The sequence below is a fragment of the Calonectris borealis genome, chromosome Z (genome assembly GCF_964195595.1).
Source record: "Calonectris borealis chromosome Z, bCalBor7.hap1.2, whole genome shotgun sequence".
NCBI classification, from domain to species: domain Eukaryota; kingdom Metazoa; phylum Chordata; class Aves; order Procellariiformes; family Procellariidae; genus Calonectris; species Calonectris borealis.
Genome location: NC_134352.1, coordinates 30014979 through 30086608, shown reverse-complemented (window position 1 = coordinate 30086608; position 71630 = coordinate 30014979). Strand labels below are relative to the sequence as shown.

General features: G+C 41.9%; 2 protein-coding genes and 1 long non-coding RNA gene across 22 annotated transcripts; 1 reads left to right on the top strand and 2 right to left on the bottom strand.

Moving 5' to 3' along the window:
- Nucleotides 1–23258: 23258 nt before the first annotated feature.
- On the top strand, nt 23259–48363 carry GNE (glucosamine (UDP-N-acetyl)-2-epimerase/N-acetylmannosamine kinase). Of its 2 annotated transcripts, none has more exons than XM_075137337.1 (12): nt 23259–23427; nt 28538–28746; nt 31630–32081; nt 33235–33387; nt 33833–34045; nt 34738–34825; nt 35934–36144; nt 39769–39898; nt 42954–43175; nt 44175–44357; nt 45023–45139; nt 45872–48363. In XM_075137337.1, exons 2-12 carry the CDS (start codon nt 28583–28585, stop codon nt 46105–46107), a joined length of 2169 nt encoding a protein of 722 aa, XP_074993438.1. In that variant the 5' UTR covers nt 23259–23427; nt 28538–28582; the 3' UTR covers nt 46108–48363. The 2 variants fall into 2 exon arrangements, with proteins under 2 accessions (XP_074993438.1, XP_074993440.1); XM_075137339.1 differs by having other exon boundaries at nt 23339–23427; nt 31630–31868.
- Nucleotides 33790–69401, bottom strand: CLTA (clathrin light chain A). 19 transcript variants are annotated; one of them, XM_075137342.1, is made up of 8 exons: nt 69111–69401; nt 61627–61664; nt 59628–59745; nt 58485–58596; nt 53596–53701; nt 53027–53146; nt 44976–45030; nt 34555–34630 (listed from the first exon to the last, which is right to left on the bottom strand). In XM_075137342.1, the coding sequence occupies exons 1-7, from the start codon at nt 69319–69321 to the stop codon at nt 44980–44982; spliced, it is 756 nt and encodes a 251-aa protein (XP_074993443.1). In that variant the 5' UTR covers nt 69322–69401; the 3' UTR covers nt 34555–34630; nt 44976–44979. The 19 variants fall into 19 exon arrangements, with proteins under 19 accessions (XP_074993451.1, XP_074993443.1, XP_074993444.1 ...); XM_075137343.1 differs by having other exon boundaries at nt 34555–34627; XM_075137341.1 differs by lacking the exon at nt 34555–34630 and adding an exon at nt 34899–35267.
- Nucleotides 34899–42960, bottom strand: LOC142075661 (uncharacterized). The gene is made up of 2 exons (XR_012670979.1): nt 41457–42960; nt 34899–39691 (listed from the first exon to the last, which is right to left on the bottom strand). It is a non-coding gene; the product is annotated as an uncharacterized LOC142075661 (long non-coding RNA).
- Nucleotides 69402–71630: the final 2229 nt, after the last annotated feature.

The following is a 71630-nucleotide window of genomic DNA, read 5'->3' as shown; positions in this document are numbered from 1 at the left end:
CCACATCCTGCTCCTGCCTTTCCACAGAAACAACACTAAGTGAAACAGGTTTGCTCTGTGGAGAAGTTACTGCCAAGACATACTCAAGGACTAATTCAGGCATTTAAACATAGGTGTCTGATATAATTTTAGAGACATTTCAGCATCCTTCATGGCCTTCAGCTGCCAGTACATGACCTGTAGGATCTTTTGCATGTGTTCAATACTTTACAACATCTATCACAGAATCGTAGAATGGCTGAGGTTGGAAGCAATCTCTGGAGGTCCAACCCCCCCTGCTCAAACAGGGCCACCTAAAGCTGGTTGCCAGGACCAGGAGGACCAGGCTGGTTGCCTTTCCAGGAGGGGGACTCCACCACCTCTTTGGGCAACCTGTGCCAGTGCTTAGTCATCCTCAAGGTAAAAAAGTGTTTCCTGATGTTCAGATGGAACCTCCCGTGTTTCAGTTTGTGCCCATTGCCTGTCACTGGCCACCACTGAAAAGAGCCTGGCTTCATCTTCTTTGTAGCCTCCCTTCAGATATTGGTACACATTGATGAGATTACGCCCTAAGTCTTCTCTGAGAGAGTACAAGCTCTGTGAAAGATGCTCCAGGCCCTTAATCATTGTCGTGGTTTAACCCCAGCCAGCAAATAAACCCCACGCAGCAGCTCGCTCACACCCCGACCCCCCCCCGTCGGTGGGATGGGGGAGAGAATCAGGAGGGCACAAGTAGGAAAGCTCCTGGGTTGAGATAAAAAGTTTAATAATTGAAATAAAACTAAGTAGAACAGCAATAATAACAATGAGAACAACAACAATAACAGAATATACAAAGCAGGCGATGCACAATGCAACTGCTCACCGACCGCTGACCGCGTGTCACAAACAGGGGGGCAAGCCCCCACACACACCTGATTTTTATACTGAGCATGATGTCACATGGTATAGAATACCCCATTGGCCAGCTGGGTCCACCACCCAGGCTGTGCTCCCCCTCCCAGGTGCAAGCACCACCCAGCAACAGCCAAAGCATCAATGGGCCATCAATGCTCCTTTCACACCGAACCCAAAACACAGCACACCCCCCAAGCTACTAGGAAGAAAGTTAACTCTGTCCCAGCCAGAACCAGGACAGTATCCACCCCTTATTCTATACCATCTACATCATGCCCAGGTCTCATATTTTCCCATACATTCCAACTAGTCATCACCACTTTTCCTGCCTTTTTATATATACACACACAGAAATATCGTTCCCTAAGTCCATGGGCCATCCCTCTAAAATGTCCGTTGAGTTCATTTAGTCCATGGCTTCAGGTTCCACCTGTCATAACAGTCTTTCAGGGCAGGAGAGATGGTGTGCGGTGTGGAGTGTTGCATGCTGAGGCCAGTTCTGGGCGCTCGTCTGGTTCTATCATCATTGCATTTTGCTCGGTTTCATCGGAGTTCATTCTACATTAATCTGGGTGATTCTTACTGTAATACTGTTAATATGGCATATAGTAACCATAGAAGTGATGACATACAGTATTATATAGTAATTAACATCATACAATTCAGTTCATTGGCTATTTTCACCCCAAATTAAAACCCCTTGAGGTACACACCGGACTTCCCCATCCTTTCACATTACCCACCAAGTGCACCCAGGTCCCTGAGCAAAAGCAATCCCACGAATGGGTTTTCCCTTGCCAGAGGCAGGAGTAACCCAGACCATCTTCCCCAGCATATTTCTTATGTGCACGACAGGGACTTTATCCCCCTCTACAGTACGTAAGGGTTTGGATTGGGCAGGGCCAGCTCCAGTGACAGATCCCCTAGTGTTGACTAACCAGGTGGCCTTTGCTAAATGTGTATCCCAATACTTGAATGTCCCACCACCCATTGCCCTCAGTGTAGTCTTTAGCAGTCCATTGTATTGTTCAATTTTCCCAGAGGCTGGTGCATGATAGGGGATGTGATATATCCACTCAGTGCCACGCTCTTTGGCCCAGGTGTCTTTGAGGGTGTTTCGGAAATGAGTCCTGTTGTCTGACTCAATTCTTTCTGGGGTGCCATGTCATCATAAGACTTGCTTTTCAAGGCCCAGGATGGTGTTCCTGGTGGTGGCATGGGGCACAGGATATGTTTCCAGCCATCTGGTGGTTACTTCCACCATGGTGAGCACATAGCGCTTGCCTTGGGGGGTTTGTGGGAGTGTGATATAATCAATCTGCCAGGCCTCCCCATATTTATATTTCAACCATTGTCGTCCATACCAAAGAGGCTTTACTCGCTTGGCTTGCTTGATTGCAGCGCATGTTTCACATTCATGGATAACCTGTGCAATAGTGTCCATGGTCAAGTCCACCCCTCGATCATGAGCCCATCTGTATGTTGCGTCTCTTCCTTGATGGCGCGAGGCGTCATGCGCCAACCGAGCTATAAATAATTCACCCTTATGTTGCCAGTCCAGATCTACTGGCAACCACCTGAGCTATTTCGATTTTAGCAGCCTGGTCCACCTGCTGGTTGTTTTGGTGTTCTTCAGTGGCCCGACTCTTGGGTACGTGAGCATCTACGTGACGTACTTTTACAGTCAGGTTCTCTACCTGGGCAGCAATATCTTGCCACAATGCGGCAGCCCAGATGGGTTTACCTCTGTGCTGCCAGTTGTTCTGCTTCCACTGCCGCAACCATCACCACAGGGCATTTGCCACCATCCATGAGTCAGTATCGAGATAAAGTACTGGCCATTTTTCTCGTTCGGCCATGTCCAAGGCCAGCTGGATGGCTTTCAGCTCTGCAAACTGACTCCATTCACCTTCTCCTTCAGCAGTTTCTGCAACTTGGCGTATAGGACTCCATACAGCAGCCTTCAATCTCCAATGCTTTCTCAGAAGACAACAGGACCCATCAGTGAACAGGGCATATTGCTTCTCATTTTCTGGTAGTTTGTTATACAGTGGGGCCTCTCCAGCACGCGTCACCTCCTCCTCTGGGTATATTCTGAAATCTTTGCCTTCTGGCCAGTTCGTGATCACCTCCAAGATTCCTGGGTGACTGGGTTTTCCTATTCGGGCCTGTTGTGTGATCAGTGCGACCCACTTACTCCACATAGCATTGGTTCCATGATGTGTAGATGGGACCTTCCGTTTGAACATCCAGCCCAGCACTGGCAGTTGGGGTGCCAGGAGGAGCTGTGCTTCAGTACCAACCACTTCTGAAGCAGCTTAAACCCCTTCATATGCTGCCAATATCTCCTTCTCAGTTGGAGTGTAGCGGGCCTCGGATCCTCTGTATCCCCAAGTCCAGAACTCCAGGGGTCGACCTCGAGTCTCCCCTGGTGCTTTCTGCCAGAGGCTCCAGGTAGGGCCATTCTCCCCGGCTGCGGTGTAGAGCACGTTCTTTACATCTTGTCCTGCCCGGACTGGCCCAAGGGCTACTGCCTGAACTATCTCCTGTTTAATTTGTTCAAAGGCTTGTCGTTGCTCAGGGCCCCATTTGAAGTCATTCATCTTCTGGTCACGTGATAGAGAGGGCTTACGATTTGGCTGTATTCTAGAATATGCATTCTCCAAAAGCCCACAACACCTAAGAAAGCTTGTGTTTCCTTTTTGCTTGTTGGTGGGGACATGGCTGTTATTTTGTTGATCACATCCATTGGGATCGGACGATGTCCATCTTGCCATTTTATTCCTAAAAACTGGATCTCCTGTGCAGGTCCCTTGACCTTACTTTGTTTTACGGCCAAGACGGCCTTCAGAAGGATTTGGACTATTCTCTCCCTTTTCTCAAAAAATTCTTCTGCTGTGCTGCCCCATACAATGACATCATCAATGTATTGCAGGTGTTCTGGAGCCTCACCCTGTTCCAGTGCTGTGTGGATCAGTCCATGGCAAATGGTAGGGCTGTGCTTCCACCCCTGGGCCAGTCGATTCCAGGTGTACTGGACGCCCCTCCAAGTGAAAGCAAACTGTGGCCTGCACTCTGCCTCCAAAGGGATTGAGAAGAACGCATTAGCAATATCAATTGTGGCGTACCACTTGGCTGCCTTTGACTCCAGTTCGTATTGAAGTTCTAGAATGTCCTGCACGGCAGCACTCAACGGCAGCATGACTTCGTTTAGGCCACAGTAGTCTACTGTTAGCCTCCACTCTCCATTGGACTTTCGCACTGGCCATGTGGGACTGTTGAAGGGTGAGTGAGTCTTGCTGATCACTCCTTGGCTCTCCAGTCGACGAATCAGCTCATGGATGGGAAGCAGGGAGCCTTGGTTGGTGCGGTATTGCCGCCGGTACACCATTGTTGTGGCGATTGGCACCTGTTGTTCTTCAACCCTCAGCAACCCCACAACAGAAGGATCCTCTGAGAGACCGGGCAAGGTAAACAGCTGTTTAATTTCCTCTCTCTCCAGGGCAGCTATACCAAAAGCCCACGGATACCCTTTGGGTCCTTGAAATACCCTCTCCTGAGGTAGTCTATGCCAAGGATGCACAGAACCTCTGGGCCAGTCACAATGGGGTGCTTCTGCCACTCATTCCCGGTTAGGCTCACTTCGGCCTCCAATACAGTTAACTTTTGGGATCCCCCTGTCACTCCAGAAATACCGATGGGTTCTGCCCCTTTCTAGCTTGATGGCTACAGAGTACCTGTGCACCGGTGTCTGCGAGAGTCTTATATTCCTGTGGATCTGATGTGCCAGGCCATCGAATCCACACAGTCCAGTAAACCCGGTTGTCCCTTTCCTCCACCTGGCTGGAGGCAGGGCCCCTCTAGTCCTGGTCATCATATTCGCTATCTACTTCTTGTAAGTATGAATCAGAAGTCCCTTTGTTAAGGTTGGAAGTAATATCAGCCCTTCTACTCTGTCTGGGGAACTGCTCACTGGAGACTGGAGCAGCAGTTTTCCTGGAAAAACCCCCTTTTGTGGTTGTTTTTCCTTGCAACTTATGTACCAGTGCCTGTAGGACTGAGGTAGGTTTTCCATCCCACTTCCTGATGTCCTCTCCGTGGTCACGCAGGCAAAACCACAGGGTGCCCCGGGGTGTGTACCCACGATGTCTCCTCTCTTGAGCAAAGGGACGCTTGCTCCTAATGGCTGAGACACTGGTCCGTGCAGGTGGGGAGCAGGACATATCCTCTTTGAGTTGCTGGACCTCCCAAGACAGTTTCTCCACAGCAGAGACACAGGCCTGTAGGGAGGAAGAGAGACTTTCTTCATATTGCCGGAGTTGGCCAGCCAATTCATCCACCGTTTTTTCCTCTCCGTCTTTCCAGGCCATTACTGCCAATGAGTTTGCATGTGACGCTGGTGCGCTCCGTACAAACTTCCGCCACATGGGTCAGGTGCATTTGACCTCATCTGGGTCTTTGGATAACTGCTCGTTGTTCAGGTCATCATAAATCACTTCCAGCATGGCTAATTCCCTTAGGTACTGGATACCTCTGTCCATGGTGGTCCACTTGCCTGGGTGGCATATAACATCTTCCTTGAAGGGATACCTTTCCTTCACACCTGCCAGGAGTCTCCTCCAGAGGCTGAGGACTTGTGCCCCTTGTCCAATCGCTTTGTCAATGCCCCCTTCCCTAGAAAGGGATCCCAGCTGCTTGGCTTCCCTACCCTCTAATTCCAGGCTACTGGCCCTGTTATCCCAGCATCGGAGCAGCCAGGTGACAATGTGCTTGCCTGGACAACGGCTGAAGTCTTTTTGCATATCTCGCAGCTCACCCAGGGATAGGGATCGGGTGGTTACCATCTCATTTATGGGTTCTGCCTCCTCCTCCTCCTGTTCTCCTGATGGCCCTGGTTCATCTTCATCCCTTACTAAACGAGCTGATTTTCTTGTGCATTTTCTTTTTTGTATAGGGGCGACCGATACCGGCATGGGTTGGTTCCCTGTTGCAGGGGGTGGGGTACCTGCAGTGCTTGCCGTGGGGGGTGGGGTAGCCATAGGGCCTGTTGTTTTGCCATCAGCTGCGGAGACCTTTTGTTCCCCTTGAGGGTTCTGAGTGGTGTTAAACAGGGCTCGGTAGGCATGGGCCAGGCCCCGGCACATTGCAGTGATTTGTGTCTCCCTAGAATGGCCAGGGTGACAGCATACTTCTTCCAAATATTCTACTAATTTTTCAGGATTCTGCACTTGTTCAGGGGTGAATTTCCAGAACACTGAGGGTGCCCACCATCCCAGCCATTTGCCCATGCTATCCCACTCGCCCTGCCACTCATAACTATCCAGCCTTGGGGCAGATCTCTGGATGACATTCTTAAATTGCTTACTAACCTTGGATAAAACCAAAACAATATTCCCAAGGAATACCAATAGTCTTAACTACCCAGGGATGTTCAAGGTACTGACAAGTTATTTTAACGAAGGAGAGGACATCACAGAGGAAAGTAGTGAGGGTGCCATTCTCTATTTCCTCCATAAAAAACCTCTCAGAGGAAAAGGTATAATTGCTAATGGTCTCCATGAGGTGGTACCCAAAATACAGTAGCAGCTTCATTACAAATCCCAAATACCAAACAACCCCCAATGCCAGCATTTTAGTAACAAATCTCCCAGGCAAAACATCACTAATCACTGGAGAGCACAGCAGACTACAAAACCCAACTCCAATCTTTAACAGGTACAGTAAAAACAAGAGCATGGTGCAGAACAAATTAATATGTTAACAGACATAAATTCCTTAATATGCTCTAATTAATCTGTTGTTATCTCAACCCTTTGCTGCCCCACGTTGGTTGCCAAAAAGGACTGTCGTTGTTTAACCCCAGCCAGTACCTAAACCCCACGCAGCCGCTCGCTCACACCCCCACCCCCTCCGGTGGGATGGGGGAGAGAATCGGGAGGGCACAAGCAGGAAAGCTCCTGGGTTGAGATAAAAAGTTTAATAACTGAAATAAAACAAAGTAGAACAGTAATAATAACAATGAGAAAAACAACAACAATAACAGAATACACAAAGCAGGCAATGCGCAATGCAACTGCTCACTGACCGCTGACCGCATGTCACGAACGGGGCGCGAGCCCCCCCACACACCTGATTTTTATACTGAGCATGATGTCACATGGTATAGAATACCCCATTGGCCAGCTGGGTCCACCACCCCGCCTATGCTCCCCCTCCCTGGTGCAAGCACCACCCAGCAACAGCCAAAGCATCAATGGGCCATCAACGCTCCTTTCACACTAAACCCAAAACACAGCACACACCCCAAGCTACTGGGAAGAAAGTTAACTCTGTCCCAGCTGGAACCAGGACAATCATCTTTGTGGCCCTTCACTGGACTCTGTCCAGTAGCTCCATACCTCTTCTGTTCTGGGGAGCCCAGAACTCGACACAGTACTCCAGGTGTGTGACCTTACCAGTGCTGAATAGAGGGGAAAGATCACTCTCTCAACCTGCTGGCAACATCCTCCTAATATAGCCCAGGACACCATTCACCTACTTTGCCACAAGGGCACATTGCTGATTCATGTTCAACTTGGTGTCCACCAGGACCCCAGGTCCTTTTCTGCAAAGCTGCTTTCCAGCCAGTTGGCCTCCAGCACATACTGGCGCATGGATTATTCTTCCTCAGGTACAGGACTTTGCAATTCCATTTGCTGAACCGTATGAGGTCAAGGTCCTGCAAAACAACAGCATGACGCCCTGGTGTATCAGCCACTCCTCCCAGTTTTGTATCAGCAGCAAACTTGCTGAGGGTGCACTCTGTCCCATCATCCAGATCATTAATGAAGATGTTGAAACAGTATTGGATCCAGTATTGACCCCTGGGGTGCACCACTAGTTACTGGCCCCAAACTTCGTGCCACTGATCACTACCCTCTGGCCCAGCCTTTCACCCAGTTTTCAAGCCACCTCACTGTCTGCTCATCCAGCCCATATGTCATCAGCTTCTCTTCTGGAAGAGAGTGTCAAAAGCCTTATTGAAGTCAAGGTAGGCAACGTCTACTGCTCTCCCCTCATCTACCAAGCCAGTTATTTCATCACAGAAGGTTATCAGCTTCATTAAGCAGGACTTCCTCTTTGTAAATCCACGCTGTCTAATCCCAATCATTTTCTTTCCAGGAATGAATAGTTTCCAGGATTAGTTGTTTCACCACCTTCTCAGGAGTCAAGATGAGGCTGACTGGCCTGTAGTTCCTTCTTGTCCTCTTTGAAGACAGGAGTGACATTTGCTTTCCTCCAGTCCTGAGGAACCTTTCTCAATCACCACAATCATTCAAAGATAATTGAGAGTGGCCTCACAATGACATCTGCCAGCTCCCTTAACACTTATGGGTGCATCTCATCAGGGCCCATGGCCTTAGGTATGTCCAATTTACTTAAGTATCCTCTAACCTGAATCTCTTCCAACAAGAAGAGAACCAAGTCGTCTTTCCTTCAGACTTTCCCACAGTCTCCCGGACATCTAAGCAAATTCATTCCTACGGTGTTTGATAAGCAAACAGCCAAACTGAGGCCAAACTGTTCTTTGCAAGCAATAAGGCAGTCATTGTTTACTGACCGCAGATCGGGGCAGGTGAAGCTGCAGGCCTGCTTTCTGACTGTTGGTAATGCATGAAAGGCATTTTCAGTCTCCTGTGTCCAACTCTAACCTCCTTGGTTTGTTATTTGGGACCAAAGTGAAAGTGTTGTGATTGTTTCCAAGTGCTGGGAACTGCACAAATCCACTGGCATCAATAACTCAGACCTTTCTCTGCATGCACATATAAGAAGTAAGAACTTAACATTAAACAGCAAGATTAAGATAATAGGGAGGGCTGTTTCCCGTCTATGCCTGTGTTTTTACTCAGTATGACACTTTCCAGAGAGGGCTGGGAGGAGGCTCACTGCTAACTGTGGAGCGACCACCATTCTTCAGAGAAAAGACCCATGAAAATTTGGATCACTGTTGTTTTCTGACAGGAGCGTGTTGTTTCTCTTGTCTATCTGCTATTAACCAAAAAACTGTACACCTCGATCCTTAGCTGTCCTCTGCTGCCCAGGTATCTTCAGCTGTGTAAGAAAACCTCACGTTTCCCCTGCTCTGACCAAGGACAGGGAATAAGCCATTGCCAGGGTCATACCAGAGCAGCCGGCTAAATCTTCCCAGGGCAACTTTCAAGTCTAGACATATGCTGCCACAGTGGTGAGCCACCTTCAGAGCAGGCACCTCTCTGAGACTTGGGATAGGAGCGCTCAGTGCCTCTCACTGCTCTCTCAGGGAAGACCTGAGAGGGAGCTCTGAGACCACCAGCCAGAGCTCTCCTATGCTCAGATAGCTGACCAAGGTGCTCCCTTCATAAACAGTCAACTCTGTGAAGAACCAGGGTTTATTGGAAAGTGCTGAATCTGGGCTGGTCCCCCTGCAATACCCCATCAAAGCAGTGAGGTAGAAGGCAGGTAAAAGTATCTTCCCCAGGTTTGGTTAAGGGCAGATATTGTCTGAGGACCATCCTCTAATAGCAGTGTTCTCCCTGTAACAACCAAGTGCTCTTTTCTGCATGATTTTTCTCACCAAAAATCATGTGTGAGCTGGCCTAACAGTCACACGGATCAGTTTCCTGAAAGATTAATTAGACCTCATGACTCCTGCATATGGTCACAGGCCTCCTCAGAGAACTTTGAAATCCACATGGCTTTCCCTGAGCTAACCACTCAACTCCCTCAAACTACTTGCTTTTATATTTGCCTTTTCTAGCACCAGAGCAAGGGTCAATCTGAGTCACCGAGATATATGGGATCTGCTATCTTCCCAGGTAAAAACCTGTAAGTAAAATGTGATCCTTTTTTAGATACAGGACACCAGATGGGCCTTTCTTGTTTTCTAGGTAAACATCCCATGCCATCTCCACTGAATCCTACCTGCAGCCTGCTTCCATACATATTTAGCTATATAAACCTAGTGTCACCAGACTCCTGCTTCACAAGGATGTAGCAGGCATTGTAGTTCAATGCTTTCCGAACAGTCAGAAGATAACCACCATTACAAATACTTCCTTAACTCCATCTGTGCAGAATCCTGCAGGTCCAGCAGAGCTTGAAGCTTTTGAAATTAGAAAAGCAGGAGTAAACATGCTTTCCTGTTGCACCGCATAGCTTGTGTACTAAACTCTGAGAACCTTATTACATATAGCCACATTATTGGGATTACAACAGAGATTACAAAACCTGACTCAGGAATAAGATCTGATTTCACTGAGTGTTGGAACAGGCTGTGGACATGTAAATAAATGTGATGTTTTGCTCCTGGTAGCAGAGAGATGCTATTATATTTCAGAAGCTATTGATTTTACTTTTAATGAGTTGTGGCTAACTAAATGTATTAGCCATTCACCACACTGTATGCCACTAGCTACAGAAACTCAAGTGCCTTGAGTGTTAACACCCTGGGACTTTTGGATGGAGCTTTGACCTTTTTTTAAATGTGAGCTAATATTCATCATCTGTTTGAACAAGCTACTGGGTCTTACTAAACCTACAAGCCTATGGATTTTCCACACAGAGCTTTCCTATTCGCCTCCCTCTCCACCCACAGCCCCCATTGTTGTGGACCCAGGATCCCCTTTCCATTCCTGTCAGACAATCTGGCAAGGGTCTTACATAGCAGGTGAAAAGGGCTAGTGGAAGGCCCCAGCTGGCCTAAGGAGTCCACAGACCCTCACTGTGGTGGTTGGTAGAAACCAACCTCTTTTTCTGTCATTCTGGAAGTTCAGACCCTTCCTTTCTCCTTCAGTAACTTTACTGTCCTAATTGTTGCACTGAATTCCTGCAGTGTTTGCAGCAACATTTTTGTAACTGAGCCTGCATGAACTACATTAAGAGTGTCTGCTCTTTTCTGAGTGGATTTTGTTCACATGCCATTTTCACAGGAACAGCCTGGAGGCAAATAAAGGGACAAAGAGGAGGGTAGAACAAGAAAAGCTAGTATAGCAAGATCTATTGCAATCAGAAATTGCTTGAAAAGTGCCTCCTATCTCTCCTTGCCCCAAAGCAGAGAGAAGTAAGTATATCCTAGAAGGGGTCAGAGAAGTTAACATTTACACTCAACTTCCTGCAACACCAGCTCAGGCTCTGAATTCCAACACAGGAGCAGAAAAAACCTTCTGCAAAACTTTCAGGTCCACATTTCAGTTTCCTCCATGCCCTATGCCTCCTCACTTGGGCAGGGCAGAGAACTCCAGACTGTAAACTGCAAAATGGAGATCAAGTGAACCTGCTTGATTCAACCTAAGATGTTGTTGAAAGCCCAGGCAAAATTAGCAGGGAAAGGGTAGTGCTACCTGCCTTCCAATAGGAAAGGTCGGTGGAGAGGAGCAGAGAACAGGCATGGATGTTTGACACCGTCAGTGTATATCCTATGTATCACTATACTATCCCTCATGTCTGAAGGCATTTGGTTAGTTTTCAGTGCAGACTCAGGAATGTCTCAGGCTGACATCCTGTGCTCTGGGGGCTCCTGCTTTTGCAAAGTTTTAGGAAAAGCAAAAGACAGAGACCTTATGCTGGAAGGTAAAGCTAACATGGAAGTGACCCAACAGACACAGTTCCTCGCAGACTTAAATTTTCCACAGTGCTACATAATACAGTACTAAAGGAACGATTGAGTTAAATAAATGAACTTACATTAGTATCAGTCCAAAACAAAGGCTCATCATTCTGGAAGTGGATTAATCATCAGGAGAGTAGGAAGTAAAGGTCTCATGCCAGACAAATGATCTGTGAGATTTGGAGAAGCAGGATGACAAATATCTGCTAAAGTGTAAAGAAGGGAATTGTGTAAGAAGGGAATTGTGCTTGGGGAAGCCCAAGGGAATTTGGGCTTTTCTTTCTATGTACTGTTGTCCCAGGGAAAAAACAGAGCCTCAAGCTCCAAATGTAATGTCCTTTTTTTGTCAACAGTGAAGAAATTTTAGAAGCCAAGTATCTGATACAGGAAAATTTGAATACAGCTTCTTTCCTGAAATCTCCCATAACTGGCAAACATGTTTAAAAAACATATACCTGCATATATATTTATTTGTGTGCATACACATATACACATGCATAATGCAGCCCTGGGAGAAGAAAATCTGTTAAGTGAATATTTCAATGCTGAGAAGCAGTAGAAGCTGCAAACACGTGTGTGGAGGATGTGAATTCAGTATAACAGTGTAACAGAGTGTAATACTGGTGGGTTGCAGATTAGATTGCAGACAGAAAAAAAAACGTATTTTTCTGAAACAAAGAAAGCAGAGAACTTACCAGCAAAAGAACTCACAGTTAAAATACATTGTGAAAGAAGAATCACGCAGATATGTAAGTATGTGGAAAACAGGGAAAAAAATTGCAACATATGGTTCACAGTAAACTAACAAAGGACCTCCTGGTTCTCTGATTCTACAACTGCCCACTCTTTGAAGTCTTGTGATGCTGCTTTATTGTTCTTCCGTTTCCTCTGATGCTTTATTTAGCAGCCTGCCTTGTAGATATATAACAGCATAAAATGAGCAGCTAGAAACACACTGTGCTAACAGAATGCAAAAAATTATAAACTGCCATGGCTATAAAGGGATGAATTAAAACAGGTATCAGCATAGCACGTTGATCCCAATTTAAAAAAAATTTCTCAGCAATAGTCATGGCCACCACTGTTGAATTGTTTGTGTATAGGTGTAAATCTGGTCACAGAGGAAGAGCCAATCAGTAAAATTTACAGGTGCTGTACACTGACCTGCTTACTGGAGTTCTTCTGCTATAAATTTATGTGTTAGGTTGAACGTGTGTGTTTCAGGAAAAACAAGCAGGGAAGGAGAGAATGGCTGGACATAAGTCATTTCTCTGCAAACAGTAAGGCCCACGTATCAGAAATCAAAAGACAGTTAGGAAAAAACTGTCAAGTACCTCAAGATGACCCTGAAAGTCAGGGGTCGCACAGGTGCCTACAGCAGTTCGGGGCCCTGTGTGAGAAGGGCAATTGTAAGGCTCCCTTGGAACAGGGCAAACATACAGGCCCCGGGGACCTGAAAGGGGTCAGCTACAAACAAGCCACAGCAAGACACAGCCTTGAAATGGTGTGTGTGAAGGCAAGAAGCAGCTGGAACCAGACTTCTAAAGTTCTGGCTGCTGCTGTCTTCCAGTCATGTGCTTGGAAGACTCGCTTGTTTGATGCAGATGCCATACATGCTTCCCAAGCTCCTTGCCTTAAGACAGCTGCAGGTTCCTGTTGTTCTGAACGGATCTGGGTAGTCTTGGCAATGTTAAAAACACAAGGTGTCATTGATACTAACTGATAATATTCACAGAGTAGGCGTAGGCTTAGCAGCAGTAAGACTGCCTGAATCTCCTAACTGCTGTGCATGCACAGATGGTACCCAGCAGGGAAACGGCTCCCCGAGACACCAGAGCACACTAGGAGGCACTACCGCCTAACACGCGGGGCACCCCGAGTACAGACCCCCATTTCCCACGTTGCCCTGCAAGGAAACCGGCACAGCCTTTGCCCATGCAGTGCTAAAGCCTTGGACCCCAGCACGCCTGACCACCCCCGGCGCGGACTCATCCCCGAACAGTCGGCAAGTCCCGGCAGAAGCCCAGTACTCCCGGCGCCTGCGGCGCCTTCCACCGCCGAGCGCGGCCCCCTCCCGGCGGCGGCGGGCGGAGGCGGTGCTTGCGGCGCGGGGCGGTCCCGGCGTGGCTCCGGCCCCGGCCCCGGCTGCCGCTCCCGCGGCGGCCCGGCGGCCCCGGCCTGGCAGCGGCAGAGCCGCCCGGGAAGCGGCTCGGCGCCGGGGACACACCGGCCGCCATGGGGACCAACGCGCCGCCGCGCCCGGAGCCGCTCGCCCGCGGCCCCCACGTAAGTCAGCGGTTTCGCTTGCCGCCGGCAGGGGTCCCGAGGGGGGAGCTTGGCGGTGCGGGCGGGGGACCGCCTGCGGGCGTGTCCGCCGTGAAGGGCTGCGGGGCCGCCCTTTGTCAGCGGCTGTCCCCCAGGCGGGTAAGCGAGCCGGGGCGGCGGGCAGCAGCCAGGCGGCCCGCGCCCTCCCCGGGGGGGTCAGCGTTCCGCCGAGCCCGCGCCTGCAGGCGGCCCGGGCGAGGGCAGCCCTGCAGGGGAGGGCGAGCCGGCACCCGGCGTGTGGTGAACCCCAGGAGGGAGCGCTCCTGCCCGCTCGGCGGGAATGTCACGGCAGGTGCCGCCTCCAGAGCCCACGCGTACCTCTGTTTCTCCATGTGGCATATAGGATTTGCGGCCGCGCCGGCTAATGTGCTGGGCATTTAGAAGTTCTCCGGAAAACGGTGCTAAATGGTTGCCCATTTGTGCCCTCTGGATTCTCTTTTCATTATTAAGTCCATAGCAAGCTACAGGGAGCTGGTGACCTTTCTAAAACTGGCACTCTATTCCTTGTCACTATGACTTCCTTGTCTATTATTCGGGAGATGAGATATTGGGTTTGGACGCACCCATGTTGGGGTACTCCCTGGAGCGTGGTCTCAGCAGCGTTTTAGAATTATTAATCAATCGGTTTTGTTTTGCTGATGTACAATGAGGAATGGCTCCACCATGCCAGCTGCTGTACAGGCACAGTGGGAAGAAAGGCACTGACCCTCAAAGGATTCACATCCAGGCAGGACATGGGCAGGGGGTGGGAGAAGAGACCTGAATGCAAGCAGGGTTACAAGGGGGCTTAAGCTCTGTGGGGTAATTTTTTAGGTAGGTTTTCTCAGAAGGCATTCAGCTAACAAGTGAGGTGAGAGCAACATTGAGAGAAAGGCAGAGGAAAGGCATACAGCAGGAAGAAAAGGGACAGCAAGTCCAGAAAGGTTGGGAAGGTGGCACTGGAGAGAGGTCCAAAGAGCCAGCCAAGCCCACCGGGGGTGGTCCTGATTCCTTGCCCCTTGGCCAGCACTCCCACTGCAGGAGGTAGTTCTGCTGATGCTGTTGCCCCAGGCTGTTCACTTTGCCACCTGTAGAGGAGGTTTTGTGGCTGCCTGTCAGCTGTTTTATGCTACCAGGGGCATAAAACATGCTCTCTTCATGCAGGAAGCGTGTGGAAAAGGCATCGGAGGTGATGTTTGCCAAAATACAAAACAAAACAAAAGGTATGTGCCTATTACGCAAAGTAGGCCTGTCCTATTTGAATCTGAATGTCTTGCCGTGTCAGCTGGAAACGCGTCTTTGTCTGAAGTATTTCTTTACATATCCTCCCTTTCCTCTTGCCTCCCAGCCAGCTTTGACTTCAGATTTTGCTTAAGGTCTCCCTGAGATCTGGAGGTGTTCAGAAATATCATCACCCTGGATATTCTTCAATGAAGGTTTCCATCTAGCCTAGATTTAGGCTTTAAAGAAATGGATTTCCAACAAGCACCATTGTCCTCATTTTTAAGTAAGGAATTAATTGACATTTTTTGCCCTCTTGTAGCAGTGTTTCCCTATGGTGCTCTAAGTCCAAATGTGACACCACTGTGTCAGTACATCAGATGCTAAAGAGTAAACCAACTTAGAGACAGAAGTGAAAATTAACAAAGCTCCCCATTCATATTAAGGAAATCAGGGCCGCTGATGGAAACTATAGAACATTTGCATGTCCCCCAAGGCTTTAAATTGGAATGTCAGTACACAAAAACTAAATGGACTTTTTGACTTGGGCAGCACTTTTCCACCAGAAGATTTCTCACCTCTGCTGCATTGCTCCTTTAGCATATCATACTTAACAAGTCTACCTCAGCCTGGAGAACTTTAGCTAGTAAGAAGGTTGGCAGACCACACTAGGGGAAGTAATTAGGGAAAGGAGATTCCCATCAATACCATGCTGCTCAGGGAAAGGGGATTTGTATGGGTTATGTAAAACTGAGACTAGGGCAGAGTCAAGGATGCCTGTAATCTTTTCCATAAACCGGCATGATTTTATGTGGTAGAAGCCAGTCATAGTGATTTTCCCACAAATACAAAATCTTCTTTTGAAACTTCTGTTCAAATCAGATGCTTTTTCTTACAGTTTCATTGTAAAAGGTTAAGATGGCTCATAAAACTTTGTGTGAGAAAATATAGGCATGAGAGCATGCTACACAATGTCAGTATTTCATAACTGCCTTTCAGAGATACACAAGGAGGTTTCAGAAAGCACAAGAAAAGTAAGAGGGAGAGCCTGTCACAACACGGAGACTCATTAGCCAAATGGCAGGGACATTCTGGCTGAGTTTCTAGTAACACTGCCTCAGCAGCCAGGCCAGTCAGAAAGTGATGTGTAACCACATGATTTTGAGTAACCTCCTACATCCTGGCACATAAAGGGCCTTAGGAAAATAGACTGCTGGTCTCTCAATGGTATATAGTCTTCCCTGGAGGGACGCAGCATAGCCTACAGACGTGTGTTGAAATTAGAACATCTATCAGAAGAGTTACCCTTCCTGCAAAATCAGGGAATATTTTAGCAGTTGTTTTTAATTCTTTAAATCCAAGCTTTAATAAAAGAACATGGATAGCAAATCCAGCTGAGAAAATTAGACTATCCTGAAAGTTAAATAACAGCTGACTCAGATGCTCTTCATCTACTCCACATGAGTATCAAAAAGAAGGAAGGAAAGAAGTAAATGGCCATTTAACATGTGGGGTTTTTTTCTTTCCTAAATGTCATCCTGAAGTCCAAAGATTTGCTCTTCACCATTTACAAGGTCTTGGCTTCCTGTCTAAGTAAAGCACATTTGCAGAAGGTTTGTTGGTTGAAGGCTTTTTATGAACTCTTTAGAGATAGTACTTCTTTTAAAATTCTGTGCTTGTTTTTACTTTTCCTTGTCTCTTGTTTCTTGTTTGGAAAAGCGAAACCATTTCTGGAGATTGCTCGTAATGAAAATAAGGGCTATAGATACTCCAAACAAAAAGTGAAGGCACTTTATTCTTGACCCAGAATTAAAAACAAAGACGTACTTTTGTGTAATGCCTGATACAGAAAACACTGTGCTTTTGACTGGCATTTGATCCTTCCATTACATCTCTGCAAGCTTCTTCAAATGAAAAGTCTGAAATTGTTTGAGGAAATTGTAATAGCTATGTAATAGTTTAGGATTTAAGATTGCTGTAAAAGTCACATGATTAAAGAAGTCATTTGAATAACTCAGCTAATGACACTTAGTGTGTTACAAGCTTCCAAGACAGGAGGATTTATCCTTTGCTTGTGAGCAGCTACAGCTATACATCTTTGCCCATTTTATATTCCCTGTCTCTCAAAATTTTCTCATCTGTCTTTGAAACTGTAAACTGACTATATGCTTTGTACTGTAAACATCTTTACAATCACATTTTCTTCTTTCATCACATTTTTTGTCTTAGTGCAGTTAATAGCCAAAGTAAAAGTCCACAAACTACACAGAAAACAAATTCTTTTAATATGAAAAAAAGGTGGAAATACATGTTTACTATTATCATTCTTTAGTCCTGACATTAGATCTCTTCTTAACAGATTTTTTTTTTTTGTAATTATGTAGTAGCATTAGTACTTAAAATTAGAAATTAGGAATTACCAGTGAAGACATAATATTTCAAATATTTGTCAGCTGCCAGTCACATTGAAAACACAGCTGCATGCAAATAGGATGCCATAAAGCCTCAGAAGGGATAAGAATGATGTAAAAAAGAGATATTAGTTGGACAAGAAGAGCAAGTAGGAACCTCTAGACCCGTTTGCAACACAGGAGGTATTTATTAATATTGACAAGGGGCCAGAGTTTGATGCAGTATTCCTCCTTACTGCCAGCCATTTAACTTTCTTTTCAACATTGTATGTCAATTTTAACTGGAAAAATTAGGCAGTCTTATCACTTGATGATAATTTCTGGCTCCTCCCTTCCTTTTCTCCCAGCTTCTGGCCTGTTGGGCTTTCTGGTCCAAGACAGCACAGCTCTTGCACCTGTGTTAGAGCTCGCAAGCCTCCACAGATCCACATACATAGCTGCTCCTCTCTGGACAGACAACACAATCCACCCTTAGTCTCTTTGCACCCACTGAAAGGAAGATTGGATTGAGGGTAGAGGGTTGCATGGTGCAGAGCAGAACACAAGCTCAGAACCATAGCACTACTGGAACATGGTAATTTTGGTATCTTCCATCTTTAAAATTATGTATTATAATACAGTAGGAATGAAGCAGAAGCGACGTAGGTTTAGCTTCCACTGAAAGCTGGATAGAGAATTAAGCTCAGTCTTGCAAACTGCCTCTTTAAAGAAATATAAACAACTTGTTGTTGTGATAAAAGCCCAAAGTGGCTAGAACTGAGAAAGCTTAACAGAACTTCCTTTCTGGTTTTTCACATATGAGAGCCATGTGCATCCAGATAACTTGGCTGTTTCTTTTGCATGGTTTCCTTGACCAAGTATGCATAACAAATAACTCTCCCACCTGTAGCTGAGGTGGAAACTAGGATCTGCTATTTGGCAAACTTACCCACTGTTCTTACCTAGTGATGACAGCTTCCAATCAAGTTGATGCCTTGCTGGCTTTTGTTCAGATACTCTGAGTATGTACAGCAGCTCTATTCTTTCCTGTTTAAACACACCCCAAGTTTTTTTAGGTAAACCATCACAAGAATCACCCCAGCTTAGGCTGCCATCATGTGTTCAAAACCAACTGGTTTGAAGCCAGCTTGGGTATGTTGAACTGTGTCATATTCTCAGTGGATGTTTGATGTATGTCAGCAATCAGCAATAGCAGTCATATTTATTCCAGCAAGACTGAGCAAGAGTGGAGCTTCAGAAGAAACAGACAAATCATAACCTTAAGAGCTTTTAATCCAAGTAAAGAAAACAGACCCTTTTGAAGGATTAAACAGGTCACACAAGCAGAGTGAATCACATGATGACAGCAAAAAGTGGGTCAATTCCACTATTTTATTTTTAGAGAGAGGGAGTGGGAAAGAAAAGTTTTGTGTTTTTTTCAGCTGAAATTATGATAAAGCCTGAATTTGTTAGAGATTGAACGAACTGAAAAAAATCCTATTGAGGTTACCAGCACTCTTTCCAGGGTGTTGCATGGATTTCAGATGGATATTATCTCACGCCTCGCCCCCGACCAAGGAATCCTCTAGAATGGAGGTTGCTTTTCATACCATGCCTCTATCGCATCCTACAACTCTAGCTAGTTACTGGAAACTTGACTGAAATTTTATAGGATATAGGCAAATACAATTCTATCATAATACACCAGACATCAGCTTATGCCATCTTTCCAATATGAAAGAAGAGGCTGTTAATCTGTTATAGAACATTGGCAGCTCTAAAGAAAATCCTATGATATTTTTTAGCTAATTCCTAGTTGTTTGAATGAGATTCACAACTCTGCTTGTTATCTGAGGTTTTGATGCACCTGATTTTAACATAGAATCATAGAATCATTTAGGTTAGAAAAGACCCTTAAGACTGTTGAGTCCAACCATTAACCTAACACTGCCAAGTCCACCACTAAACCATGTCCCAAAGCACCACGTCTACACATCCTTTAAATACCTCCACGGATGGTGACTCAACTACTTCCCTGGGCAGCCTGTTCCAGGGCCACTTCCCCTTTCAGGGAAGAAATATTTCCTAATATCCAATCTAAACCTCCCCCGGCACAACTTGAGGCTGTTTCCTCTCATCCTATCACTTGCTACTTGGGAGAAGAGACTGACACCCACCTCGCTACAACCTCCTTCTAGGTAGTTGTAGAGCGCGATCAGTTCTCCCCTGAGCCTCCTTTTCTCCACACTAAACAACCCCAGTTCCCTCAGCTGCTCCTAGTAAGACAGCTCCCTTCACCAGCTTCATTGCTCTTCTTTGGACACATATCCTCCCTGAGACAGGGAACATATTTTCATAGTTTTGGATTTCCTCTCCCTTGGCTGGGAATTCTGTGCCTAACAATCGTATCTACATGCAGGTCCTCTTTTTGTGTTAGCATAAGACAGTAAGCAAAGATGTGAGTGGTCTATGTTGTGGTGAGGAGAGAATAAACCCCCAAATTTCCCTTTGCATAGCATGTATATCATTGTCTTATCTTCCATCTCTTCCCTTTCTCATCATATACAAGCTGCAAGCCCGTGATGTGTTACTGGCCTAGCTAAGCACACTGCTGTGGTTGCTTAGAGTTACTATTAACTGCACAGCTCACCTGATAGTTTTAACTGGCAAGAACAAACAGGAAAATGCAGGAAGGTAATAACTTGTTTTGCTTTCCTTACTGTGTGTGTCTGCTTATATTCTTGTATCATGTACTATGTGTTACTTGGTCTTTTCCTGTAAGAGATACTCATAATGCAGTGCATTCACAGCAGCTGAGCACTGTTCAAAACTGACACTGTTCAATAACTCTTCAAAAGTTATTTGTCTGGCTGTGTCAGAAGGACCTGCTCTTCTGAAAGCACTATGACCCTTACCTTTAAAATTCAAATTTCTTTCAAGTGTTTCAGGCTGGACAGTACAGAATTGACATGGACAGCTGCTTCTAGTTGCTTTTGAAAATCTTAGCCCAAGTTTTCATTTTCTTACACTCAGCAACTGGTTTTGACATAAATAAAATGGATGTAAGTGAAGAGTTAAGGGAAGAAGTAATTAAAGCTCCACCTTATGTAGATGTTGATTTAAAAAGACATGTTCCTTTGCTTTCAGGAGGGAAGAAGTAACATGGTGCTTAGCCCCAGTGCAGAAGATCACAGTGCTACTGATTCTGTCTGTCCACACTATCCGTCTCCTGGACATAGTCATGCACTGACAAGTCCCTTGTCAGACCACAGTTTAGCACCTTTCACCTCTTTCCAAAGAGTATGATCTTTGAGCCAGCTGCAAACCAAACCAGATGATCTTGGTCCTTCTGTTCAAATCTAAAGCAGCATCACCACTCTAGAAAGAAGTAAGCTCCTCATCCCCAGCATTTCCCTACACTTTGTATATTAATATCCGTCCCTGCAGGGCTGTTACCATTTCTGCATAGCTTTTTGCTGAGAAGAGGGCCAATGAATTAATGTGAACACTGAGATCCTACTCCTCTAATGAGCCCCAGTACTGCCTCAGGGCTTGACAAGGACAGGAGGCCATCTTCACAGTGTCACTAGAGATTTTGAGCAGCAAAGGGTAAGGTTGACTGGAGCAGGCAGATTATGGGCTGAGGCTTCTCCTCCCATCTCATCTTTCTCAACAGTATTTGTCTTTCTGCTGGAGAGATTTGGGGCAGGGCTTACTCAGTAACACAAGTTAAATTTCATCCTGTTTATGTAATATGTGAAGTCTGTGGGGGAGAAATAACGAAAAGGAGCATAAATTTTCCCCCTTTTTCTGCACCTTGTGCTGCAAGATGCTGAAACACCATTAGAACATTTCTGGAAAAAATACATCAAGAGATGCACTGATGCTGTTGTAAGAATAATTAACTCTCAATGCAGTTGCTTCTAGCTGCATAGGTACTAGTATAATTCCGAATTTGTAAATATATACACACTTTCATACACTCATGCTCAAATATGATTCAGGCTCTTCCTCAGCATTTTGTTTCAATGAAACCAGCTGTAGATATACTGGTGAGTTCATCATAACCCAAAAGCATTTACAGGAGACAATTCAAACTTACTTATAACGACATTTTCAGAATGCACATAGGTTTTTAAGCAATGTGCGATATGCACAAAGAAAATCTAGTGACGCAGCGAACAATGAAAACAACTTAAGTGGGACATGAATTGAACCTAAGGTGCCTTCCAGTTGCTTTTACTACCTCTGGTCAGTATATCAAGTTAAGAAGTAATTTGAGAAGTGGGTGTGCTGCAATATTCTCAAAACACTGAGGAGCTTTGAGGAGCTATGACTCATTGGACCACAGCTGTTTGAGGACTTTATGAACGTCACCATTAGATGTTCTTTCTGTCTCTCTTGGGAAACAGTCAATTCAGAATTTTAAATTCCCAAGGGCAAGTCTTAAATGTTTTTTACTTAACTTTTTAAATTACATTTCCGTAATTTCTATTTAAGATCTTTTTTTAGTTGAAGGCTTCAGTATTTGTTCCTCAAAGCCTTTCTAAACAAATACTCGTAACTGCTAGAAAAGTCAACTTTTTCTTCCTAGTAAAGGACAGCATCTATTTTCTCTTAGGTATGTCAGACACAGGAGTCACTATTAAGGCTAGTTTTTCTGAGAAGTACAGGGCGAAAGCAGAAGGGATTTGAGACACTTCAGATATTATATGGATGAACAAAGATACAATTTGGACTGAAAAACTGTGTCAGAGAGCAGGTACCAAACAGCTGAATGTTGCACAGGCTTGATCAGATGGATGGCCCTACCACATTAGACTGTCAGGTTTCAGCCACACAAATATGAGATTTATCAGAGGGAGAAAAATGGGTGAAGAATTCTCATTTTACTAGGATTGTGTGACACTAGCTACCAAAACGTTTTCTTTAGGTTCTTCCATAGCAAAATACAGTGGGCATAGGTTGCCGTTGTTACACATGGTGCCTAGGGTATTGAACCAGGATCCAAGTCACAGTAATCTCACTACTAAGAGACCCTTTGACCCCAAAACACATCCAATGTAAGAAAACAAGACACATCTCCTTTACAATTAACTGAAACACACAGATAATCAGCAATACTTGACAGCTTGCTTAACAGCTTTCTTGATTGCGTCCAATGAAGTCAACAGGATTTAAGGAAATGCAGGCATTCTTGGCTGTATTAACACCAAAGTCATAGAATTCTGCAGCACGCCCAGAAGCTCTTCATGAGTTTCAGGCAGGTGCTCTAACTGTAGAGGGCTATAGCTCCTCACAACCTGCAAGGTCAGGGAACCTCCTTATTCTTCCATCCATTGCTGTGAGCTGTTTCTGTCCTCGCTTTGCATCTCCTCAGCCAACCTCATAGTTCATAGTTTTCGGACAGCCCTCATTTTAAAACTCTTAACATGGTGGTAATCCCCACTGAAGCTGTAAGATCATTCAGTAGTTTTAACTGGATTGCTCTGATGCGTATTGTACCAGGTTATTCCATACAGAAACCGATAGTAAGAGGCTGTCCTGACACACGGATACGGTTCCTTATTGCAAACTCAAACCAGCATATGATCCTGCAAACACCACCACGGACAGCCCCCGTGAGGAGCCCTTCGTCAGGGCGGTGTCCAGCTCGACGCTGCTCACGGCTCCCGCCCCGTCACTCTGAAGAGGCCCGCGGCAGGAGGTGCGCCAGGCCAGGAGAGAAGGCCCCGACCTCGCGGCCGGCCCCGAGCTACAGCGCGCGGGGCGGGGCGGCTGCCCGCGCCCCGGGGAAGTCCGCTCCTCCCTCAGCCCTCTGCGGAGGTGGGCGGGGCGGGACCGCCCTGCTGAGGGCGGGGCCTTCGTGCCGCCTTGGCTTTTGGTGCGCTCGGTTCCAGCGTCGCCGCTGCGGCCTCGGCGCCGGGTGAGGTGACCGCGAAGCGGGGCCGCGCCGGCCCGGCCCGGCCTACGCGAGGTGTCTGGACGCCGAGAGGGACCGGGGCCGCTCAGGTCGTGCTGCCGGGCGGGGAGGGGCGCGCGGCACGGGCTAACGGCCCGGGGGGACGGTGGCGGGAGCGGGAGCTCTGCCGAGTCGCCGGTGGCCGCGCCCCGGCGCCGGGGCGTCTTCGGGCGGGAAGAGCTGCGCCCGCGGCGCCTGGGCGGTGTCGCGCGCCCCGGCCAGCGTAGGGCTGGCGCGCGCCTGGGGCGCTGCTGCGCGGGTGTGTGCGGCGGGGTATGAAGCGTGTGGGCTTGCGCGGGGGTACGTGCGCGGGTTTGTGGTGGAGTTCAGCGGTAGCGGCCTTGCCAAGGCACGTGTGCGTGTATGTGTCCTGGGGAGATACAGGGTTCTGCAAATGGAAAGGTGTGCACCAGTCTTTTCCGGGGAAGTAAAGAGCATGGCCGTAGGTGTGGGTGTGCACACGTGTGCAAATCGGGGAGAGTGGAAAGGCACAGAAAGGCACGTGTGCACTTTTGCATATTGGAGGTGTGCTGAGGGACTGGCCTTGCACCCACGGATTTAACAGGCCTATAGAAGAAATGACCCTGCACGTGGTTATATGTACATGTGTGTTGCATGGCAGAAGGGTTTTCTGTGCAGAGGTGTGTGCTAGTGTATATTGGGGGTGTACAGCAGCAATGGTACTTTGCAGGTGTGGAAGAAAGGCGGTACAGAAGGGCAGGCCTGTACAGATGCAGGGTAATAAATGCATCTATATACTTAAGAGGTGCAGAGAGGGTGATCCCACATACACACAAGGAAGGGGGGCAGTGAAGAGATCCCATTCGTGGGGGGGAATGGTGGGAAGGGTTTGTCGACTCAGCACAGGGTGTGACAGTATGTGCACAGCGTGATACAGAAACATATGCAGACTGGTAGTGAGAATGCTTTTTCCACTCACATAGATGTGTTGAGGGGGTTGTTGAAAGACTTGATTTTGTATATGGTCACCTGCATAGGGCTGCAGGAACAGGCCCCAGATGTGTGTGCATACAGACGATATGGAAGCAATGGCGCCAGAAGGGTGGCATGAATACACGTAGTAGCACATGGTGTGGGCAGAATAACCTATATACGTACCACACAGCAAAGTAAGTGGGAAGATCAAATGACTCCACAAGCACACAGACATATGCAGAGTGTAGAGATTGTAAAGAAAAGTGTTCCAGGCTCTTTGATTTTGAAAATCATCACTTTAGAAATGTGAATGTAGAATATACAGGTGGTATCATTTGTTTGTGAAACACTGATAAAGGGGTGTCTCATGCCTTTGAGACTGCCAACAGATACAGTAACGACTTGGTTGCTGTAAAATCTGGCCCAGAATTCCCCAGTCTTAAAAAGTCCTTGAACCTCTAATAGTCTAAAAGCCTTAAGATGGGATGTGGAAGAGCAGTAGACCAAAACAAGTAGAGGTTAATTATTTCAAGTAGTCCTTCATGGAGCACTGTTCTATTTGTTCTCCTTTCTGCTGAAGATTACTAGACTAGTCCCAGCATGGTGGAAGAGGAACTTTGGAAAGGAAGATCCCAGACTAGAGAAGGCTGTGTAGATCAAACTCAGTATATCATCAAACACCTAGAAACTAAGAGGCAACTGTTAGTGATTAATTATTTAAAAGAATTTCAGTGAACAGTTCTGAAAAGAGATGATTAGCCTGCAAAACCTGTTAATGAATTCTAAAATCATAGTGGCAACAAACTTAAAATTGTATCGCTAGGACATTACAGTTCTGCTTGAAGGAATATACTGTTGATGGTTGAAGGGACTTTGCCATTACTTGTTGACAGTGAATGCTATGTGAAAATACAGAACTATTTTTGCATTCACAGGCTCAGAACAGGTCAGAGTCACGATAGAATTCTGTCTGTTTTTAAACTGTGATGTAGAAATACATCACGTTTCTTTACAAATCACGATCCAACTTAACCTGAAAAACAATAAGCTGGTTTAATTTCCCCATGTAGTTAACACTTATATTGGATTGTTATCAGTCCTTTTGCTAGGGTAAGTATTTTGGTTCTTCAGAAAAACACGTGTTAAAACTGACAGCAATAGAAAAACTGTATTTGCACCAAGGCCTGCGTGTAGCTTACTTGCAAGTTTTTGAAACTATTGTGTTACAGAGGTTTAAGGCAGTACTAAAAATAATTCTGCTTTGGGGCTTACTGAAACCTAACGTTAATAGAAGTTGAAATGCACAAATAGCATGAATTCTGGTCCGTTCATATGCCTTTGAAGTATCTCCACATCTACCTCCGAAATTATTTCAGAAGACCATTATTACAGCCAATAGCAACTGTAACTAAATGTGATCTGTGTGGCCAGAAAGATGTGTCATCTAGCAATTCAATTCTGGTAGATCTGTAGTTATGATGAACCATAAGATTTTTTTTTTTTTAACAACTTACAGACTTATTATTTTAGGAGATGGTATTTTCTGGATTTGGATTGAAGGATTCTAGAATTTTAGACACTGCTTGAAGATCAAGGAGGACAGAAAACTATTCTGATTTTTAAAAGCCTGCTTTGCATAAATGAAGAGATAACTGCTTTTTCAGAGGGGAAGTGATGATTCTAGCTCAGGCAGGTAACTTGCAGTAAGCAGACTTTGTGTAAGCTCACTTTGTTACTTCCTTATTCTGTGCCCTTTTACTTTGGCTTCTCAGTTTATGTAGTATAGAATATGTATGCAGCAGTGGCTGATTTGAAGAGTCTTGTGAGGGGTTTGCTTCTAACAATACTAACATTATTCATGCAGTTTCAAAGGCAAGCTTATAGGGATGTCAGAAGTGGCCTTCACATCTTGAACATGAATTTGAATTAGTAGCTGTTTTTACATACGCAATGACAGGATGTCCTGCTCAGAACTGTTTCCAAAAAAGAGGTTGTTTTAGAAATGAAAAAGCAGTGGTTCTGTTAGATCTGAATCTAGCTAATGTGGTTTCAGATTTAAGTCAGTGATACAGGGTAACATGCTCTCTGACCTACCTATATACAGCATCCAAAATCCTGCAAAGTACTCTCTACATTTTCAACATGAGGTACTGAATTTCTTACATACATTTAAAATATTTCAAGCCTGTTGGACAGAAAGAAAGACTAGATTAAATTAAAACAGCCATCATATATGCACATAACTGCAGATGTTTTCAGCATGAGGAAATAATTAATTTGCCTGAAGGATTATCATCTGACCCTTTGAAAATGTAAAACAGTAATTAATTAACATACTACTTTTAAAGTAAGGTTCAAATGTAAATTCAAATGAAGGGGCTCAGTGTAAGCCAAATAATAGCTATTACTTTACAGCTGAATCCATAGAACTCAGCTTAATTTGTCATGATAGTAGTCAAATGCTGAAATTCCAGGCTGTGTCTATTCTACTGAGGTGGTTGGCATAGCCATAGCTGCTTTGCTTGAGTAAATGAGAAATGTCATTTCTTATGAGCTTAGTCATGGCAGCCATCTTTGCTTTTTGCCACTTCAGTTTCATTCTGAAAGGCAGTGTAAACTACTCTCTCAGGAATCATATTTATTGGAGTTAAACCAGAAAAAACATCACTGCCAGTCATAATTTTGCAGAGCTATAACGGATTGCAAGTAGAGACTGGAAATGTCTCTTACCTTTGACCACTTGGGATTCCTAATCACCCTAACATGACTATTTTACCAAAACATTGTTTCATTATGTGTGATAAAACCTAAACTAATCTGTGTTAAAAATAGGGAAATCTGTGAAAAGTTGCTGAATTTTGTAGGTTTCATAAGAGTGGAATGTCACAATAGCCTTTCTTTTAAAAATTGATTGAAAAAAATTATATGTAATATAAAAGGAGCATGAAATTGGATGTCAGTATTATCATGCTTGCATAGCAAATTCTCAGAAAGAGCCTCTCTAGCTGCCAAAACCAGTAGAGAGATTGATACTGCTCCATCTGAGATGAGCAATCCTTGTGCATTAATCTGGAAAAAGCTTATTTGCCATTAAACTGGAGTAAAAATCTGACATAACGTCAGACTTCATACTGAAAGGACAGTACTTACTTAAAATCCAGTTATTTTTGGAAGGAGAACAACAAAAAACTTATGAATAGCTGGTCTGATACCCTCTCCTACCAACTTAGTAGTTTCTGTTTGGGGAGAGGGGAAATTTGGGTTATTTGGGGGGAGTTATTGCTGTATCCTTTTTTAATAGGCTCTTCTTTTTCTTTAAAATGTTTTTTCCAATTGCTAAATGAAAATAAAACCCACAATAAAGACACCAAGGCAAAATGGTAAACACAGGATAGGTAAACATTAAAAATGATTACATAGTTTAATCAGCTACTAAACAAGCTCTAAAATTGGATTAGAGAAAATGTCTTGTTACAGTAACTGTTGATGTTTCTCGTAAAAATACAGAGTTTCTGTGGCATTTCAATTGTCAGCCAATAGCCTCCAAATTGCCTGATGATAATCAACATCCTTGCATGTCTATTTGCCTCCAAAAGTTGTCTTACTGTAATCTAATAATGTATAGTTGAATATCTTGATGTACTTTGGCCTGCAAAATAGTGTGGAAGGGTTTAGAAGTCAATGTTTAACTCCCTTTACCTCACCAAAGTGTGTTTAACAGATGCGTAAACTGATTTGGGCAAAAACTTTCTATTTTTGTTCACAGAGTCTATCGGTGGATGTATCTTTTAGCAGTTTGTTCCATTGTGTGGTTTTGGAATATGAGATTTTTTTCCTTCATTTACTAAGGCATCAATAATTTTTCTACTTACACAGAAGTTTCCATCTGAACAGGAAAAAGTCATTTTACTGTTTAATTGCAGTAGAACTTCATAATACTTAAATATTGTTTATATAGAATTTTTATATATTAATTATAGAAATAGAGGTATTAAAATCAAGTAAGTTTTAAGTAAAAAAAAAAAAAATCTGTCCTTTTTAAAATCTTCTAATGATAAGTACTGTAAGGTATCAGTTGTCTGTTATGGATGGATGAGTTAGTATGAGTCCCCAATTCTGGGCTGCACTTGTGTATGCTGTTCATGAAGTGTATCATTTACTTGCTATAAAGATTATTATTAATGCTGCTTCTTTTCTTTTTTTTTCCCCCCCCTATTATTTCAGGAAGTGTATTTCAAAAATCTTTCAAAACAGAAAGAAAAGAAAGTCATGGAGAAGAATGGAAACAACCACAAACTTCGTGTTTGTGTTGCTACTTGCAACCGTGCTGATTATTCAAAATTAGCTCCCATTATGTTTGGTATTAAGGCAGAACCACAATTCTTTGACCTTGATGTTGTAGTGCTTGGTTCCCACCTGATTGATGACTATGGGTAAGGTGAATTTTTGTATCTCTGCCAATCTGTTTCTGCGGTGTTAGCAATAATATCATGAATGTTAGGTAACAAAATCCCTGTCATTGTGAATGTACACAACAAAATTGTACATATTTTTTTCAGATTTTACTTCATTTTGCAGCTCCTTCTAAAACTGCATATTTCTTTTTTTTTTTCCCCCCAATCAATCTTGGAATTTTAGAAAGTTTTGTGTAAATGATCTTCAACAGGATCACAGACTATATGAAATGAGAAACTCAATTCATTCAGATTTCGCTAAGAATCTGGTGATTATTGAATGAAAATGTGCTATAGTTTTTTAATTTTCGCAGAGAAAGGATAATCTTCAGTCACTTTAAGTTGCAGCTCTTCCGCTTTTGGAGAAAGTACTTATATATTCCATATCCTAGGGGAATATTGTGAGTTCTTACTTCCAGGATTGTGGAGGAAGGAAAGGGTGGTTGTCTTTTTCTGACAAAATGAATAACTGACAGATATATTAGGTATGGTTTGGCAGGAGAGGTTAGGATCCCCTCTATAACACCCTATAAGTAAGTAGTCAGATCACCTGCCTGGGAGGATGGAATGTCTTGGTCCAAATCTCTTCCTTTGGAAGAACTTCCCACATTGAAGGTGAATATTCTCCTATTTGCTGGGGAAAAGGCAGAAGGAACAGCATGCATATTCTTGCTGGTGTTGTGGTTGTTCATTGGTTTTGCCTAGGCTGCATTTACCAGATTGGGCCCAGTAGGTGAAATAGATAGGAAGACCCTTGCTTTGCACATCAAAATCAGACTTTTGCATAAGGCTTGGAGCATATCAGCATAGATGAGCTTTTAGAAATGTTATGCATATCTTCCAGTAAAGACACTTTTTGGACTTTCCAATGAGAAGTTTCGGGACTTTATAAGTTAGGATGCGAGGAAGTTATATTATCTCAAACTACTAACACAGGAAGGTCCACTGCTGCCCATTCTCAGTTCTCTGTTCCTTGCTTTGTCCTGGAGATTGTTTCCATCTAATAACGTGACATGGCAAGGGAAATTCAACACCAGAGAACTAACCTGATTTAAAAAAAAAAAAAGACAACAAAAAAAAAAACAACCAAAAAACCCAATCAAACTTCTTGCCAGGTTAGCATGTTGAATTGCATCCTGTCTGATTTGAGAAATAAGGTAATCCCATTTCATTTGCTGAAGAGAAGAAACATGGCCCGGATTTTTCTATAGTCCTGAACCCTTTGCTGTCTGCAAGACTTGTGCAACGTAATATGAAATACTACTTTTCCAATTCCAAGGTGTTTAACACCTGTCTCTCTGATGTGAATGATTTGTAATGCACAAAGCAATAGAGATTTTGATCTGTTAGTTGTTTTGTGGTAAGTATTCTTAAACCCTGGTACTGCTTGGGGGTTTTCTTGGTACTTAGCCCTGCACTCCTTAATCTGGGGGATCCTAGAGAATTAGTTGGTCCTTGAAACGTGTGCGTCCCCGTGATTTGAGCAGGGTAATCAACAGTAGCAGAATTCAAATGATAGTGATCCTGTGAAATGTTTCATACTGAAACATTTGGAGGATAGTAAAAGAAACAAAACACCAAAAATGCAGTCTTGTTTGTTCCCTAGATTTTGATCTTTCAGAAGGGAAAGAATATAGAAGAGAGAAGAAAGTTATTTGAGATAAATGCACATAGTAGGGGACAAAGGCAGGTCTATGAAGGGTAATTGTAAATCGAGTTGGAAATTTAATGCAGTTTATGCTGTAAAAATCTGAGCCGCTTCACTTAGTCACATAAAAAGGATTTGCCTTTCAAAAAACCAAATTACCTGACAAGTTACTTGTAGGAATATATCCTGTGTGTTACAGCAGTGAGCAGAATTGAGTAGATATATAGGGTTTTCTTTAGTTACGCGGAATGGAGAGTGCTTCTTTACTTGAGCTGGAGCACTTTATAGTCTTTGCTATCTTTGCTCAGCTTGCAAATCGTGAGAATGTGAGTAGCGGAGTGGATTTAATGAAAATTAAATCTGATTTAAATCAGTTTGAAAGTGTAATCCTTTGAATAAGACAGTGAATGTGTCAGATGAATTGAAGACAAAATTGGAAAACTTCGGGATTTTTTCTCTCTTATTCCAACCAGAATGTGCAGATTACTTAGGTCACGTTTACTGAATGTGGAAGACAGGAAATCTTACACAGATCTATGATCTGTCATATTTCAAATACTTAACTGTAAACAATAACAATTCTCAGTATTCGAGGAATGTTTTAACTTTCTCATTATGGAATGAAGCTGGTAGTACGTGTGGAAAACCTTTTTCGTTTAGTGCGAAAGCCTGTTTCCTTTGAACGTAAGGCCTTTTTGTGCAGTTCTTAAGTCTATGAGTATCTAAGTCTTTATACAACTCAAATACAGAATCTGAAAAATGCATGCTAGCTGCAAAATGTTTTCCTTGAACATACAGACCTCAGCTTTGCATCATATATGTTGTACTTATACATTTGTCCAGCAAAGTTGATATATTGGTGAGGAGTCAACATACCTTTCCTGAAAGGAAATCATGCCATATCTATTCTCTGAAAGGCTCTGCAAACACATGACAAAGAATTTGATTTCTGAGGGTTTCTAGAACATGTTCAGCAAGGCTCCTCACTAAAGGTGTCTAGAAAAACTTGATGCTTGGAATATGAGGGAAGATCTTCACATGGATGAGAAGATTCCGTTAAAATCTTAAAAACTTGTTTCGTCAGTGAAGGAGATGTGATAAGCAGGCCTTTGTTCAAACCCAGTACAACTATTCTAATATGCAGTTGTTTTGTCAAGCTATGTTGCTGTAAAACCAAGTTGTATTTACTCTAACCCTTTTCCTGTTACCTTCAGTAATACCTATCGTATGATTGAACAAGATGACTTCGATATTCATACAAGATTGCACACCATTGTGAGAGGGGAGGATGAGGCAGCTATGGTGGAGTCAGTGGGCCTTGCATTAGTCAAGTTACCGGATGTCCTGAACCGCCTGAAACCTGACATAATGATAGTCCACGGGGACAGATTTGATGCTTTGGCCCTGGCCACATCTGCAGCCCTGATGAATATTCGCATTCTTCACATTGAAGGTGGGGAAGTCAGTGGGACCATTGATGACTCTATCAGACATGCTATAACCAAACTGGCCCATTACCACGTGTGCTGCACAAGGAGTGCAGAGCAGCATTTGATAGCGATGTGTGAAGACCATGACCGCATCCTTTTAGCAGGCTGTCCCTCATATGACAAGCTTCTCTCTGCCAAAAATAAGGACTACATGAGTATTATACGCATGTGGCTAGGTGAGCAGTACACCTTTTATGTTTTTCATATGACTTTCAACACTAGACAAACTCAGTAACTCGGTTATCAGTCTATGGGATCTGTTGACCAGTGGCTCTGAGAAAAGCACAGGAAAGAAGCAGATGGATTTCTTGCTAATAAGTTTAAGTTTGCTTAATTGGAGATGATTATCAAGCATCAACCTGCTTCTTCTCAAAAAACTAGTATATTTCGTAATAGTATCTACTATTTCTTTCTTTCTACATTTTCTTTTTCTTTTGATCTGTGTTCTATCATGTATAGCTGGAAAGCTACAAATCTGTCCTAGTAAACACATCTGGTCCTTTTGCCAAATCAAAAAAATAACTCCTTAAATGGGTAATTTCTCTGAGCTGAACAATTTAAAAACGGAACAGTCTTATATGAACAGTTACTGTGGTATAAAGGATGTATTTAAATAGAAGCAGAGCTGTTCAGGGCTAATCTAAAAAAAAATCAAAGGGAATTTATATTATGAACATTCTTTTGAGGAATGCAGTGCAACAGGGCAACATGCACCAAAGGCTTTTCATGCTTCATATTCATTTACGTACAAATAATTCCTGTAAACAATGGGGTTTTGTGTTTGCTTTTTATCTTTGACAAAGCAATCTCCTATGCGGCACATTAACTTGTGTAGTTGGAAGTTGGAATCTTCTTTGAGCAGTAGGTGAATATTTTGCAGATAAATTTTTTTATCAAATGTACTAAAACAAGTATGACTAACTTTTTTAAAGCAATGGGAATTAAGTCTTTGCTTGAGCATGGAGAACTGACAGAAAACCTTAGCAGCTTCGGGGCTTTCGTGTTATTCCAAATTTACACTGGTGTGAGAACAGGCTCTTGACCCTCATAAAGTCTTGCAAAGCTTTAGATGTAGGCCTGCAAGTTAACAGTTTGTTGGGGTTTAGGTAGTGGTCTCTAAAGTTATAAGACTTGCTTAGATAGGCAAATAACAACCTAGATCCTCCTGATACTCCCTTGAGTTTTATTGTTGCATTGAAATTTATGTGTTATCCCATTCAGTGCCTTGACCGTTGAGGCTTTCACATTGGTAGTTTCAAAAGTGTGTCCTCCCTTCCTCTTACTATTTTATGCTAATAAAAAACCTTTTCCTGGGCTCCATTTGGACAGGTGAAGATGTCAAAACCAGAGATTATATAGTTGCTTTGCAACATCCTGTAACCACAGATATTAAACATTCCATAAAGATGTTTGAGCTGACTCTAGATGCACTCATCTCCTTCAACAAGAGAACACTTGTTCTATTCCCTAATGTGGATGCAGGTGAGTAAAATACCTTCATGACAGGGGGGCTCATAACAGATAGTCTTTAAAGCATTCAATGGTTCTTATGGAGTGCCTTTGTCCCGGATGGAAATAGCTGGTCTCAGCATCAGGTGTGCATCTGCTGCAGCTCCATGTTTACATTGCTGGAGGACATTTCAGCTTTTCAGTGTGGGAAGATGAAGGGAAACCAGGTGACATGTAGAAGCAATATTAGTGCCTCTTAAATTAACTAAAAACTACAAAAAGATTTTTGCAGTGGATTTTGGGATCAAACTTGGGCTTAAGTGCCCAGCTTTGCAGCTTACACTATGAGGATAAAAAGAGAACAAAAACAACTCAGAATTGGCAACTCAGTGAAAAGCTACTAGCTCCTTTGCATGTTTGGACTTCCAGTTTAACGATAGGACTTGAATCATTTATTCTACTTCTTGTTTTTCTGTAGGAAGTAAAGAGATGGTTCGGGTGATGAGGAAGAAGGGCATTGAACATCATCCCAATTTTCGGGCAGTAAAGCATGTCCCATTTGACCAGTTCATTCAGCTAGTTGCTCATGCTGGTTGTATGATTGGTAACAGCAGTTGTGGTGTCAGAGAGGTGGGAGCGTTTGGTACACCTGTCATCAACTTGGGGACACGTCAGACAGGAAGAGAAACAGGTACATGTTTGCTTAACTACTTTAATTTCCTCATGGTTCTGAGGTTTTTGTGTTCCACAGGATAAAGTCAAATGAATGTTTGGCAGAGGCCATCTTGCAGTATCAGTGCAACATAATTTTTGACCCATTTTAAACCTTCACTGGCTATTCCTGTATCCTGTTAGTGCTGCGTGTGTGTTTTATGTAAGATAATAAGGCTTTTATCGATAGACAAGTTAAAATATATCTCCGTTTGCAGTGGATTCCATTTAGCAGAATAGGCAACTAATTGTTTTCCTTTATAGCTAGTGTGATATTTGGCATGTATTAATATTTCACTTTAAAAAAATATGAACTTTTCACCACTTCAGGAAGTAACTGTATTGTGGTATTTCACAGCTATGCAGATATGACACAAATAGCCATTTACCCCCTATTTTTATTCGTGCATTTTAAATTTAATAATAGAATTCTGTTGAAAGCTAATATTCTACTCTGTAGTGTTTTGTAATGCATGGCAGCATATCATAGGAGTCACCATTGCTTTCTTGGTAGCAAGGGGAGGCACATAGAAGAGCAGTGTCGATCTGACTGGAGTCTTTCCTGCTTAGAGGAAACAAAAATAATTATTTCTTCATTTCTAAGGCAATTCTTATCCTCTAATGTAATTTGAGGAGCTGACCTGTCCTGTTACGTTAACTTTTGTCACCTAGGTGAAAATGTTCTTCACGTTCGTGATGCTGATACCCAGGATAAGATTCTGCATGCTCTACAGCTGCAGTTTGGTAAGCAGTATCCATGGTAAGTACATTCATCTTGCTTCATTGGAGGGGATGTTAAAGCAGTAGAGTAAAAGTCATTTAGTCCCAACGTCGTTCATCATATTTGACTGGAGCGCTTTTAATGCACTAGTCTGAGGTTACAAATTATTTTTCATTTCACATGCCTCATTCAGAATCATAGTGCAATGTCCGGTATGCAGATTAGTATTTATAGAGCAAAATGTTACTAGTAATGTTTTGATATAACTAGTAATTTAACATCCAACAGAAAATCAAGAGGACAAAATTTATATGTTAGCTTAGGCTAGCATGATGAAGAGAGCTTATTCCATAGGAGCAGCACAGGGGAGAGCATCCTGTCTGCCTACCTTTGACTTGTGCCTGAAGGACACACTACTTTATAGCTGGATTGACCTCAGGCATGATACGTAGAGAGTCCTGAGTACAAATTTCCAGAGGAGCTGCAGGATTATAGCAAGATGCTTTTCGTTATTCTTCAGCCATACAGTATTGACCCTCTGTTCTTTAACGTGTAAGTTCCTAGAAACTTCAAGAGATAATATTTGTCTAATTAAAGACAAGAATCAAAAATACATTTCTTAAGAACCTCAATAGAGTAACAGAACCGAATTCTGTAATACCAAATGTCTGACACCATGTATGATGATATTTTAAAACCAGATTTATATGTTACAACTGACATGAATGTACCATTTACTATTATGTAGTTGTCATCTGTGTGATAAGTACATCTTGTCTGGACACGTAGCACGTATATAAACTTTCCATAATTTTAGAGCTTTATTATGTGGGTCCTTTCATTAAACTCTTAACTCTTTTTATTTACTTTTTTTTGGCATCATTAGCTTTCCAGCTTTCTACATTCCGTATTTCATATTCCAAAATGGAGCTAATGCCCAACTTGGACAGTCTGTAATGTGATCTTCAAATTACTAACACTACCTACCATATCCCATGAGAGACTTGAGTAGTGTGAGCTGTAGTATTGTCATAGTAGCCGTATCATAATTTTTTAACGACATAGTGTTAACAGCCTTCAGTCATATAAAGAACTTTATAGATTGCAGTGTATTTCCAATTAAATTGATTTTTTTTTCATATTATAGCTCAAAAATATATGGAGATGGTAATGCTGTTCCAAGGATTTTGAAGTTCCTCAAATCTATTGACCTTAAAGAGCCATTGCAAAAGAAATTCTGTTTTCCTCCTGTCAAAGATAATATCTCTCAAGATATTGACCATATTCTAGAGACACAGAGTGCTCTGGCTGTGGATCTAGGTGGAACAAATCTCCGAGTAGCAATTGTCAGTATGAAGGTAAATATTCTGTTGTGCTTTTAGATATTCTGCAGACTGCATTGGGCTGTGTGGTTTTGTACCTACAGTGGGGATATGGGTTTATGATGCAAAAGAACTCCAAAATAAAGCAGTCCTACTGGCTTTTGCTATTGAGGGGTAAAGTAGATTTTTCCCTCATTTGTTGCACCTCTCATACAGTCTTGATACAATTTGCCTGCTGGTTTGCTCTTCTAAGGCTGCTGTTAAACTAGCAAAGCCCATTTGCTGGTACATGGTCCTAGCTGCTCTCTCTCTGTAGGAAGTCATACAGTCCTTGAAGAACAGGACAGCTTTCAGATGTGTTGGTTCCCCATAAAAGGTGGCTCAGTTCACCCTGCAACTTTTTGTATGTCAAGCAAAAAACGGAAATGCTCCAAAAGCAGTCTTTTTACTTTCCCGCTGCCTTCCACAGCCATGTAATGGACACATGGAACCATTTTGAGCAACAACCAGCATCTAGCAAAGCAGTTTATTGAGGGAGAGTATGGGTTCACGGTGGCTGGATTCAGGATACAGATTTTTGCACCTCTTCTACCAAGAGAAGAACAGCCAGTAATCAAAACTTCTCAGTATCTTCCTGCATAGAAGCATAATCAGTAAGACGTACTGAGCCACAGCTGGAACAGTGTTCAGTGTAATGCATCACGCCACAGAGATGTAGACCAATTGGAGAGACAATCAGGAGAAAAAACCCAATAATTATTACAGACATGGAAAACAGGGAAAAGTTGAAGAAACTAGAATTGTTTAATCTAGAGAAGAGGAAATTGACTGGGGGGGAAAAAAAAGCCTTCAGATATGTAGAAGCCTCTTCCATGAAGAGAAAAATCAGATTCACTTGTGCGTGAACAAGTAGTAAAGTATTAAAACATTAGAAGGGAAAACTATTTTAAAGTTTTTCTTATTATCCAGCTTTCTTATTATCTTATTATCCAGCTTAGCTGGATAATAGTTCAAAGAGAAGGCTGGAATAGATAGTCTGGAAGGGTATGGTGTCTTCATTGCCGAAATAGTAAGAACTGGTTTAAAAAGGTCACTTAAAACCAGCTGAATTATAGTTCCTTGCATTGGAAAAGGGTGGTGGATTTGAGTTGTATGACAATCTTTTAAAATTCCTATCAAGTTTTTGCTTTGTTTTTTTTAATTGTGTTGACTGTGTCCTGTGATGTATGAGAAGAGATGCTTGATGGTTTAATACCATCATCAGAGTAAGTAGAATTTGATACATACACTAGAATCCATAGAGACTTTAAAGACTGAGTGAGTTTTGAGTCTGACGTGCCTCTCTTTCTGTAAAAGTTACCCATTTGAAATAGACTTGAAGTTATAGCCTTGTAAAGGCTGTATGGAGAGATGTTCAGATTTAGGGATACCGTGTGATTTAATGGTCTCCATGCTCAGAAGTTCCTCAACCCATTTCTCTGGTAATGGCACAGTCGGAAGCTTTCCTTTGCCTGTGTCATAGCACTAATAAGTATGCATTGCTTGCATAGCTCTGCCATAGACAACATATTACAAATGTTTGACAGCTAACTTAGAAAGATGAAAGTTCATACTCGGCAAACATAAAAAAACCTGGTCTTAAAAAACAGTAAGTGAGGCTACCAAAATGGCATCAGTATCAATCTGGTGCCAGATCACTTGCAAAGGCATTGTATAGTGAAACAGTAAATATACCCATGACCATGAGCTGATTATCCAGATCAATGGAGAAACCACAAAATTTCTATTTAAACTTGTGAGCGTCAAGCTTATGGGATAAAAATTACTTGGTGATGGTATAAAAATACTTGAAATAATTCTTATCAAGGTCGATAAATGAAAGGATAGTTAGGACTGAAGAACTTAACTCGTTTACATACCCGTCTTCTTGTTTGGGGGGAAAAAAGCTCTATAAAAATCCTGAACTCTGCAGCACTTTAAAGATGTGAATAAAACTCATGTTGAGAAGTCTTTGGCTTTTATTCTCGATGGGATTGGACAATTACTCCTACTTTTACACTGTTTACTTCCAGATAATTAGATCAGTTAGACATAGTTACCCAGAGAGAAAAGTAAGTTGCCTGCAGAAAAATGAAGGGCTATGTAAATTGACTTGATATGGTCCAGAATTTTTGCATTTTTTTAAAAGGAGATGTCTGGTACATCTTTAAGTTTACAGAAAACTTCTAAAAGTATAATTTTTTTAGAAGTAAAATTGACACTGCGTTTTGTGCCAACACAGCCAGGAAAAAAATGAATTTTAAAAAATCCTGTCCATTTTGCAGAGTGTAGCTTGAGGTGGCATTTATGAAAGTTGAAATGTTAGCAAGTCAAGAGCGAAAAGGATCAAACTTTCATAATTAAATTTACACAACAGATGTAAGCATTTAACAGGAAATGGCAGAGTTGAAGGTGTAGTTTTCTTTTCATGAAGAAAATAACTGAGTTTTCAAAAGCTCCTTTTAAAAGCTGTTGTGTCTTCTGATAATGTTTGCTGCAACCTTGTCTTCCAAAATAACTTCCTCTGATTCCCCTTCCCCTCCAAACCAGAAGTGAAGAAACTAAACATCATGAAAATTCCCAAACCCTATTGCTCATGTAATGGTGGGATCTAATACTCAAAACCATTGACGTCATGGAATTTTCTACGTTATTTCGGCAACAATGACTCGGCCATGTTGCATATAGACTGTCTTTGTAATTCCTTTTTGCTTAGCTGTATTAATACACTGCTGTTCACTTAGATATATTGTAGAGTACTGGGGATACAATAGGGAGAATAACATCTCTGAACAGCATAGCTTCTGCGGTTTCCTGGCTTAATCCTGCAATATTAACATTACATTAAGATTACTTCCTTAGTACCCACAGATTCAGGCATGTATAATGAATGCTTTCATTACCACTGCACGACTCCTAGGGTTGAAAATAATCCCTTCCTCCTGGACCCACCCTCCCCCATACAACATACATCACAGTAGATGGTACTCCAGAAATATTTCAAGTGACTCAGAAGTACAATTGCTTAGAAGAAAAGTTATTTCTGAAAGGATAGTAAATTTTGCATTGAAATGTCTAGCATTTCTCTTTGGCTGACTCTCTTCCTGCTGGTAAAATAGCAGTGTCTGTCACACCATGCAAAACTTCCATGTAGTCAAATCGGAAACATTTTATTCTTCAAACACTATGGGTTTTCTGTCCTTTTTAGCAATTGCTGCTCTTACTTTTTTTTTAACGCTTTATAGTATTGAGTTTAAGTGCATTGCTCATCATGGTTTACTAAGTGTTTTGCTGTATCATGGTTTACTCCTAACAACAGTGCCAGTAGCTCTTGTGGTATTTCTTTACACGATCCATGTATTCCTTAAAATATGTATTTTATTTCAGACAGGGGAGGTTGATTACAGAAGCAGAATGTAATGCCTAATCTTGCAAACTTGTCCCTCAGATTTGCACAGAACCGCCTGTAGGACCAAGATCTAAGGCATGCATCTGTATTTTTTTTTAAAAGAGAGAAGTTACGATTGTCCATTTTCAAGTTGACCTGTAGTTTAAATTGAAGAGAAATTTCATCATGAAGTACATTTCTATGGGGCATGTTTTGTTGTTTTTAATTTCTAGGGTGAAATAGTTAAGAAGTATACCCAGCTCAACCCTAAAACTTATGAAGACAGACTAGAATTAATTCTAAAGATGTGTGTAGAGGCTGCATCGGAGGCAGTAAATGTGAACTGCAGAATTTTGGGAGTAGGTAAGTTAAGAAATACTAACTTTGTCTTCTCATCCAAGTTTTTCAGCATGAAGTGAAATCACTACTGATTAGTTTAAAACACCTTTCTAAAACAGATCTTGTGTATTTTAAGCTCTTAAATTATATGAAAATCAGAAGCTGACTGTAAAGACTGAAGTTGCCCCAGTATGTAACAGCCATAAAAGCAATCTGCTAAGTTACATCTAAACTGTATCTAAAATGTGTGGTATATAGATTTTGTGGATTTTTAAGCTCCCTGCAGTCTCAGAATTGTGAGTCAGATGCTTAGTGTATATTGAAACAGCTCTTGAAACAACTGCAGCTGAGTCAAGTTTCCTTTACTGTCTGTAAGCCTTTCTTTATGGCCAGGATCAACTGTGCAGCAGAATCCTCAGTTACACTAGGACAGACTAAAAAGGCTAAAACATTAGATTAAATTTGCAGCTAGCAGAAACAAAAGCAACCTTTTTATTAATGTCCAGTTTACTTATACTGTAGTAGAGTTCCAAGTTAAACTGTGTGTTTATACCAGACAGGATGTCTTCAGTTTAATGATGACTGGGAGCTTTGGTCTCAGGTATTACAGTTATTTATTAAGGTGTCAGTTAATGTATCCTGGATTTTTAAGGAAGACATAAAGTCCTCATTTTAGCTGAGAAATGCTCCAAAAGAAAAGTAGTTTGCTCCAGACCAAAACTTACTTGAATCACATAGTAGGAAGAAAACTTAACTTGAACTTCTTTTAAAAGTATTTTTCAAAACAATGTTAAGTACACAAAGCCATAAGAAGAATGATGTCAGACCTTCAAATCAAATCTTTCAGACTATCTGTTGGGTAATACATATGACTTAACCACCCAGATTATTTTATTCTGTCCAAATGCGACATCTTGAAAGCCTCATAGTTCCTGTAGAAAAGATGGTAAACTCTGCAGTAGTCACTATTGCAAGTATCTAAGAACAGTTTACAGTTAGCTGTGTTTATTAGGATAATGAAACCATAAACTGGTTTACAGAGGTTTATATATGGGGAAAAAACTTTCCTTTTGTTTGTCATTTTACAAGAATTACATTCCTATTTATTCTTCAGCCCCCTTCCTTCTGTGACTGCTTACTGTTCAATTACTGAGTAGTAAAGGGAAAAGTTGTGCTACAGAGTAAGAAATTTCTTACCTGGCTATTTTTGTTAGCTGTTCTTTGCCTCATTCAGACTCACAGTTTGAATCAGAATACTAGCTGAAATTGAAAGTTCTCTTTAAAGAATGACGTATAATTCCTATGGGAATAATTAATGTATTAGATTCTAGTCATTTCGTTACGGCTAATAATCATAAGATGGAGAGTTCCTATAACTTTTTGGAGAATTTGTTGCAAGATTGAGCAGAAGGGCTGGACTTCTTATCAGTAACCCTGGCCTTCTTCAGCTATCATAGATAAGGGTAAAAGTAATAACCATTGGAAATGAATAAGGAGAAAGAGCTACTAACAGAAAGCAATGAAAAAAAGTGTTTTCCTCCTTTTAGTCCTATAAACTGCTGTCAGCAGTCAAAATACCTACATGAGCATAACTTCGATTGAAGAAGTCCCACTAAGACAAAACAGGTTTGCAGAGTGATTAAAAAGTAGGACTCTGGTAAAAAAATCATAATTTTCAACATCTTTTTGTCTTAATAATCAAATAAGTCTAGATTGCAACAGCTCTGCAGTTAGTTTCAATTTTGTTATTTTTGTTGGGTTTTTTTCACTCAAAACAAAGCATTTATATTAAAAACAGCTTTATGAAAATGGGGGAAAAGTAAAGACTATCAAGCCCGAAGAAGACTAGCAGCTGTTACTGAAATTTTTTTTTTACTTTTACAAAACACAAATTTTAAACCAAAGGAGATCCAGGTCTATACACAAATGTTGCAGAGAGGTACTTGTGAGAGCTATCTATTTACTGCTGTTAGGCAGTATTTAAGTTATCTTTCTGGAGCTGATAGTAGAGAGAAGAGGATGAAGAGATAGCTTCTGCTAATTCCCATAGTCGTTTACAATCAATTATAGAATTATGGCGTTTAGGTAAAGTTGACATGTTTTACTAAGCTATTGCTGAGTTAGCAACTAAATACTAAATAAGGTTTTGTTGTAATAAAAATTTGGCTCTTAAAATCCTAGGGAGACTTTCACAGATTGACATTGGGGATGTCATTTCTATTAGGTACTTGCTGACAGGTTCTCAGATTTGTTCTGTACAAAGTGAGATTTTGGGGGGGTCTTACAGCTGTAATGTTCAATTCAGCTGCTTGTCTTGTAGCTTTTGTGCTGCTTTCTATTACAATGTTAACCCTGGGACTCTTTTTTCTGAAAATCTTTAGATATGTGACACAATTATATAATCTCTGTACAAGAACAATAGATAAAATGTTCAAACTTTGTTGTCTAAAGCTAAATACCTCCACAGTAGAGTGGCCTACTTTTCAGAGATCCTGACAGAGCCCATCAACTTTGGAAGCCTTTCGAGCTAGAGAAAACTGGTTTGGTTAATAGTGTTTATTATTAGCCATTATTCCGTTCAGTAGACAAATCTCTGAACACAGTCTTGATTTTTCTGGAAAACAGTGCATTTTTAAGTAGAAATTACTACTCAAAGTCCAGAGATTATTTTTAGTCATTCTATATCTTGAGAGTTAGAGCGAATTTCAGGACACTTCTACTGTTCCAGGGTTTGAACAATTTATTTGTACAGTTTGCTATTGTAAGTCTTTCATACACAACTAAAAAGAAACACAAGTATTAAGTGCTTGCAATCTCTAACACTAACCATTACCCATCTAGTTAGTCTTAAGATACTGGGTGCATTGTGATTAAAGTAATGGAGTTCTATGAATTATCTTTACATGTCAGACATTGCACTGCCAGTAATACTTAGAAATTTTTACTTTCACGCTCTGCTTCAAAGCCTAGTATTAGAAATAAAAATACTTGTCATTGCAAAGAGAAAAACAGATCTTTTAATTAAAAGTATTACACTGACTTAGTTTTTATTTTTCTTTCCTGTATTTCTGCAACTTAGGTATTTCCACAGGAGGACGGGTAAACCCCCGAGAAGGAATTGTGCTTCACTCTACAAAACTCATTCAGGAGTGGAGCTCTGTGGATCTCAGAACTCCAATATCTGATGCTCTGCACCTGCCAGTCTGGGTGGACAATGATGGAAACTGTGCTGCTCTAGCAGAGAGGAAATTTGGTCATGGAAAAGGAATAGAAAATTTTGTAACACTCATTACTGGTACAGGTGGGTATGTTATGGTTCAATGAAACCCAAAGTCAAAATATCAGCACCATCATTCAGAGGCTCAGCTGATCTTAAAAGCATAAACACCACCACTGTGCCTGCAAAACCCTAATATTTATTTGGTTTAAGAACAAACGAAAAATCCACCTGCCACTATATATATTTGTTTCTTTAATTTTCAGGTAAATGAAACCTCTTGCATAGCATAAGCTTCTTGATAAAAGAAGTCCTGCTTATATAGCCATGAAAGCAAACCATTTTTTCAATATAAGGAAAATCTGAGCAACTTTAGCTGGAATAATTTTGCTTTTTTCAGCTTTATAGCTTAATTCTCTTCCAGCTGCAGAAATACAAGTCAGATCAGGATATGAATCTAGAAGATAAGCAATTGAGTATGAGAGATGATGCTTATTATATCTCAAATGCAAAGGTGGCGTAACTTTCCTCCTTTGTTATATATAGTGTATGTATATACTATATAGTCCTTTAGAATGGTGGCAATATACTAGCTGATGGATTCCCACCCAGGGTTTGGGAACGGGCAGCAGAGGATTGCAGATTTAAATGTCCTGGCTCTTTAGCACACAGGCTTAGCTGTCTAAATACTGCATTAAAACACCTCTGAAATGGAAAATTTTAAGGCCACTTGAAAGGTTAGTTTTGTGCCTAAAGAGTATGACTCACAAGCGTAAAAGATCTGTCATAGTAGTTCAGTACCATCCATAGGCTTTTTAAGAAAGGGGAAGCATTATATACCATTTTGATACACACATATGAATAGGAGGGAGCTATGAGCTTGCTTATTCGGTGTGTTGAACAGAGAAGAGTTCTTCAATAACCAGTAATTTTTGGTTTCCAGCATAGAAGACCACTGATGCACATATTTTATCTTGTCTGTATTAGAATAAGCAAATGTCAATGTCCTGCAGAATTGGGGCCTTTAAAAACTGTCTTTTTTTTTTCTTTTTTTTAATCATAGAAGTTTTCATGTCTTTGCAGGAATTGGAGGTGGAATCGTTCATCAACATGAATTGATCCATGGCAGTTCTTTCTGTGCTGCTGAGCTTGGGCATATTGTTGTATCTTTAGATGGACCAGAGTGCCTGTGTGGTAGCCAAGGATGTATAGAAGCATATGCTTCTGGAATAGCATTACAGAGAGAAGCTAAGAAACTGCATGATGGTATCTATGTACTTTATTTTTGAAAACATGATTACTAAATTGCAGTATAGGAAGAAATTTGCACAGATGATATTAAGAAAAATAGACCTGCAATCTTTTTCTAGAAGGAGATGAGAATAGGTGTACAGGCAACCAGATAGGATTCCTGTGTATGGCCAACCCAGGAGCTGCCACAACCTGCATAGTACAATACAATTCCTTTTCAGTGATGGCAATACCCAGGCAACCCACATTTGGAACCACTGGTCTCAAAATTACCAGAAGCATGTAGCAGAGCTTAGTCTTTCCTTTTTAAGCATGCTGTAAGGTTATCTGACAAGGATTCTCTGAGGTTTGGTTTCACAGTGATTGTCTTTCAGCAATAGCTTCTCTTAGATAAGTTTGAGAACATTTATATTTTATTTTATTAACTTTTGGGGGTGACAAGACTAGTGAATTACCATACTGTTTGAGTTTGATGCCCTGCTTCTACAAGTAGTTCCCTGAATAATATGGATATGACCGCTTTGGCTAAACTCGGGGTTGGACAGATTGCTAAGGATTCAGGCTTCAGTGTGCAAGTAAAAGAGATGTAAAGATCTTAACTGCCTGTTTGTCACCCTCCATTTCTTGACTTACCACATCATGATGTTTTTCTCTTGGTTTCTCTCCTACTCTTCAAACAGAGGATCTGCTTTTAGTAGAAGGAATGTCAATGAAAAAGGAGGATATTGTTAGTGCTGCACATCTCATTCAAGCAGCTAAACTTGGGAACACAAAAGCAGACGGCATTCTCAGAACAGGTGAGAACATAGCCTAAAGTGGGAACCCTCCCATGATTAGATTTTTGGGGATACAGAAATGGTAATGCACTGTAACACTACAAACACAACTCTACACATTGAGGACCTCTCTATATAAAATTACTAATGGTAATGAAATGTTAAATATAAATGTTGGAAGAAATGTGAGTAGAAGTGTGTATTAAAAGTCTCTCTTCCAATAAATGAGAAGATGAAAAGTTTCTGTGAAGATAGGTTTTAAAAAAGTGAGGTCTCAATATTCTCATATTGGAAAATTTGGGGACATTTCATTGTAGGCAAGTGAATGGCTAGTCTGAGCAAGCAAAGGCAATTTACATATTACTTTACATGGGATATTTTACTGTTTTACTAGCTTTAAACACAGTCCTCTTCCTCATACATAGCTGATAGCACTAAGATGGTAGAATAATGCTTTCCTATTTTCTCTTAGCTTACAAGAGTAGTAATGCATTGCTTTGTCTTTCACATCTGTATCATTGGAAAATGCATTATTGTGCAATAAATTTGCCTTTTTTTCTTTTACTTTTGAAAGAAAAATTAATGGCAAACTCATATTGTCTGGTAACATAAACTCAAAACTTCTTCTATATGCCATATGGAATAGAACACTTCCCTGACAGTGTCATTTGCTGTTAACAGACCTACTTCAACAACTAATGCTTAGACTGCTTTGAGTATTTTACTTAATTTGTTTTTATTTTATCTTTTCAGCTGGGACAGCATTAGGCCTTGGAGTTGTGAACATTCTGCACACCATGAACCCCTCTCTTGTGATCCTTTCTGGAGTTCTAGCTAGCCACTATGTTAATGCTGTCAAAGATGTGATAAATCGACAGGCTCTGTCCTCTGTTAAAACTGTGGATGTGGTGGTCTCAAATCTAGCAGATCCTGCTCTTCTTGGAGCTGCTAGCCTGGTACTGGATTATACTACACGTAGAATATACTAAGTACCTGGAAGAATTATAGAAATGGACTATTCAAATTTCTAATGGGTGGAGGGAATACTTTGCCCAACATTTTTCTTTGAGAGCAGCTACTGAATCAGAGTAGTATTCTGACTAGTTAGTGACTACTTCAGCATTTCCCAATTAAGGTAATATCGGTTTGTATTTTTCCTAAATTTCATCTGACTTCATAGGAACTAATGTGCAATTCTGTTGGTTTTAATCATCTCTGTTGGTAAACCCATATGTTGCTTTAAGTGCAGTTGAATTATTTATAAGCATATCTTGATGTATGGTGGGGAATATGTGTATGGCGTGTCAAATCAGAGCTAACATTTGGGGATCCATACCTCATTTCCCACCTATGTGAAATGAGAAGTCCACAATGTGACCAGCTGTTCAGTTTCCAGGCTTCCACTCACGAAGTAAATATGATGTAATCACCAATAGCAGGTAGTAATTTCAGTGGGTAGAAACGAGGGAAGTTGCCTCTACAATCAAAAAGACTGCATCTGGAAATTGTGGTTCATGGAGGAGGCAGTTATTTATTACATCATCCTTAGAGGGCAGAGTCCCATTTTAGAAGCTTTGCATATGAAAGAAAAGATCATGGTCTAATGAATTTACAGCCCGCAGAGCAGTCCAAACAAACTGACAAGTGTAGCAGTGAGCATCTTTGTCTTCTGGCTATGGCCAACAGTAAATTATTTGAATTTTATTGTTTGGCGTTTTCTCAAGGGACTTAGTCTACTACTTTGTCTGCTAAATTAGTAGAGAGGGGATTGTTTATTCTTTGGTAGCCAGTTAACTCAGCTAACTTCAGCCATGTGCTGCATCTGAGCATAAAGACTCTACCTGTCAAGAAATCTCTTCCATTGCAGAGCGACATAGTGCATCTCCTCAGCAGTTCTGATGGCTGCAGGTATACTGTTCTTTTCCTGCATTCACCATCAGCTCGCAGGATGGAAAGTCAAATCTGAGCCTCATCCTCACCTTCAAGACATTCAGAAGCCTGGGAGCAAAGTATGTGAAATACCGTGGTTTACCTAGGCAGGCCTTGAGTGGTTTATGTTTCTTTAACTAGTCTTCTTGATATATAGCTGTGTCTTTATCCAGCTGCTTTTTAGCATACTTTCAAGATACTGTAGTAGTAACTATTTGACACAAGGAGAAACTGAAAAACAGACCCATCTAACCGATCAGCTATCCCAGAAAGAAGATACCTGTGGAGAAGGTCACAAGATCATCCTCTGTCCTGCATTTAATGGCCTGTTTTGACATTCAGCTCAGCCACCACTGATGGTATTCTCAAGCCCAGTAATGTACTAGTACAGGGGAATTAAAGGGGCTATTTCCACACTCAAACTTCTCCTCCAACCAAAATGAAACAACCTTCTGCAACCACTGCCCTCTGCTGTACAATAATCTTGGATTGAATAGCTGTTACTATAGTGAACCACTTTACCGGCTAATTCTGGGATATAATCTATAGAAGTTGCCTTCACTTCATCCTCTCTTCCACAAGGAATGCTTACTGAGAACTCACATCTTCGTAGCAGACTTTAGAAACACCACCAGATTTCTTCCTGATATCTCCAGGAATAATTGTGCAGCCTCTATACCATAGTTTTCCTCAGAATCAGCAAATACTGGCTCTTAACCGTTTGCAAAGTTATAGTAGGCTTTATGTCACCAGGGGTTCTTCATTCCTCTTCCTATGTGTCTTGGTTTACTTGGTGATTCCCAGTAACTTCAATACCAGAGCAGTAGTTCCATGAGCAGGTCAAGGAGAAATCAGCTTTGCTTTACAGTGATAGTAGCTCAAGTCAGGAGTAACACTATTAAGGTTCTAACAGAGAACCTGTCATTTGATCTTTCCATCCTCTAACATCACAAGGAATGCCTGACTAAAAGTGGGACCAGGCTTTTGCTTTCCAGACATCCTGAAGCTAGGATATTTTTGATATCTCAGACTCCTGATATGTTTTTCCCCAGCAGCTGAAGGGAGGGTATAGGTATAGAGAAAACACGAAAGACTAAAACATATTTGAAAAGTTTTACTTTATACACTTTTAACATCTAGTCCTATTAAGAAAATGGTTTTTTGAATGCTTTTGAAGATGTTTTCTATGTCAGCTGGACAGGAACATCCTATATATGTGCAGAAGTGGTGCAGAAGTCTTTGTAGTTTTCCCTGAGAAGTTTGTGGGTTTATAAAATCAAAAAGAATTAAAGAAAATAAAATTTAATAGCATAGTAGTGATTTTATTTGTTTGTTTCTCCTTCCTCCCCTGTTGGGAAACCTCCCTCACACTTCAGGCACTCTATTGTGGACCAGAGGTTTTATGAACATTAGCTCCCAATTGTATCTAAGCCCAGGGGGAGCGAACATCACATGTTCACAAAACATCTGCAGTGCTGTGCTATTTGGTTACTTGATGCTGGCCCTATGTCCTTTAGAGCAGCCCGTACCATGGAAGTCATGGGCTCCACTGAGGGAAAACCAGCTTTTTATATCCATTACTGGGAGGGAAGAAGACGACAGCTGAACTCTCTTTCCCCATGTCAACATTTCAGAGCCTAAAGAAGCAGTGCCTTCTCATTACCTGCATTGGCAGCATCTGCTAATACCACCTGTTGGAGGAGGAGGTTTGGTTTTGCAGTGTCCCTCGTAACTGCATATGATATCCTAACTTGCTGAAGCCTTAGCAAGAATGCCACTGTCCAGTCCTCTAAGCAGAACTGCATATGACACTTGAGCATGGGCGGGAGGAGATGCCTCGTGGACATGCATGTTTATAACCAGCATTGCATGAGCATGTACCAGCAGTACTTAAAACTGCAGAGTGCCAAAAGGTTGGAAAGTGACTTGAGAACTGAAATGGAGTTCTTAGTGCTGTAGCTTATAATTCATGTAACCAATTTAAGACCTCTGTGAGTCCCTGTACTGCAGTGCTCCTCATCCTTGCATCTGGTGGAAAGAGAATGCATTGTCCACAACAGCTCTGCCTAAGCATAGAAACTCAACCAGCCAGGACCTGGGACCATGATTTTGCTAGCTAACTTTTTACAGATCATTGCTGATGCTTTGCAAGCCACATAGCTAATCAATACAGCATCAAGGTTTGGCATTTCTTTTATGGTCTCCTGAGGAGCAAGTTTAGTTATTCAGTATTTTGAGTCTTTGATCTGCCATCCAGACACTCAAAATTAACAAATGCCTCAGCCTTCTGATGGCCTTGAAGCACTGTCCTTCATTTAAGTGTATTAAAATTGTCAGAAGGACGTATTACCAATGGAGGCACTGTCAAGTTTGTATCACAGAAACACATAACAGACAGTAAGGTGCAGACAGAGTTTATACTCTGATTCAATCTGCATCCATGAAATCTGATCGCTGTGTCCCTTTCAAATGCTGTGGAGAGTTTACAGTCATTAGTAAGGGTAAAACACTTGGACTGTACACCCCTTGGACCATTCCAGATAATTGTATTTGGAAAATGGTTTATCAAAGGCACATTAGAACTAGTGCTTTGGCAGCTGAAGTGTAGGTCCTAAAGCCATGTATTTAGTACAGTTGTTTTAGTCTGGCACCCAGCTATGTTTACTTCATAATCTGAAAGCAGATGCTTTGCACTGTGGGCACATAACGTGTTTTAGTAACAACTAAAAATGCTCACGAGATTCTGAAGAAGACACAGAAAGCCAAATTTTTCTTAAGCCTTGCTTAAGTTTGCACATACAGTTGTAGCACTGCTGGGTTGGTTCATTTGGAAAGTTCACACAAAACAAGATCAAACCATATATTTTTGCGACGCCCAAACCACCCACTGCTTGTACACTGCCGTTTGTTATAAATAAACCAAAGATGACTGCTTTTTCAGACTGAGCAAGGCAATGAGAAGACAAATAATACAGCCAGTTCTTTCTGCTGCTGTCATAATTGAGGGAAGCTTTTGGGTTCACAACCCTCTGACCTCACATAGATATCAGTTGTATCCTTAACAAATCACAAATTACTGTTAGGCTGTTACTGCTAGCTGAAGAAAGTTTTGCGTGCTTGAAAGCACACTTTTTTTTCCCATTAGTCTAAAAGGAGATAACGCATCTCCACACCACTTTTGCCTTGCTTGCACTAATAAACCACCATTGCTGTAACTCTATATCTGCAGGTGTTCTGAATACTGTCTTCCAACCTTTTTTGTATGAAGCACATTATACAGGAATTTTAAATGCAAATAAAGTGCCAAATTTGTGCTTAGTTAAACAGAAAGTGTATGAAGACTGTATTTAAGGTAAAATTTTGAAGAAATATCCTGATTTTTTTTCCAAAGGGTCCTTTATTTTTAATTTTAATTTCACAAGCCTGTGGTAAGTATGGATACAGCACTTTTTAAAAAGCTAGTAAGATTTTACCTCATCCATACTTCATGCTTTAAGCTGAGTAAAATTTCTGCAAATGGTTAACCAGCTGTGACCAGTAAACAGCCACATGACACGAACTTAAATGTGTGCTTGTAACTGTCGCCAAAGGGCTTGCAACACTGTAATCACACATAACTGTTAGTGAAAGTTGCATTACTGATGCAAGATCTAATGAAACACTTCCCTGTTGAACAGTGTTGAGTAGCCTGCCCTTTCTCGGACTAGAACATACCAAACACTTAAATGGACCATCCCCTACCAAGTCAGACCACAAAGACCTCAGTTGTCAGTAACCTTGTAACATCTGAGGATCCTGCAGATCTGGTGCAGCCCTAGGCACACTACCACCCAGTGCCACACCATGCTGCTGCAGCAACACCATTCTGCAGAGGAACAAGCTTTCTGGATGGTACTACTGGAGGAAACCAGTTTTGGCCAAAACAAGGGACACCCACCTTGACCATTCTAAAATACCAGCCAGTAAACTATACATTTCCCTTTTTACCAGCTCCTCAGAAAAAAACATCAACAAGAAACAGGCAAGCCATAGGATGTTTGTTTATGGCTACTTAAAACTGTTATCCATGTTCTTCAGGCTAAGACAATGAAGGTGCAGCACTATCGTTTTCAGGCTCCCTGCTTTCTAATGAACCCATGACCTTCTCTCCATCCCCCTTCTTCTCTACAAATCCTCATTATCATTTCAGACTGGCTGGGTGCTGGCTGCCACCTGATCACAAGCTAAACAAAGCAAGTTCTATACCAGGAGGTATTCAGCAGGAGTCTGCAGCTTCTCTCTCAATGCTTCATGAGACCTTTGTGCACATGCACCTGGGGTTTTGTTTTAAGGATAGGAAGTGTCCAGATTTTTTTCCAGATTCCACTGGCTGACTCAGTTTTCTGCATCAGCTACATGTCATGGAGATAAGCAGCAACAGTGGGAAGTTAAAGGCCAGTAAAAAGAGGAATGAGTATGCTCAACTAGGCCAGATGTAGTACAGACTTCACATGAAGTCACAAAACAAAGTGACAGATGCTTGACCTCTGAAGGAAATGAGTCAGTGTTCAGAAGCACACACAAGGGTTCGGATTTGCCCAAATAAAGCTGAGTATTCTTTTGCTCAGTGTTACAAGGTCTAAGTATCTAAAATCTAAGTATCTACTAAGTATCTAAGTATCTAAGTATCTCAGACAGAGAAAGTCTGAGTAGAGCACTGCTAAGGCCACACCACTGGGGATGCCACTACTCAGCACTGGTGAGGCCACCTCTGGAGCGCTGGGTCCAGTTCTGGGCTCCCCAGTACAAGAGACACAAACATACCGGAAAGGGCCACAGAGATGATTAAGCAATGAAAGCATCTCTCCTATGGGAAAAAGCTGAGAGTCTTTGCCCATTTTGTTGGATTACAGCTCAAACCCATGCCCTTAGCACAGATAAAATGTCTATGAGATAGGACAATGTGGTGATTAATCAGTCCCATAACTCAGTGTGCAGGAATCCCTCTACTCTAAATTCAAATTTACTGGCAACATTATATATTTAATGTTCAGCCTGGAGAAGAGAATGCTCAGGGTTGATTTTATCAATGTGTACAAATATTTAGAGGGTGGGTGCAAATATGACAGGCCCTTTTCAGTGGTGCCCAGTTACAGGACAGGAGGCAATGGGCACAGACTGAAACATTTGAGGTTCCTCCTGAGCATCAGAAAACACTTTTTCACTGTGAAGGTGACCAACCACTGGCACAGGTTGCCCAGAGAGGTGGTGGAGTCTCCCTCCTTGGCAATCTTCAAAAGCTGTCTGGACATGGTCCTCAGCACCCAGCTCTAGGTAGCAGGGGGGTTGGACCAGGTGACCTCCAGAGGTCCCTTCCAACCTCAGCCTTTCTGTGATTCTGTGACAGAACTGATGTAGGATGTAGGAGGGAGACAGTGAGGTAGCATACTGGAATATAAAATTAAGGCAGAAAAGAGAATCTACAAAACCTCAGCACACAAGCTAGAGGAGTTAACCAAAACCCACAGAGCTGCTTGTTAAGTGTTCCAGCTAGATGGTGTACACAAAAAACCCACAGACACATTGTTAGCCCCTGCAGGCCCAGCTTATAAAACACTGCTTTAAATTCTGTAACATTGCTTTGGCCTTGAATTTGAGAGTCTTTGCCCATTTTCTTGGATTACAGCTCAAACCCATGCCCTTAGCATAGATAAAATGTCTATGAGATAGGACAATGCAGTGATTAATCAGTCCCATAACTCAGCGTGCAGGAATCCCTCTACTCTAAATTCAAATTTACTAGAAACATTATATATTTAATGCAGTGGAGTTTTCTTTATTAGATTACCAATTCATTTTAGAAGCCTTTGTTTGTAGAGCTTTGGGGTGAGTAGAAGAAAGGAAGTTTTCAGTCAAGGTGAACATGTAATTGGTCAAGGCTAGTATTGAGTATCAGTATTCTATGGATATTGCTCTGTGCTTCAGTCCTGTTGAACTCACCTGTGGTATCCCTGTGCAGTTCGGAAAATATTTTCCTGTTTTTATCTTCCATGGAATTAAGCTTCTAGACTTGTAGTCTATATCATTTTCATCACAACTCATCAGTAGCTTGTGAATACACTTGCAAACATGAGAATAGCTCCAGTCACTACACACAACAGTAAGGTACAGCTTAACTATTGAAGTCCAACTGGCAACCATTTATTCAATATCTTACCCACCAAAGAGAGCTGCTAGTAAGGCAGTTGCTGTGCAGCAACTCCCTGAACCTTAGTAGTTTTAATTTGCATCTGCAGCCCTCTTCAAACGGTCTGGACTAACCTTCCAGCTTGTACACAAAAGGTATTAAAGCAATTCTGCTACACACTAGTTAAGCTACTGTATCTTTGATTAAAATAGTGAAATAATGTATGAGACTGAACAGACTATTCTTACAAGATAGACAGCTAAGGTAAGTCTTATCGGAGCAAGACTAGAATACAGCCCTGGTAAATGCTGGGTGAGATTAGAGAGCCAAGGAAGCAGCAGAATAGAGATTTTCTGTATCAGTTTGTTTCAAATTCAACCACCTTGGCAGACAGAGCTCCAACCCAGTAGATGAGCAGCAATAAGAGCAAGTCTTCCTTTCTCTTGCTCTCCAAATCTCCAGTCCACCATCCTGGTGGGAGAAAGTGTCTGCAAGAGTCAGTAAGGACAAGAACACAGTTCAAAAACACCCAAACAGCCTCTGCACAACAGGACTTTGCATATAAAGCCAGCGTTGAATACATGGCAGAACAGAATATGCAGCAGAATATCAAAGGCTTTCACTACTCAGTGCCCTGTACTGTATTTCTAGCCTAAGATCTGCAGCTGGAGTGACAGCAGAAAACTACACAGGACTGCTTACCTGCAGAAGGCAGTGTCCTCAGTTCTGCTATAAGTGAGATAAGCTCCTTAAGAAGCCTGCTGCTCCAGTTTCCCAGAGCTTCTACCTCGTGCGATAAATTGGATAGGGAAGCAGTTTTTAAACTAAAGCTCTCAAGTGCTTTAAGAAAGCTTATGGACACAAGCAGGACAGTCTCTCAGAGACCAGGAGCACTGCTGGCTGGTCAGTCATCAGCAAGGTGAACACACTAGCAATTAAGAGAAATGTCTGCTCACACTCAATTAAAACACTCCCTCTCAAAAGGGAGCAGGAAAGCTTCTTAATTCACCCAAAGCCAACACATTTTGCTGTTTAACAGATCTTTAATATCAGTAATGTGGGAAGTAGCATCTCAGTGCACAATAGCACAGAGACTACAGTTTTGGAGGTTCTCCCATTTCAGACACAGAAGGGAAACATGAGGAAGAACATGCAATCAAACAATGATCAGCTCTAGATACATCATGAGGTTTGGTCCAAAAAAAACATTGAAACAATTAATCCAATTACTGCAAACATAGCTTCTCTGAGTAAGGTTAAGATATTGCATTTGTAGTGTTTCCGTTGTGCTTTCCTTCAGCGAACCAGCGGAGCCTGCTTGAGTGAGATGAGGACTGAACGCATGCGGGACACATCTTTTGCCTGCTTACTAGACTTGGGATTAAAGTCACAGAGCTGAGCCACACGTTCCCACTCAGTGCCCGGAAAAATGTCTTCTGCATCATTCACAAAGGCTTCTTCAGCTGCCCTAAAAGCAATGCAATGCACCTTGCATTAATGCCCAACGTATAAGGCACTCCTTCCTCTTACAGGATGCAGTTTCTTTCAGCATGTTTCATAAGAAATGTGACCTGACAGCTGCTTGTGGACATTATGGGTACTTAAGCTCCCACTGCCCCAACCCTGCAGATGAAAGTAGGTTGCAGTAGTATGCTATACACAAGCAGTGCAGAGGATTGCTGTGTAAAATGTTGGAATACAGGTGTTTGGTTTAAGAACAGTTATTGAGTCTTTGCCTAAGTTATTGAGTCTTTGCCACATAAACTGCCAGGAACTAAGGTACTCCTATGTAGGCATTTTATTTTTGGAGAAATGCCCAAGTCTTAACTAGTTAAGCCTCTGCCACTTGATGGCTTATATTGGACACTTGCCAACTCGAAATTTACAACTCCCTGCAAGCATGTCTTAACACAGATTCCATTTGAGGATTTAAATCAGCCCCAAGGCCTACAGGCCATCATAAAACTATCTGCTGACGATTCCCAATGCTGTAGTGAAGCAGCATGAATCAAAAGGAACTTAAGTCATGAATCCCATGCTTGTGGGTGCTATAGACTAAAGTATATCTTGGCAGAGGGGATGACTCATCTGAGGTCAGCTCACAGGATAAACACATTTCCCCTGCTCTCACCCTAAGGAGACTATAAGAAGGCTTTTTACATTGTGTACAGGTTAGTGCCAGTGGCTTCCCAGCTATATCCTTTTGGCATTGCTATGCTGCCAACAGCATTGCTTCAACACATGGATAACACTCCAGCATCTAGTTTACATGAACTGTGGGGCCCTGGTAGCTGCCTGAGTGCAAAAGTAGTAAGCATCAAGAGATCAAACCAAATCCATCTACTCCAACAAGCAGTACAGAAAAAGCAGTGAAGATGACTCTCCCATGGGTGTTCAGCACTGTTCACGGGGATGATAACGTTACAGACACCACTGAAGACAAGGGTCACTACAACACTGCTACTTTATATGACATGACACTTTTAAGGGGCAGTGAAGATTTTTTTACTTAACTGTTCTAGGCTGTAGCAAGGATGATTTATGTTTGTGCTTAAAGGTGAAAAGAAGAAAAGAAACAAGGAGAGAAAGTTTAAGTCAAATATAGAAAATGAGAATGAGTTTAATGCAGATGATCAGCTGGCTGAACATGCACTACTAGCTTAGCCTACATTCAGGAAACAGGCTGCCAAATTTTATTCTGCAGCACTTATACTGCACATTTGCATTAGATATATGAAAATAAGGATTTTACTGGAAAAATCTGTCAAAATCAACTCCAGGAGACTTCAGAAAAGTCAACCACCACCTGTAAATCCATCATTTCACAAGTCTTGGTTTACATCCACCTACAGTTAGATAATGAATTCCACACTGAACCTTCAATATTAATGCACTCAAAGCCACACCATGGTTCACCAATACACCTTCTAAAGGTGTCACCTTAGAATCTGTGATACAGCCATCTTTCAATTCAAGTCTACAAATTAAGGGAAGAAATTAAAACACATGAACAAGCCAATGAACACTGCAATCCTTCCACACCAAAAACTAGCATGCTCATTGGGGCTTGAAAGTCACGGCTGTATTCTCATTGATCCATTAGGCTGGTAAAATGTCTACACAGAGCTGTTCCTAAATGTTTTCCCAGCAGCTACTGCTGATTTTCCAATACCACCTTTTTGTACTTTTCATCTGTTCTCTAATAGCATCTTAATTCTATATGCACACACCTCTTCTACCCTGATTTATGGCAAGTGATTCCTTTCCACCTTCCTTGGCTTGTGGAGCTTTATGTGCAAGCATTACTTGAATATTTTTCTGATTATGTAGGCAAATGAGCACAGCTTAGGAGCTCAATGCCTATTACAGAGAATGCAGAGTTAAACATTGTGCTTCTCTGTGGAAGTAATTAGGACTAAATACAGCACCCATGTGAGACTGCAGCCACTAACCCACATACCCAGCAAAGCCTCCTGCTAAACAGTGTTCACTGGCCTGGAAACAACTGTAAACCCCTACATCTAAAGACTACTGAAGTAATTACCAAAATTCCAGTGTTATGTACACTACATGACTTAATCTGAAAGTGCTGGATGTTGTGCAGTGTATGGGATCCTTCAGGAAAACAGCACTTAATACTGCAGATCAGAGTCAGTCCAAAAAGTAAAGGCTGTTTACTTATATTAACTTATACTGCCCTGAAATATTCAGAAGTCACCTTCAAATATTCATCACTATTTCTGATTCTCCTTATTACCTAGTTGACTAGCAAACAGAATTAGCAGTTAAGCAACATACACATAACCAATCACGTCAGCGAAGGGTTGTTTGTAGAAAGCTTCATCTGCCACCCTAGGTAGCAAGTAGTCCAACAGGCAGGCAAGCAGGCAGGAGAAAAGAGATAAGGATGAGAAGTACAGAACACAGCTGAAGGCAGTTTTAACAAGCACATTAACCTTGTATCACCTAGACTTACTACAACAGGAAATCAGCTACCACATGGAATGTATCAATTAAGCCACTGACTCAGAGGGGCAACACAAAAGCTCTGCTACATCCTAGAAGTTGGGACCAGCTAGTTTAGGACTAGAGTGCCAGTGTTAGCATTAGGCTACTTCCAGGGGACAGAAACTACCATTAGGAGAGAGATCTCATCAGGCTGATGAGAACTCCAAATGCTCCTTCTGCACAACACTTGTTAAATGGACCCAATTCCAGAATGCATACCCTGCACTCAAACACGGGCCACAATAAAGCTATGGGGGTATCATGAGTTCTGGCCACCAACTAGAAGAGTGCCAATCCTGTTTCCCTTTCTTGGTCCAAACAAAAGACTGTACCTCAGTGAACAGAAGTGTCAAATCCATAATTTTGTAGGAAATGTAGGCCTCCTTTCTTCCTTTAGTAAGAAGTAGTCTACCTAGGACTCTTACTCAAGACAAACCTGCTGGCCATTTCGGTAAGAAAAATGGTGTTTCAAAAAAACAGTTCATCTTGAAGTCTGTGGGTTCCCAAAGTGTAAAGCAGCCCTGATGATTACCTGGACAGAATGACACTGGCAGCCCTAGGTCAGAAGTAGAGACCTAAGCGGTATTAAGTCAGTACTATCATATTTACCTTTACATAGCTTGAAGTCAAAATTCCACAGGGAACCTCTAAGAAAGTGTAAGAGCTTACTAGACTAGCAGCCAAGTCATTAGTTTCTGCCCCAGTGCCCATAATTAGACAATTCAAACCCAACATAGATACAGTCAGCATTTAGTTCTTCACTAGCAGAACTGAGTCAGGTTATTTCTCAAATACTTCCAAAAGGAGCAGCCAAAGGTTTTAAGATATCTAATGAAATAACTTGTAGCAAAGACTAACTAGAAGGCCACTTCCATGTGTTCTAAAGACAGCAAGCAAGATTGCTAGTCTCAAGGTAGGTAATTACCGTCACTGAAAACCTGTGCAGCTAGCAGCATGCAAACAAGTGGGTAAACTAAAACTTTTTCTGGCCATCTTCAAACTTTGTTTCTTAAGGAATCTTCAGTAATTCTGGTTCATTATCTTAATGCTTTCTCTTGCTACTCTTGGACATTTAATCTAGATTCTAAGAAAACTTAGTCTACCATTGGAGACCCATTTCTTAGTAGGAGAGGTTACTTTAATGAAGGACTAGTGCCTTAGGACATACTAGAAGTATTCTAACCTCTCTCCCCCATTACTTTCATAGCTTTTCATATCTCCCTATTACTTTCATAACTCTTCAGCTAGCTGGAGAAACGTTACCTGTTGCTTGCTTTTGTTTTCTGGAGCTTTTCATCTTGCCTTGCATACCATTCCTCCAACTCCTTTATTGCTTTCTCTTTCCATTCTGCTTCCTGCTTTCGTGAGTTCGCATCTGAAGATTTAAGAATTGATTTGTCAGTCATGCTTGCTCCAGCTGGATCTTGATAACATTTCAGCTGATGGCTCAGGGTGCACTCTAATGCAGACAGTTGCTTGATCTACTCAGATAAGGGTTAGGAGATTTCCTGATTTAGGCCTGATTGAGAACTCTAAATACCATGAACATTCAGAGAATTAGCCAAACAGAATGCCTGCGCTGCATAACTGGAACAGTCCACTTCAGTTTAGGATAGGCATTTGTAGTCTAATTCAGATTCAGTAAGTCTGTTGGCCTGTTGGCAAACTGTTCAAAAACAGAAATGGTCACCTTGCCATGCTAGTGCTAGAACAAAGTTCAGTAAAGCCTCTGTGCTTAGACAAAGTGAGGGAGCCTGGCACTCAGCATGCTTTTACACCCAGCCTATAGTTCAGGACAAACTCATCCGCTGTAACTAGCCCAGAAGAGGAGCAACAGGCTCAGGTCTAACCAGAATCACATTGTGCAGAAGGTTCTGTCCTAACAATTTCAAGCAAAGCCTCCTCCCTAATATAAGTAGAAAGCATACCAGTTTCTAGGCTCTTAGAAGCTGTCCACAGGTAGGTATTACTGCATTTGACAGCTGTATTTAGTTTAGTTACTAGTCCATTACTTAACATAGCTATTAGCCTAAGATCCATGTGACAACAGATGGCCTCAGCAACTATAAAATGAGCAATCTTTATCCTTTGAAAAAAATGCTGATGGCTGCAGTATTTATTCACTCTTTTCTGCTGATAAAAGCTGTTCATTTTCTGTCAGCTTATTTGTAAGTAAAGGGCAGGCCACGTGAATACTCTTAAGGTTCAGAGAGCCACTTGCTTGCTGACTCCTATACCAGTATTAAGTCTGCTTACTGGAGGACTCACCCAGACTTGCTGCTCAAACTCAAGAAGCATGTTAGATTCCCAAGAGCCAGATGCCATCGTTGAGAATTCTGCTGCTTAAGAAGCTACTGCTACGTTATTCACAAGCAATAACACTACTGCAACAAACACCCTCCTTACCAAGTTGCTCCAGGCGCTCCTTTTGCTCCTCTCTCCACTTACGAATACTCTCCGGTTCTGACTGCAGTCGATCTACTTGGGATATGGCAGCATAGGAGTCTGTTGGACCATTACTCTCCTTAAAGGGAAGGAATGGTAATGTCATTTATACATGACAACTGAGTATTTCAAATAACTGCTTGCAACCTACATAAAATTAGACTCTATTTGAACTGAGCACATTACACATTCATCTGATGTTATACCGCATTTCTACCATTAACATGGAAAACATCTTGCCACAAATTGCAGCAGGATTGAAGAAAATTAATTCTGCCTCTAGCAGTCAGGGGTCAAACACAAATTCAAGTTGACTAGGAAGTCAAACTCTGCCAGAGCTCTATGCCTGAAGAAAGCAGAAGACAATGACTACCACCTCACTACACAATGTAGGCCTAGAGATCCTCCAGTTCATTTCACCTTAAATATTTGCTGTGAAAGTAATTTTTTATTTTTTTATGGTTTTGTGCATAAGAGTTTAAAATGTTCTCTGTAACTTATTTGTCTACTTCAGACATTTGCAAACTTAAAAGCCAGTGTCCTTTAAAGACAGAGAATTTGAATTGTTGTATGCAACTTAGAACACAAGAGGCATTTCAACATTTAAGTACCACAACAGCATGAGTACTAGCATACTTCTTGCTATATAATAGCTCAAAGACTTGCAATGAATAGGCCTATCATTAACACACCAGATTCACAAAGCTGATGAATATTGCGCTATTTGCCACAGAATATACTCCAAGTCCAACAACTTTTATTGGTTCACCCTACTCTTAACAGACCTAAGAAATACCACTCCTGACAGCACCAGATGGACTGCAGCTAATGACAGACTTGGCTGCGTCTTGCCCCTCTTTGGACCTCCTGTAGCCCTCAATGAAGAGAATGCAAAGAGAAGGAGCTAGGCTGGTGCAACAGCAGCAGGCTTCACATCCAATCCAAAACAAAATAAATTGGCCAGTTGCAGGGCAAAACTAGTTATAAGTAACTAAAACAAAAGTTACACACAACCCATTCAGTCTGTTCTTCCTCATTAAGAGGAAGCTCTATCAACAAAAGCAACTGGTCACTTAGAATTGCAAACACAAAATCAAGATATTTCAACTACCTTCTGTTGTATAAGGAAGCACAAAGAGCCAGTGAGATACAGTTTTCCCACCAATCTCACAGCAATGGTGAGGATATCAAAATTTTAGCAGCAGTGAAAGCTGTCTGTGTCTCCCCAAAGCTCAGTGTTCACTTAAAGCTCTATGGAGAAGTAGCTCATATGCTGCCCCCTGCCCAAGCATTCATTTAATCAGGGCTATCCAGCCAACTCTGATACCAGGCAATGACAATGCCTTAGCCAAACTGGTGTGAAATTCAGTTACAACACAGTGATTGCCTTAGCATGCCTCATTCCTCCCTAATACTAATAAAGCAAGTATCTCCTCCTTTTGCCATTACCATGGCTGACTAACATGCTTTCATACTATGATTGAGCTATTTAGCCAGCAGCTTAATTTCATGCAACTTTATGTCACTAAGAAGTGTATAATGTTTTCAGTCAGCTCCTTCTAAGACCCATCTTGATAAGACAACCAGGACACATGAATTATCCTTAAAGAGCAAGCAATTCAGAAAACTCTGCTTTAAACTAGATAGTCAGAGCATGCTTTCAGCTTATTAGCCAGCGGCAAGTCAACATTAAGTCACACCATAGAGCCTGTCAGTCTGCTTACAGTGATTATGTCCTATTAAGCCATGATTCAAAATGGACCGCTGCTTTAAGTTGCCTCCAAGTTCAGAGAAGGGACATATTAAGAGCATTATGAGATGAGCTATCAGAATAGAAGTTCCTCTTCAGAGATGAGATAAAAGTACGTTAGAGACAAGAAATGGGAAGTATTAGTCTAGATTAAGGTAAAGTTCTCAGAGTAGAACGGCACATTCTAAGTACAGCATACTTCTATCTTACCTGATAGACATCTCCATTAACCACTCCATCAACAGCACCTGTAAAGAAGTGACATTAGTTTAGCCATTTGAGAAAAGACAGAACAGCCAGATATACTCATTTCAGCAACTTGTATGGCAAGCTTTATGAGAGTATCTAATGTGGGAGTTATGCAAATGAGTGTTACCTGATACCATGCAGGGTCACTTCCTCTGCACTTTTCCGGATAGGCACAAGAAATCAAATGAGCCATCATTCTGCAGAACCAGTAATACAAGGTCATTTCTTCATCATGAGGTTATGCTTCAGACTACATAAACAGCAGAGCTGATACTGCCGAGAAGCTGCTACAGTGTTCTAAAGTTACTCCCACTTTCTCCTCCCTGTCTTAGAAGTTAAGCGTACTAGAGAACTGTTCAGAAGTTAAGAAGCGTGACTCTTACTGTTTTAGTCTCTACCTGGAGATTACCAATCCTGCAGCCAGCACTTAGTAATTCTTATCCTAGTTTGGTTATCTCCTAATTCCTCATTAGCTCAAGAGATATAGCTAACATTCGTAGCAAAGCCACCTTTCTGCTACCTTCTCTGATGACATGTTTGATAGCTTCCTACTTCACATGCAGCATTATTCCCTCTGAGTAGTAGAGTCTCAGGAACAGGATCAGCTAGGAATCTTTGCCACAGAACCCTAAAATTTCATCTTATTAAAACACAACCATAGGGAACATTCGTCAGTTGTGAGACAAACATTTGAGTTTGTGAAACTATTTAAAACTCCAGACTATGTAAAATGCACCAAGATTTTCAAGAATTGCTAAATCTCAGCAAGGCATCTCTCTGGAACAGTGCTACATAACATCTGCCTGCATGATATAAACAAGTCATGTTACTATCTTTGTCTCACCGATAATGCTACCATGGATAAACTTATCACACAGAGGTGTTTCTGTCATGTTAATACACTCTTCAATGAAAGAAGAGACTGTAGCAAAGTCACCCAATAGTAAGCAGAAAAATCAAGTTATTTTGCACCATCTCCTTAAATAAGATAGCTAATTCATCTAAAACTAAGACCATTATGCTGCTGTATCCTCTGTCTCTTTGTGGCTATGTATGCCCCAGTTTCACATTAGTGTTAATGGCACATAGGAAGCTCTTTATACTCCTTTACCAAGGAACTAGGCACGTATTATCAAGTCCTTATCCCTGAGCCCTGAATGACAATCATTAACTGTATTAGGTAGAGGACTGTAAGGTCATCAGTTCAAACTTAAGTTGAAGGATACTAGTCTCCAAGAACATAGTTACCCGTTTCAGTAGGGGAAGACCCAAGTTGACAAAAACTAGCATTTCAGAACCTCGCATTTTATAATTAGACTCCTATAACCGAAAGATGGTAGCTACTTTGGCTGATTGCTACTCCTCTGCAAGTTACAGGAGCCAAAAAGAACTGGTTTGGGAAGCACATAAAGCTAACAGCATCTGTCTGCTCCACAGCAGCTACCCTGCGCATCACCTGACATCAATCTGGAAGCTTCCCCAAAGCATATTTGTAGAGATCACTGCACATACACTGACCTGGGCGGTTTCAGCTACAATTAACAGTTCTACTAAATAGGTTTATGAAGACTAAAGCCCACAAAGAAAACATGCTTACACTTCACTCTCCTTGAATTTAAGCCCATCTGCACTACATATGCATGCTGCAGCTCTTCACCTTGTTTTGACAGGACTGGAATTAAAGCTAAGCCAGGGTCTATAACTCATATTGACATTAGCAGCTTGAATAAGCTAGCTGCCCACTCTGCCTACCTTGGAAGAGCAGAGAGCAATTCACACATTCAGGCAATCAAACTGGAGACACAAGTTTATTGCTAGAACACCCAAGAGAGACTAGCCTTTAAATATATGTAGTTCTCATCTCCGGAAGGTAGGCAGTTGTTTCATGAGAGAGACGCCTTGGGAAGCACTGACTCACCAGCTAGGTGAGAGGGCTAATAAGTCTTGAAGATTCTTCCAAGAACTGTGATGATATGATTAAGTTTTCTTGTTACACCAAAAACATTCATTAAGGTCTTCAGTACTCACGCTGGTAGACTGCTGAGATGAAAGGAACACCATCATTGCTGAGAGCTGTGGCTGAGAAAACAGATGTGTTTGTCTTCGGGCTGCTTTTCTTCTGCATAGAAACAGCCACTAACTGCCACAGAGCTAAGTGTTTCCAGTGGGCACCCAGATCAGATGCATTGAAGGTATTAAAACAAACTTCCCATCTGTTCTGAACTCCCTAGAACTTGTGATTAAGATGCAGAGTCAGCATGCTGACAGAGCATACTATAAGCAGAAGAGGAAATGGCACTGTACCAGCATGCTGTCATATGCCAACACAAATATGCTAACTGGAACTAGACCAATAGTCAAACATCCTCTGATTTCAGCTCTCCAGTCTCAGTCTCAGTATAATTCAGTATGAAGTCTAGAAAAACTGCTTGCCAGCCTTCATATCAGTAATCGGTGCTAACTGTGTATCAGATGTCTTTGTCCACAGAAACATGTCATTTCATACCTGACTTCCCACAGAAAAAGCCTAAATACTGTTACTGTATCATCATTTTTCATCAGCCATGAACAATGAGAGCTCTCCACTGGCTTCAGAGTCCATCCAATTCTTTCACAGTATTGTATCTTGAAGCTCCTGAAGTTAACACTGCACATTTAGAACTATTCTAGTTAGTAATGATCCATATTCCTTCGTGTTTGCTTCTGAACTTAAGATAAAGCTTTATTTCTAAGGATACTGCTGCAAAGAACATGTCCAAACATCTACAGTTCTGTAACACATGCTGACAATAGGGTAATAATGAACTTCCACACCGCAACCCAGATAGTTTTTTAGAGTCTGGAAGGGTTTGGAGAGGATAACCCATATCAGCTACCTTGCACTCAGAAGAGAAACAACAGCCAAGCTTGCCAGAAACAAGACAGTTAGAATCAGTTTCCTCCACATGTACTACAGCTTACAAAAGAAAGAGTTGGCTAGCTTGAAGATAAATACAACAACAGTTTTGTCACTTCAGTCCTACAAGTCAACATATGGCATCAGAGGCTTATCACAATGATGATCAACTACTCTGAAGGCAACTACTTGCATTAATACCAGACTCGGCACTGCTTGGCATAAAAGGAAGTTTGCTTAGCCTTGTTCACTAGCCTCTCTGAAGTGTTACTCTCAATGCAAAAGACAACAGCTATCAGAACAGTCAGAGGCAGGACTTTGCAGAGGTAGCTCTTCTAACACAAGTCCAACCATCTCCTAACACATAGATTAGTTCCTCCTGAGGTCTTCCTACCTGGCTATGCTTTGGACAATATCCTCATGCAGGAAAAATGAACTTCAGTATGATCATACATAGAAGTATTTTTATGAGCTACTTTCATCATGTCTTTTAAACAATAAGTACCCTACTTCTTCATTGCTACTTAGAGTGAACTAGTAGCTATAGTTAAAACAACAAAAGAACATAACCAAGTTTAATACATTCTGGCATAAGGTTAAGTAACTTCACCACTCCAGGCTTAGTTTCCCATTCTTTTTCTTTTGGGCATAGATCATGCTTCCCCTTCACCTACCTCTCATCCATAAGAGAATGAGAAAGAAGAATCTCCTCTGAAGTTTTTGTTTAGATAGTTATGCAAAAAACTGAGGAAGAAATAGTTTTTCTAGCCATAACTTATTCTCATGCCTGTGTGTAAAATAAAGGCAAGCAGGTCAGGGAGAATGCTTCTTTCCTGTATTTTAGTTCTAACCTGCTGTCATACCAAAACCCATCGGAGTTCCCTCATTTTCAATATAATCAATAGGCTAGTACTAGACCACACCCGCCTCTAGCTGCAATAATGCTGTGCCATAAGAGCTTCTGTAACTTCCCAATAGATGTAGTATTCTCTTGTAAACAGAAAAATAGGTTTTTCTGCCATGAGCTTCACAATAATGCAGTATCACCACGAGAGAGCAAATACAAGTTAAACAGATACCATCCCTTTATTATACCTTTCTCAGTGCTACCTTACGGTGCTCTGAAGCCTCAAGATACTGATTGCATAGCAAACCCCAGAACTATGGTTGTTTCAAACAGTTAAGAAAAAATAGTAATAGTCACAAACAAGTAACTCTTTCTGTCTGTGGTGCTAACTAGAGAGACGGGAGGAAACAATTCTTTCCTAATGATATTTTCAAGCAAATTAATATTCAGTCCCTGAAAGGCTATTAAATGTGGTTTACGGACAAACCACCAAACGCAATTAAGTTTCTTAATTCCTAGAGAGGTTCATGAGCCTCTTCAGAATATGGAGAAATATCATTCATTCAAATTCATATAAAAATGACAGAGCCTGAAACTATGAAGGCAATGTTTGTGACTAGACAGCCTGCATTAAACTTGTGTGTATTTCCATGATTGTTAACATAAAACTGCTTATCTTTGAATGTAATTCTCCATAAGAAGCTACTTGATAAGCTGTGACAAGGTTTTTATATTGACACACAGGTTCTAAAAGCCACACATTTCAACCTGAACTCACTCTCTCCTGCTCAGAGGACATAGCAACTGAACTGCTATAACCTAGTATCATCACACTGGAGAGAATTGAAGAATTTGACTGTAAATAAATGTAGGCATTGATTTATCACAGAAAAGGAGATCTCGTAAAAGATCCAAGTTACTAATAACTAGGCAACAGCACTGTATTACTTGATTTATGTTTTCTAAAGCAGTGATTATGCTTCATCTTTCAAGGGAAATAAGATTAGTTTTTACATGCTCAGGAAGCTTGAACAGGACGGCTATTTACATAATAAATGGCCTACTGGTTCAGGCCAGTATTCCAACCCTGACCATGGCAATATGAAGTGATGCTGAGTGAGACACATGAGCTTGGCAATGTTCTGCCATCCCCCCCGTAGTCACCCAGTATCCACCATTACTGCAATTAACAGAAATATACACTAATATCAGTTTCTTGATATTGATATTAACAGTTCATGGAGTTCACTACTGTCCATGAATTTGTGTAATCTTTTTTTAAGAGGCTGCAATTTAAAAACTGTTTGTTGTATGAGACACCATGTTTCTTACAAGTTTATTTCAAGAAGTTCGTGATTACTTCTCACAATATTTGAAGTTAAGATCTTCAAAATTCAGTTGAGAGCTGCCTGACTTGGGACTTTTGGCCCAGTATTTAGAAAGAAAAATTATCCAATAGACCTGTAAATAAGGTGTTCAAAAAGCTTACGGTTAAAAAAAGTAAGTCCACAAATCCCTGATCACGATGCTTAAGGATTTACATAACAATTTGTGTTATTTCAAGAAGAAATTTGCATTCACCTATTTAACTTAATTACAAAACAGTTTAATAAACTAGTATGCACTAGAGACTAGAGCTGTCTGACATTTCTTATCAGATGATAAGAAATCTCAAACACAAATGGCAACAGAAGTCATTAGTTTCGTTTGTCACCATGCCTGAACCAGTACATTTTGCACTGCTGTAGTCCACACTTTTTAACAAGGAGGGAGTGAGTACAGGCTCCGAGAGTCAACAAATGGATGTTCTGTTAAAAAATGGGACCACCAAAAGTCCACAAGCACAATCTGCTACGCCAATTTAACAGGCCAGAGCATAAATGCCATCCCAGGACATACAGAAAGCAAGATGACAGAGATCACACCTAGACTTCTCAGATCCTTAGATCATATTATCATATTCATTATTTTATGACCCTCTTTCTAGAGAAAGTTCTCCAATAACAGTTTTGCATTCCATGACAAGTGAACTTATGTGACTTCAGAAAAAAACTCTTGAAAAGCAACTTAAAAACTACTTTTACATATCAAGCCAATCTAGAAGCATTTAACAAGTTGACTATTTGACAAGGAATCACTCTACAATAGCCACATTGCATGCAAGTAGAGAAGGTAAGAATCTAGTTGGTTCTAGCTCCCTCTGAGAAAGGCCAATGTCAGAACTTTCTCCAAAGAAATTAGTCCTCAAACAGCTATTTTAATGTTCCAGAGTCTGTTTGGAATGTAAAAACCATATAAGGCATAACGCTTGTCTGAGGCTTCTGCAAGTAATAGGGGAGGTGTCCACTGTCTACTTCTGCATTACACATAGAATACAGAAGTCAAGTTATGTCTGATATCAAAAGAGGATAGTGTTCTGATAATTATCCTCATGTTCCAGTGCTTGAGCAAGTTACTTCCCTGTAAACACCCTTTTTACAGGAAGTGTGTAGTCCATATGTTTTGAACTTCATGAATTAGCTGACTCTAAAGGCTGCGCTACTGCTAAATAAGCACTGGAAGCAACAGGTCTCCATTACTCAGTTTATCTAGTTGGGCTTTATTCCAAGAGTTACTATGAACCTGTATCGTCATACATAAGATATGCCAGTAATTTCAGAAATCAGGTTGCATAATGAAGACTTCATTCTAAAGACGTTCCAACAGTGAACTGGGGAGCAAAGTTATTCAACTTAGTCTAAAGAAGAATGGCATCTTCCTGAAGTGACAAAGGAATGTCACATGAGAGCAAAATATGCTCCTATGGACTCACTGACAAGTACGAGCAAAGTCTTCCAAGAGTGTTGAGACATCAGTTAAGCATAGCATCATCCTACATTCACAACTCCGTTCTGCTTAGACTTCAGTTAAAAACCCCAAATCTTTCATAATCAGAAGTGGTTACTCAGGGCTGTGTCAGCTACCGTTAGACTAACTGAAAACACACTAACCTCTAGTTCCCAACATATGTAGCCACCCTCCTCTGAATCGAACAGTGTGTTCTGCAGCGTCAGTTTTCTTACATTCAGTACAAAGGTTACCAAGGAACAAAGGCTAGAGGCCTAGTAAAATTAAACATTAGCTCAACTGCTAGCATACTTTAAGACTAAGATCACTGCCTCTGGAAACAGAAACACAGTGGCAGAACCCAGCATATTGATTTATCCTGCTTTCAGTGCATCTTCATTTCATGCAGGCTCCTGGATTAGATGAGATCAGAGTTCCTCAGCAGAGTTCTCAATAGGCTATACATTTCGGCAAATCTGGTCACCCTGCCGCCTTTAGAAGATATAAACGATAAACACCACCCCGCCTGAGAGAGCAGGGAGATAACTTACACAAGGCAGAGCACACCCAAGACGACCAAGATGGCATGCCTGCACGGCCCAGACCTAATCCCGGGACCATCCCCGGACGGCCGGGCCTCACTCACCGGCGGCATGCGGTCGGGGCAGAAGGCCGAGGAGAGCGGGCGAGGGCCCCGCCGGCACTGCCCCCTCTCGGCCTCCGAGGAGGAAGGGAGGCTGCGAAGCCCCGCCAGGCCGGGACCCCTCTCCTCCCCGCCCCGCCCCGCCCGCCGGGCACCGCGCCTCCCTCCACAGGCCCCCCCCCCGCCATGGGGAAGGGCGGTGGAGCGGGGCCCGCCGTCGCTCTCATGCGTACCTGGGTCGAGGCCCTCCGGAACCTGCAGCGCCGCCGGCACCTCGCCGCTCTCCAGGATGCTGTAGCCCTCGTCGTTCTCGATGCCCGCGATCTCGTTCTCCTGCTGCGCCAGGAAAGCGGCGGCAGGATCCTCCTCGGCGCCGTCGAGCGCCCCGTTATCGGCGGCGGCCGTCGGCTGCTGCTGAGTACCGAAGAGCTCCAAGTCGGCCATGGGAGCGAGAAGCGGCGGCGGCACCAGGGCGCGAGGGGCTGCAGCTTCCGCACCTGCGCCTACGCCAGAAATGAGCGCGGAAGGGGAGGATGCCCCGCCTATGCCAATGAGAGTCGAGTACCGCCCAGCGGTAAGGCCAATCAGCGAGCGGCGGCGCGGCTAACGGAACTCTCCGTTTATGATGCCTTGGGCTCGAGCCAATCAGCGCCAAGAGCGTCGTTGCGTCCCGGGGCAGGGCGGAGCGTCGCGTCGCGTCGCGTCGCATGCAGCGGGAGTCGGCTCGGTCGCGAGGCTTCCTTTCTGCTTCCGGACCTGGTGACGCGCGGAGGAGCCGGGCGGTGCTGGGCGCGCGGCCTGGCGGCGCCTTGGGGGCCGGGCTGGGGCCGAGCCTCGGGCCGGGCTCCTGCGGACGCAGCGCCCGGCCCGGCAGGCCCGGTGGGTACCGACAGGCCGCTGCTCCCGCGTCAGGCAGCGACCAGCGTTTGGTCTGCGACAGGGACTGACTCTCCGTTGCATTTCTGTCAGACCACCCTGTTAAGTGAAGCTGCGCTGTCTTCCTGCCGACGGAGAGGCGCGCCTCTTGAATCTAGTGCAGACGAGAATGATCCAGTGTAAAAGCCAGTGCCAACACAAGATCGAGCCATCGGCATCTTGGAGACAAATCTGAACCTGCACAATAAGTCAATAAAAACATTAGTTGTTTTCTGTTGTGATTTTGTGTGTTTTCTGACTGGTATTGGGAAGCTTAAATTAGTGTAGTTTAAAGTACCATGTATTATATTGGCTATATGGTGACAAAAGTGTTTATTTGAAAGGCAATGCTTTCTGATACAAGTTTTTGACAAAGTTACTTGATCAGTTTCCATATCTGGTTTATCATACAGATCTGCAGATAGTTTATTGGCACAGCAGAGAGTAAGGGGAGGGAAAAATAATGATGTAGAAATGAGAAAATTACACCAGCAGCTCTTAAGCTAGTGCAGTTGCTGCAAGAGGTACTTGTTAAACTCCACTTACACGTTGCGTATAAGACTGTGTGTATGTTTCATGGTGTATTAGAGGTATGCCATCCAGGCTTATGTTATAATCCCATTCAAACATGTTTCAGAAATTGGCCAAATTCGGAGAAAAGTGTAACTCTGGAAGTCAGTTGTTTCCTATGTGAATTTAACAGTGTGAGATAAACTGCATGTCGAGTTACACTTTCTTCGCCACTGTCAACATCATTTGTCAGGGAAAAAAGAGCAAGCAAACTCATGCCATATGACAGAAAGCTTCCTTCACTTCACTTAGTCAATTAAAGCATGTGCTGGGTTTCTCCTATGAAAACTCAGAATCTAGCATGGCAGGAGGCTGGACTTCTCTGAATTCTGTCTTCTAGGAGAAACACAGCAAGGTTATTTATTTTAAATAATCTCCAGCAGCCACAGGAAAACTAAAGAATTAAGAATAATTTCTTAAGAAACTAAGAATTAAGCAGTAAGCAGGCCCATAATTCACAATAGGGCACTGTAAAAATGAAACACAATCATTTAGTGTATGATATGCTCTCACAGAAACTTGCTGACTTTATCCCACAATTTCTTTAAATAACACACTCCCGTATGCATTTTCATTACTCTTCTTTCCTTATATGTAAACAAAAGTGGAATATCTCACTGCTTCCCTTTAACTGTGAATAGTGAATTTTGGATGACAACCTAGCTACTTCCTCTTTTGCTCTTCCGCTGCCTCTTAGCCCTGTGGGAGATTTCTGATGACTTAATGCTATAAATGCAAATAGGATATTGTGATTTAAAATGAAAAGCAAATCTGGTTACTTGCTTGTTTTAAATAGGGACAAAGGCATATGAAATATAAGCAGAATTACAAGTTTGCAAACAGCCCAAGAAAATTGTTATCTGTGTTCCATCAGAATGGGTAACGTTATTGGCTTTAGATGCAAAGGAAAATACAGTGAGTCATTAGATCTGTTTTGATGATGAATTCCAAAATTTGTATGCGATCTATAATTCAGGTGCACCGTGAAATACTTCCACATTAGCAAAGCTATTATTTTTTTCCTGCTTTCTTACCTTGCAAAAGAAGTCAAGATACCTCCTTTTTTAAAGCCAGATGTCACTGCTTAGAGGCCACTGCAGAACATAAGAGTAGTACCCTTCATAATTCATCCATAGTGGTTTGTTGATATGTCACACTGAGGAGAAGAGTTTATTACAGGAATATTATATGAGTAAACCTTCATGGAAAGACTAAAAGGCAATCAGACTACAAAAGACTTTCAGGGTGGTTCTGTTTCTCTCCATTCT

What these genes read in the sequence shown, in the direction of transcription:
- GNE (XM_075137337.1), top strand. Translation starts at nt 28,583, where the DNA reads ATGGAGAAGAATGGAAACAACCACAAACTTCGTGTTTGTGTTGCTACT. An exon ending in TCAGACAGGAAGAGAAACAG is followed by an intron (nt 34,046 to 34,737) that starts GTACATGTTTGC and finishes TTTGTCACCTAG; the next exon opens with GTGAAAATGTTCTTCACGTT. An exon ending in AGCTAAGAAACTGCATGATG is followed by an intron (nt 44,358 to 45,022) that starts GTATCTATGTAC and finishes CTCTTCAAACAG; the next exon opens with AGGATCTGCTTTTAGTAGAA.
- CLTA (XM_075137342.1), bottom strand. Translation starts at nt 69,321, where the DNA reads ATGGCCGACTTGGAGCTCTTCGGTACTCAGCAGCAGCCGACGGCCGCC. An exon ending in TTGGAGCTCTGTCTGCCAAG is followed by an intron (nt 53,147 to 53,595) that starts GTGGTTGAATTT and finishes CATGTTTGCAAG; the next exon opens with TGTATTCACAAGCTACTGAT. An exon ending in ACTGCACAGGGATACCACAG is followed by an intron (nt 45,031 to 53,026) that starts GTGAGTTCAACA and finishes TTCTACTAAAAG; the next exon opens with CAGATCCTCTGTTTGAAGAG.